The sequence below is a fragment of the Amblyomma mixtum genome, chromosome 10 (assembly GCF_055824585.1).
Source record: "Amblyomma mixtum isolate Tamu chromosome 10, ASM5582458v1, whole genome shotgun sequence".
Lineage (NCBI taxonomy): Eukaryota > Metazoa > Arthropoda > Arachnida > Ixodida > Ixodidae > Amblyomma > Amblyomma mixtum.
The window spans coordinates 181,093,204-181,164,683 of NC_143021.1; the positions used below are offsets into that span (position 1 = coordinate 181,093,204).

The 71,480-nt window shown below is 47.2% G+C and overlaps 3 protein-coding genes across 3 annotated transcripts; all 3 read right to left on the minus strand.

Annotated features, from left to right (window-relative positions):
- Positions 1-3,548: 3,548 nt before the first annotated feature.
- On the minus strand, positions 3,549-12,665 carry LOC149327894 (neprilysin-1-like). The gene is made up of 3 exons (XM_089564992.1): positions 12,213-12,665; positions 9,100-9,219; positions 3,549-3,890 (listed from the first exon to the last, which is right to left on the minus strand). The coding sequence occupies exons 1-3, from the start codon at positions 12,486-12,488 to the stop codon at positions 3,549-3,551; spliced, it is 738 nt and encodes a 245-aa protein (XP_089421118.1). The 5' UTR covers positions 12,489-12,665.
- A 19,502-nt stretch (positions 12,666-32,167) lies between these two features.
- Positions 32,168-36,502, minus strand: LOC149327895 (uncharacterized). The gene is made up of 2 exons (XM_089563089.1): positions 34,888-36,502; positions 32,168-34,582 (listed from the first exon to the last, which is right to left on the minus strand). Exons 1-2 carry the CDS (start codon positions 35,761-35,763, stop codon positions 32,744-32,746), a joined length of 2,715 nt encoding a protein of 904 aa, XP_089419215.1. The 5' UTR covers positions 35,764-36,502; the 3' UTR covers positions 32,168-32,743.
- Positions 36,503-43,073: 6,571 nt separating this feature from the next.
- Positions 43,074-50,508, minus strand: LOC149327896 (uncharacterized). The gene is made up of 4 exons (XM_089563972.1): positions 49,999-50,508; positions 47,678-47,815; positions 46,279-46,458; positions 43,074-43,200 (listed from the first exon to the last, which is right to left on the minus strand). Exons 1-4 carry the CDS (start codon positions 50,083-50,085, stop codon positions 43,162-43,164), a joined length of 444 nt encoding a protein of 147 aa, XP_089420098.1. The 5' UTR covers positions 50,086-50,508; the 3' UTR covers positions 43,074-43,161.
- Positions 50,509-71,480: the final 20,972 nt, after the last annotated feature.

Here is a 71,480-nt window from a genome sequence, read left to right on the forward strand (position 1 = left end):
ATCGTTACACACGGCGATGATAATCTGGCCTTTTGTATCCGTGCAAGTTCACGTGAAGACACAGTGAATGAACGAAGGGCAGGGCCGTCGGTGTCGAGAAAACTGATACATCGCACACACACCACCATGTCGGACCGGCGAAACGGCTCTGCCAGCATTTGTATTTACACTGAATGGCCACTCGTTGCTTCCTCACGTATCACTGCCTCGAGTGAGACGTTCAGTGCAGCATGTTGTAGCCGAGGTCGATGATGTCCAGTCACTTCTATCATGGCAAGCGCACGTAAAGGAGCGGGCGGTAAGTTGGCGGCTGCGGGTAGGCCGACGCGTCACACACTGTCATGTTGCCTCGGCAGATCTAGACTGGCTAGGTCTCTCGCGGACTGCCGTCGCAGGCAATGAAACATCAAGCGTTCTGAGAACACACGCTGCTGGCTTCACACGCACGGTCTGTGCAGCACATTGCTGCGCAAGGCGGCGGCGATCCGATGTCTTGTATCGTGACAGACGTGCGTGAAGTAGCAAGAGCACGCGTATATTAACGCGTCGGCGTGTGTTTTTAGCTCCGAGACAGAGTACTGTCGCTTTCTGCTGCGCGCGCTTGTCAGCCTTCAACTCCTACGAATAAATTTCTACGAGCTTGTGCGTTCTGAGAAATGCTCCGTGTAATCTCAGCATAACAATAAACATTTTGCCGCGTTTCGCGGAAGACAAGGAAACTTTCGCTGACCGCAGACGCCAAGATTTCATCCAGCCGCCGAAAAATTAAGAGTGGAGGGGGGAGCATACGGTGATAGCGCCGGCGACGATGCCTGTTATCACGTTTGACGCCGTCGTGCGTCACCAACGAAGGCGGAGACAACGATGGCACCGTCGCTATTTTCCCGACCAGGGACCATATTCTGCAATGATTGATTTACATTCCATTCTGTTTGGACCTTTCCTATTGGTTGCTGCTCCCATTGCCGCAGGACATAAGAGCAGACATCATGCTGGTCGTGGAAGTAGCATCCCCGTGATGCCGTTTCCTTGCAGTATCCGTCCCGAGCCCATGTCGCAGTGGCCGACCAGCGCCGACGCCCACGAGTGACAAAGCATGAAGACACATTGGACACGCCTGACTAGCTTTATCACCGTTGTCTTAGTCTCGGCAAAGACACTGCGAGTCGTTTGTGCGAGGAATTGGCGTACCGGAGTCTGCGTATCCGCGTTTACATGAATGCGACAGAATGCGTCTTCACTCGAGTTTTAGAAAGAGCCGGTTTTGAGAAGGAAATGCTCGGCTCGGCCTCTACTCTCTTCCTTGACGTTTTTGCATATTATCTAAAAAAAAATGGACTGGGGTCGACTTCTGTCACATTCATGTAAACGACACTCGTGACTCAGCGGGGCTGGATGCGGCAGCACGAGGCTGTCTAGCGGCAGCGCAGCGTTCAGACCGGCTTAGTCTGATTAGCCGTTCGCTTTCCTACCTGCTATTGCTTTCGCCACACAGACGTCACGGCGAAATGAAATGAGTCGTTACAGAATGTGGCCCCCGTTTGAAGATGGGTGGGGGGTGTAATTATTTTGTCTGCAGAAGCTATAACGAGATTTCTTCAACCGCACCTAGCAGCTGGTGCATGCGCAGGCTACCCTTCAGTTTCACTATTGCAACATGCATTTTAAAGTCACTATGGTAACTTTGTTAATTAGCCGCCTCGTTGTACAGCATCGGTGCTTCAAATGGCTCCTGCGCTCTGCAAGCTAACTGCAAAATAGAATAAATGCTAATGTGAGCCATTGCTTTATAAAATTTTGGCGCAGCGAAATAAAAAGCACCATTTATTTCACCAGGTGGGCGTTTTGACGAAGATGTGCCACCTCGAGAAGAAGAAGAAGAAGACGCAGTGCACACGGATGGGTGCATTACCCACGACCCCCATCTCTACCCTGCCCGTTTTGCGTCGAACCAATAAAATGAACAACGTGGACAACTCAATCCAATTGTTGTGATTAAAAATTAATAGTTTGGCTTTTCCTAAGTATGCTTCTCCGGCCGCAAAAGACGTCTTTATGGTTGAGAATATTTAATTTGAAAATATTCCCGTCGAAATATTTGCCCCACGTCCATGACGAAAAGTATCGGCTGCCACCGTTTCGAAGTGCATGGCAGTAGGGCCTATAGCCTTCCGTAAGCTCGCTGTGACACATGAATTTTACTTGCGAAGTCGGCCGCAGATGGCGACGCCTGTATTTTGTTTTTTGGTGCTTTCTAGCTTATGAAAACTATATATTCCTTGAGCCTATCCGATCCATACATGCAGACTAATTTGTTCCCGGTGTTCTTTAATGAACCAGCCGACCTTCGTGGAACAAGCCCATTCCAATATAGGAATTGCACCAATATCGCCAATGACGAATCACACTCATCCGGCCCGATATAGGGTTGCTCCAATCACCACACACTAGTTACTATCAGAAATTCAATTTTCTACACAAGAGGGTGGTAGTTGCCGATGTAGCACGTTTTACGCCTCGCAACGGTCGTTCTCGCAAAACTTTTGCGGTATTTGGCTGTTGAAAAGACACTGAGGACCGCTGCGGCCGATATTTGTTCCGAGCTGAAATGGATTTTTCGGCTGACTCTATTCGTGATTGTCCGCCCGCAGAAGACGCAGTGATCGTTGAGATCACGACGTGAAAAATGGACAAAATCACGACATTTATTTTCGCGTAGCTAGCTACTATATTCCGCCGGATGTTTTTTTTCCTTGCACGTCAAGACTGTGCGAAAACTCAGTGATCACCGTTTGGAAGTGAATAGAGGCGCAAATTAGCCCCAGGTATCCGCGACAAAAAACTGCGTTAGCGCCACTTCTGTCTGCTTGCAAAAGTGTTACGCAACCGCCATACCTTTATTTTGTTGGTTCACCTTTTCTACTTTATAACAGCTTCTATTTCAATAAGCGTAGCCTCTTACTCCTAACAACGCAGTAACCTATTGATACAGTACAACATTAGTTTCTCATCATTGTTTGTTTAGTGTCCCACAGTTGGAAGCGAGCGTAGTAGAACGCTCCGTATTAATTTCTCCGTATTGGGGTTCTTTCCCTTCCACGTAGTCTGTCAAAAATGTACAGCCCAATGGGTTTTCTTCCAAGCTGTGTAGCGGGTCTCTTAAGCACATTTGATGGTCCTATGCTTGGGAGGGTTGTGAACTCAAGTTCCTCCCACCTTCATGAGATTAGCGTCCCAGAGTACGCAAAAGGAACCATGCTTCAGGGCTCAGAAGCAGACCCCCTGGGCTGTATACTTTTGACAAAGACTGTACCTCGCATAGCAGACGGGTGCTTGTTAATAGGCCTGCGCTCTTGAGCCGCAACGGCAAGCAACGGCAGTTCCCGGTCAATACGAAACAACATGTCGCCTAATAAACGACGACTACTCATCGTCTCCCGTATTTTTCTTTACAAATTCCAAACAACATCGGAAACGAGACACCGGTCGATGGTCGGCTCCATGGTCGGCAGGGACACAAAGCGTGCGGTGTCCTCTATACGCAAAGGTCACAACCAGGGGGAGCACTTGGAGTCCGCGTTCATGCGCGCTCTGGCGCCGCAATTGAAAGCCTTCGAGAACTGCGGTATGTTCATCGCGGGGATGATGCAGCGGGAGCGGGCACCTTCGAGGCTCTCCGTCGGCGTGATGTCGTCAAACTTGCACTTTGTCATGCAGCGACCAACGAAAACGAGCTGCTCCGCAGTCAAGTTCACGCCGGGCAGCGTCCAGCTCCGCTCATCGTCGGGCAGGAGCCAGAACAGTTTGTCTAATAAACTGGCTCCCGCTAAGTCTGCCACGTCCTCTAAGTCGGACAACCGGCTCCCGTACTCACGAACCGGCAGTCCTGCCTGCAAAGAATGTGGTGGCCCATGTCCAACATATTTCGACGAAATTTTTCAATGTTAGAAAATTGTAAGGCACTGCTATAGAATTATTGAAGTTATTGAACCATTCCTCCGATGTCTAGCAAAATCTTTCTTTCTTTAAGTTTATCCATGGCTCGCATGGAGCAGTCAAAAGTGGCATAGAAAACCAATGGGGAACGCTTGTGACGATCGCAAAAAATGTTAATAGCATAGGAAAAGAATGCAAGCCTGAGGACGGGAGATCTGCGTATATGTTGGTTGTTATAGTTAAATCTTATAATATATGAAAAAATTGTGCTGGTAAACTCTTTCCCGTTCAAAAATACTTTCGTCCAGAAATGTTGGGTATGGTGTGAGAAAAGATACCGGTAGAGCACTCAGTCTCATGCATGCCTCGTATTGGCGCTATCTTGAGCGACAATGAACGGCCCGGATGTGCTCGGAACGAATCTTCCTCTTAAGTAGGTTCAAAGCGCGAAGAAATGGAATCTGGGGGATTTTTTTAAAACAGAAAAAAATCCACCACAACTTTTGCATTGCGGTAATGCGATATCCAGTGACAACTGGTATGGTGCGAAATGTGTACTTATTAACTCTGGACAGGGAGGCGTATGTGCGCCAATTATGCCACTATAGAATAGTTCATACCGCTACCGCTCATCGTGTACCGCGAACAGCCACTCCGCATGCGCAGATCACCCTGCGATCTAGATGGCGCCACGTTCCCGTCAACAGCACGCGCACCTTGAGCGTCGGAACCAATCAGTGCGTGCGTAGTAGCGTGTCCCGTACGCAGTAAGAATTAGCGGCAGCGGTACGCGCTACGGCATAAGTAGAGAGTTAAAGCATAACGCGATGCGCTACCGTAAACTGCTTCTGCGGGGTGCCACTGCCCATGCGTAGAACGCCATGTGGGCGCAAGATGACTCCATATTCCCGTCAGCTGCGTTTGAGCCTGCCGCGTCAGAGCCAATCAGCGCGTATCTACTGGTGCCCCAAGGAAGCGGATCACGGTAGTGAATTAAAGATCGCTCTAGTATCTATTAGCGTATTGATTAGGGTCGCGGCCGCATAAAGCGCTCTAGAGAATATCTTTTACGACAGCGTTGGAGCTAGCAGGTGCAATAACCAGTCATGTGGATTAGGGAGAGAGGCATGGGAATGAAGTGGGAGGGGACAGCCTCAAACAGAATAGAAACTAAACTACGAGGGGGTACCCAAAAGAAACCGGACTTATTTTTGTTCGAATTTATTTGTTCACATTTTAAGCACAGACCTTCAATCTCCTTCAAAATATTCCCCACTTGCAATGATACGCTTGTCGAATCTTTCATTCCATTTTTCAAAACATTGTTTAAATTCATCTTTTGTGATGCTTGACAGTGCCTCCGTCGTTTTTTTCTTCACCTCAGCAACATCAGCGAAACGCTTTTCATTCACCTATTTTTTCATTCTAGGAAACAAAAAAAGTAGCACGGGGCAAGGTCGGGAGAGTATGAGGGTTGAGGAATAGGGGTCATGCCATTTTTGGTCCAAAATTGTCGTAGGGACAGGACTGTATGAGCAGGGGCATTGCCATGATGGAAAAACCAGTCACTCGACCGCCACAAATCTGGCCGCTTCCACAGCACACTGTTGCCCAATCTTTTCAAAACATCCAAGTAGAAAGCCTGGCTAACTGTCTGACCCTGCGGAACAAATTCTCAATGGACGACTCCTCTAACGTCGAAAAAACAAATAAGCATTGTTTTGAGGTTTGGTTTCACCTGACGAGATTTCTTGAGGCGAGGTGAATTTGAAGTTTTCCATTGGCATGATTGTTGCTTTGATTCAGGATTCGATTCAGGAACACTTGAGTTGTCCCCATAGCATCGTTCTTTACGTCTTTCTTAATATTTCAAGAGTTTCCATTCAACTTTTTCCCAGCAAAAATCAGAATTTCACCGGCGCACGCTGTTCACGAAAATCAGCCATTGCAAAAACGACACTCACACAAAACAGTCGTCACTCTAAAACTCTGCCTAAACTAGTCTGACCTCCTTCAACGACGGCACTCGGCTTACTGACTCTGGAATGTTTGTTCTATGCGCTCCTAGTGGCAAAACGCGGCATCACAGAAGCTTTGCCGACCAAAAAATTTAGTCCGGTTTCTTTTGGGTACCCCCTCGTAGTTCCGAAAACTGCTCAGTGGAAGACATTGTTTTCTTGAACAAAAGTAGGCCACTTACGAATTCCGTACAGGCGTTTGAGCCTGACTGAACGCACTTAGCAGAAATGCCCGTTAACTTTACCCTTAAATGTTCACCGACTCCCCTCAAACAACCCGTCGGTAAATCCAATACCCCACCTACACCCGAGTCATGAACATGCAGAAGACCAAAGTAATGTTCAACACTCTCGCAAGGAAACAGCAGTTCGCAATTGGTAGCGAGGTGCTGGAAGTAGTATGGGAATGTGTCTACTTAGGGCAGGTAGTGACCCGTGATCCGGATCATGACAGGGAAATAACTAGAAGAATAAGAATAGGGTGGAGCGCATACGGCAGGCTCTCTCAGATCATAAATGGCAGTTTACCGATATCACTCAAGAGAAAAGTATGCAACAGCTTTATCTTACCGGTGCTCATCTATGGGGCAGAAAAGTGGAGGATAGAGAAAAGGGTGCCGCTTAAGTTAAGTACAGTACAGCGGGCTACCGAAGAAAGAAGATCAACATTAAGAGACCGTAAGCGAGCAGAGTCGGTCAGGGATCAAACACGGGTTAATGACATCCTAGACGATCATGAGGAATAAATGGGTTTGGGAAGGGCATGTAATGCGAAGGCGAGATAACCGCTGGTCCTTCAGTGTAACGGAGTGGATTCCAAGAGAAGGCAAGCGTTTCTAGAAGGGGCGGCAGAAAGTTAGATGGGCGGATGAGATTAAGAAATTTGCGGCAATACGGTGGCCACAACTGTCGAAGGACAGGGTTAATTGGAAGGACTTAGACGAGGCCTTTGCCCTGCATTGTGCGTAGTCAGGTTTATGATAATGATGATTCCGTGCTTGCGCATTCATGCGTTAACGTTGTGCTACGCATACGCAGAAAACCCATGTAATGTGGTTAACGCAGAATGTAATGAACTAAATTGTAAGGGTGGCATACGCTCGTTTTGAAAGAAGGAGACGACCCATAACCTAGGCGAGACATGCCTCCAACCAGGTGAGGTAGAGGGGCGAAAATATTCTGACAAATTTGCTACTGCCAAAACATGTTTCGGTTGTGTTGGTTCTCATTGCTGTTCTATCATCCTCAATCTCAGCGAATCTCTCTAAATATTACTTTGCCCTGGCTGCATCCACTCTATCTAAAGATATAATCTATGTCACTTTTCGCCCTGCTAGGTATTCCTTTTGCTAGAATCAACTATGTCCCTCCAATAAGACATTGGTTATCCCTTCTGCCAAGTAACACGTTGCTCTTCTGTAATAAGATAGCAAACTACTCATTGGCATCCACCCAGGCGCAGCCATACGGCTTACGGGATAATGCAAGAAACATTTGACCTACACTGCTTCCAATTTGACCGTGGTAGAGCGACTCATTGGGTAGAGTTTGTAGGAGAGGTGGTCCCGTGTTTGAACCCCGTACCACGAAGAATTCTTTTTTAACTATGAAGTTTCTGTGGCGGCTGTATAGCTTCCCTTTCTAGCCGTATGGCTGCGCCTGGGTTAATGCCAATAAGCAATTTTCTCCTTTATTACAAATTTACTCCACATTGGTCGATTCCCCTAGAACATTTTACACACACTTACTCCTCTTCGCCTTCTTACTTTAGGTCTCTTTTCGAATATAATCACCTCGGGTTTCTTATTTCCCGCGCGTTTCCCAGTTGTTGTTGTATCTCAAGTTAACATTATCATGTCCTCGTCAGGCCCCATGTAAATTATAATGTTAATCTGTATTTTGCATTTTTAAAACACATCAGTACGGGAGCATAACAGATACGTAAGACAAAGAGTGCTAATTGTATTCCACTGCAGTCAGCTTTTCAATACTCGCGCAGCAACAGGGTTGCTCCGAGCAGCCTTCCAATTTGATTGCTTTGTCCTAATCAGCTTCCAGCGTCCAAAGATCGAGTTAACCTCAAAATTTCTCGAGTTCTTCCAAGGAACATGTGCAGTTTTATTGTGTATGTATTCGACGATAAGATACATGCGCATTTTTGCAATGTGAAGTTGACTATGAGCGCATTTTTTCACATATTTTAATACTGAACTATTAAAATCAATATATCCGGAGATACTTTCTCCAAGCCCTCGTAGATCTATGCTATTTATTGCCAAAAACGCACCCCATTGACATTATACGGCAGTCTTAACTAGTCGGTGCGACCGCAGGACAAACTTTAAATCCAAGATTCTTCAACATATCGGAACATTAAACCATTCCAGTCACTATGTTCACAACAGTTTTACAAAATTCGACAGCTGGGTCACAATTATAACTGATGGCCAAAAAACCTGGACTTCATGAGTTTTGAAATATTGTGCTATGTTTTTCAAGGCGCAGAGATTTGTAGTACAAATCAGGAAAAAAAAGCCACAGAGAAAAAAAAAACATGCTGGGCCTTCGGTTGCAAAATATGTTGAGTACCTGTATACGAACATTAATACGCGAAAATATAATTTTATTAATACTGGGAGGCCATACTTTTGCTGAGATCTAAACAGGATATTGTTTTCCATAGCACACTACGTGGCCCTCGGTCTTTTTAATGCATTTGTTCTCCCTCAGAAATAGTCTCTCATATGTGATAGAGATTTTCCGAATGTAAAAAAGGTTGGTTTGGTTTGGTTTATTGCAGCTTAACGTCCCAAAGTGACTCAGGCTATGAGGGACGCCGTAGTGAAGGGCTCCGGAAATTTCGACCACCTGGGGTTCTTTACCATGCACTGACATCGCACACTACACGGGCCTCTAGAATTTCGCCTTCATCGAAATTCAGCCGCCGCGGCCGGGATCAAACCCGCGTCTTTCGGGCCAGCAGCCGAGCGCCGTAACCACTCGGCCACCGCGCCGTGGCGAATGTAAAAAAGGACGCAGCCGATGTGCCAATTTACATTTGTGATGTGGAACAGAATAGAGCGGTTTGCGCCCACTGAAAATGCACCTCGATTCTAGCGCCTTGTCCCGCATGGTGCAACGTTACCTTTTTACGCTGTCGTTCCAGGCAGAGCACGACGTCGTCGAACCTCTTCTTGGTCTTGTCAGAGTAGCACTGATAGAGTCCTTTAACGTCGTAGGCCTTCATGATCTCGTGGCCCAGTGCCTGCAGTCGACACATGCTGGCGTTGAGCGAACTCGCTCTCCGCAGTTCATTACGGTAGGGCTGTCCAGACACCCTTTTCTCAAGCGTTTCACCCGTTAAAATTCGAGCATCAAGAATCTTGTCTCTTGTACCCATTAAAACACAGGCTGGTCCACGGCAGTACTCGGGATGGAACACAGTACCTGTCGCGTGCGAAACTGATGCTCCAACTTAGGTCACCGTCGAAGGTACGATACGAGCTCCCTCAGCTGACCTATTTGAATTTCTGAGCTTGGCTCCCACGCACCCTTATTTCCAGCTCCTGCAGCCGAAATTCAGAGATTCGCATGGATTCTCCCCATGATAGCTGGTGTTCTTCGGGGGTTCCCAAACTACGTCCCGGGGTCGGAATCTAGCAGTGGAGTGATTCCGCCCTGAACAATGTAGCATTGGAAGACGAGGAGTGAAGCTTCTTTTTCCTTGCTTCGTTCCTCGTCTGCCAGCGCTACAGTGTTCAGGATGTCGAACCAACTTGCCCAGCAACACACCCTGCTCGAGTGATTCCGACCGGTCCGCGACGGGAAACAACCCCTATAACTACGTCCGGCAACCGGTTCGCCACGAATACGACGCCTGCTGTCACGCAGGCATTGCATCGGGGATCTAATGGATGATCCCTCCCGATTTGTGCGTGGCCATGTTAGCCGAGCTGTGTCCGTGTTTTAGTTCACTCAATTGTACGCATCGCACATGCAACCGTGAACCGAGTGCTGTCAACTCCCAACGGCTGACGCTTGGCGGTCTCAACCTAGGTGAGGAAGGGAGAGAATGAGCGTTTTCGCTGCATAAGTGGGGGATCATAACAAATTCTTGGCCAATCGTGAAATATCTTTCGCGAACATGCTGCCAGTCTTAAGAACTATCGGCATGACGACAGGATTAAAGGGTTCGTGTTCGCCAACCGCCTCAAGCTGGATCTTTACATGTAGTCAACAACGAGGGCGCACGGCAATGTCTTGAATTGCCAAGGTCGAATTTATGTAAACGCTCAGTCGTCGACGGGGTGACCTTGCACAGCCCAATGCTTGAACCGCACGCTTGTTTCGGGTCCATGTAAACGAAGCTGTAACATTACGAACAAACGAGTAAGACGGCGTGATTGTTAGTCCCAGCGACCTTTTGCGGCGCTTGCTTGTCCTCCGCAGTGTGCTGGGTGTTTTTGTATTTGAATTTTTATTCCAATGTATATGCATTACTATGTAATTAAGCATAATCGTGCTGATTGCTTTGCCCTGTGATTGTGGCGTACTGCCCTAAGCACTGACGTCAAAAATAAAACAAACACTTATTTATATCTGAAGCTGCTCATTATTCAGTAACATATTACATTCAGTTTCATTTTATAACTGCTTGCTTTTCTGGCTTTCGTACCCTTGACAAAACTACAATGAGCACCTCAAGCCCAAAAGTTTGGAGACCCTCTATCTACTTCACGTGTTCGCAAAACTTCGCGAATAATAAAAGGGCTTAAATATCCGTCCTTCCATGGAATTCATCCTAATGACTCCACCCTGGGAAGGGCTTGTTACCAATTTATTTTCCTAGGAGAAGCCCATGCGAATGTGCCGACACCTCTTCAGTCTAAAAAGAGCCAAAACGCGTAGCAGCGTTTAGACTAAAAATAAAGTGACATCATTATACCTTTTTGTGCCTGTAGATTTTGAAAGTACTTCCACGGAGACAAATTGCGTCCCTGCCACACTGTTTTGAAAAAAAGGTGTTCATTTAAACAGCCTACAAATGAAGCTGTTGGCACAGAGCTAGCTACTTTAGTGGCGTCGCCATGTGGTTGGACTACGCTCATATAAGAATGATCTATGACAGTCTATAGACTTCTTATAGACTCTATTTCCTTCATATAGATATTTCTTTTTGTCTGTTCATAGTCAATAGACTGTCTATAGACAAAGATCTACTAAAAGTATATGGCCATAAATCTACTGATTGCCTATAGACTGTCTATCGGATCTTTACTGGCTACAGACTGTTCTCTAGGATTTGTCTATAGAAAGTGTATAGACTTTATAGACAGAAGTCTATGGACAGTTTTAAGTTTGTCTGAAAAAATTTAAGGGTGTTATTTGGCGCATGGCTACTTCGACATAGGCGAGGCCTTGCCGGCTTCTTCAGCTCACAGCACTGGGTGAGGCATTCAGTGGCGACCACAGTGCACCTGTAACCCAGTGAGCCCGCCAAGAGTTGACTGAGTGGACCCATTCTGACCTGCTAAAGAGTGACTCTCCGTGAATCAAGGGGCTTTAGAAGCCGGGCCAGGTTAGAAAGAGGCCTCTTCTGACGCTGACACTCGCGGAAGGCTCGAAGATATCGGATGAGTACTGTATCAAGTCCGGGGCACTGTGAGTTTTGGCGTAGAGTTGCCAGCGTGCCCTAAAACATATATGTCTGGAAGAAAACTCGTCCTAGCACCTATGAAGAACTTCGTCCTGAAGCACCGTAAGCACTACTGGCACATACGTGTGCGGCCTTAAATAAACGGAACGCGCTGCCGAAGTGTAAACTGCGTTCAGTGCCACCTAGCTGGGTTTGAAGGAAACTGAAATGCAAAGCGACTATAGGCGCCCCTCCTGCAGGTGGGAACCTGACGCTGCTCCTCATGCCTTGCATACGCCCGTGGTCAGTGTGGCGCTTTTGCGCACCTGCTCGACCCAACATGTAATGTGACAACCACTTGCCCATCTTCAAGCTGTCGTATCGAACGTCTGAACATGTGACAGATACGTTCGCGACGTATGTTTCCCAGTCCCATATAATCCTAGCAGAGAGCTGTGTCATAAGTTACTTTCTGCTACAACTGCTCCTACCCCAATATCGCCAGCTTCTAACCTCTTCAGTGCTCTCGCACCAAAACCCTCGATCTCAGATTTCGCCGATGTTTGTCTGAAGCCTGCTTGTCTGATTCATGTAGCGCGCCACTAAGCTGTCCGGGTACTCACGTCGCCCAAACTGCCCAAGGTCAACGCCGGATGGCCGTCACCGTACAAGGAAATGGGCAGCAGTGCTCCAGCGGGGATGACCACGCTGTGGTTGTGCTTTAGATAGAACGGGGCCACCCTGCTGGTGTTGAAGAGGATGTGCGTCTGGTCCGTCCACTTCAGGCGAGCCTTTCCCGACAGTGCTTTGAACCATGCGTCCAGGAAACGACCGGTTGGTGACATATCCGGGAAGACAGCTGCGTGCGCATTCAGTGGTGTCGTGAGTATCAGCAGCATGCTACAGCAGGTCGACTACCACCGTCAGTCAAACACAGAAAAACCGAAACTGAGGGCCTTCCTTAGATTAATGCTTATTGCGTTAGCATACTATGCGAAAGCCTCTTATGCAACATTTGGCAAGCTTTTAGAAGGAAAACTGCACCTATATGCACTAGTGTCACTTGGTGCTGTCTAGTATCGGCTTATGTTGAATTCAGTTAGCGGTATTCGTCGAAGGATACTTAGGAATAATTCGATGATACCAGGCGACTCGCGAATTCGAGGTGCCTCGATTTTGGTAAAAGGCATTTATTTTGCCTCCCTTTCCGGTTCACTGCTTAGAGACTGCCCGGCCTGATTGGAAGAAATACAATATTTCGCAGGTAATTTGTCGGTTAGATTTCTCAAGATTTGGAGTGCTCAACGGAAAGCGATGCATGGGTCGAAGAGACTGATTGCTTTTTCATAATTGCAAAAGCTGAAATCATTCAGCTGCAATAGTGAGGGTACAGCACAGTTGGCCTCGCATTGACTGACCGGAATGATGCACTGATTATGGCTGCCCATTCGTTCTTATTGGATCAATCGGTCGCGGGCATCCAGCCGCCTTACCTCACATTGTCATGCGATTGAGGCAGCGCATGCTTTGTTCTTTTTCTTCTCCAATGATGACAAAGTCTCAGCAATGATCCCTCATGGCGACCACTCTGTCTGATCGCTATCACCTCAGTGCCGATTAGAGCTGTCCTGATTTGTCACCCGCTTGGTTTTGGCTTCTTCTGAATAGCATTAAATCCAGGTTTGGCGCTTCCCGTTCAAAATAATTCTTTCTTTCTTCCTTTCATTCTCCCCTACCAATATCCTAATAATACTAAGAGTGCCTTCAGCAGTAGTCTCATCTTTCCTGAAGTCCGCATCAGCTTTTGGAAAGAGGCAACTTTCTTTTCAACACTTTCTCTGTGGAATACAATGCAATGTAAACTAAAACGGTTGCAACCATATTTGGCTATCTCGAGTTATGAGCAATGGAGGTATTGCTTTGCCTGGAAGCTTTTCGAAAGGGCCGGTATTATGCGTGATGTAGACAAAATATTTTGGCCCATAGCGCTGAGGGCAACCGAGTTTTCGAAATTCTAAAAACTGATATGGCGACTACTTACGATGGGCTACACGCCTCTCAATAAATAAAATTACTAACGGTAATAGTTATGACGTTCACTACTAAATATCAGTTTAAGAGTTACTAGTTAGAACGTCCCAGCTGTATTCTGATGCGCTACACAGATGACAATGCTATGGCGAAAAAAGCGCTCTTCTGACTCAGAAAGCCTGCCTTAAAAAATCGCAGAACGTCTCAGGCGGAACACCTGACTTAAATCCGCTTTCGGTATGTCTTAAAGAACATGATGCGCCAGTGACCGTTTCCCATTCATCTATGGAAACGTGGCCCAGCTCGATGTGGGTCACCGTCCGTGAGCCTCCGAGCGGAATGGATGACAGGGGAGCACCAACCGAAGAACTTGTTGACGAAGATTTGGTCCAGTCGTTCCTCGGGGCTGCACACGATCGGATTCATGAAGTGCACAACCCGCTGGACATACACGCGCTCTGTTTGCTGGAAGCCATCGTAGAGGTCCAGGAGGCGCCGGACGGTATCTCTCGCGGTGATAAACATGTCCTCCGCTCGGTTTCTCGCTCTCGTGCTCACTACTGCGTTGTGCAAAATGGAATGAAGCCCCAACGGGCTGTTGAGCAGAGAACAACAACTGTTCAACGTTGCGTAAGTGAACGAGCTCCAGCTTAAAAATATCGCATGCGAGGGAAAAGTTAATGGTAACGTTCCTCAAGCCAGTAAACCGGAGAGAGAAGAGCTTTTTAATCTTACGAGGTACGAAACTTTTCATGGCCTCCATGTATTAAAAAACGGCTGCTCGAGGTGGCAAAAATTTGGGTGTTTACGGATTGCAGCGACACCCTTAGTCACTAATATAAACTATTGCTAAGTTGGAAGCTTTGAGATTGTTGGTAAACGAACAACCGCCTCGCAAGAAAATCAAGGAAACAGATATATTAGCAAATAACAATAGGCATAACAGTCCGACAGATAAATTGAGAGGTAAAAGAAGCACAAGAAAAGGAACACTTTAAGAAGGTAATGGTAACATATGACTAAAGCTTTTATTTGGCGCCATTCTTAAACATCTGAAAAGGGGCTACTCGGATTAGTTACTTTTTGGAGCGGAGTTTTCCAAGTGGTATAATAAAGAGCGCTTGGGAGGGAGCCCTCCACCGCCGTTACGAAAGAAGCCAAGAGGTATATACCTCCAGCATTAGTTAGCTAATTACCTGAGTGTCTACCACCATCGTAATTTTAGTTATAGTAATGGATGAAAAAGAAGTCAGATCTTTAAGGCTTCTTATGAAGAAAGAAAGACATCTTATCGTTGACCAATTGGTAGAGCAGCACACGTGACCTTGGGAGGTCGTGGTTTCGATTTGCACTGGTGGCTATTCTATTGCAGTCTTCCAAGTTTTCAAGCTCTGCAGTTAAATTGCCTAATTACGCTATTTCGGAGAACGGATAGACACGCGAGTCGCTTACGATCCGTGGTGCAATCAGCAGGAGAAGGCAACGAATGAAACGAAAAATACACCACGAAACTTATTTCGTCGAAAAAACTCGCATATTGTTTTCGTGCAAAAATTTGGGCATTCTTTTTTTTCACATGCTCTATTAAGCCCATAGTTTCGCTTCTTCTTCTCTTATGTGAAGCTAAGATGATGGTGGCCTGCCCGCCTCCTATTGGCGGCCTTCCAATTTGTCCTCTTTGGGCGGACCCTTCACATCCGCATATCATACCGGCGCTGTGCCTTACTGCTAAGCGTATAGAAACTCTTTCCGGCCTCTGTTGGTACTTTGTGGCCACCAGTCTGTATGCCCCATGACTCCCGTACGTGTATTAAGTGTTTAAAAGTCATACATTTCCTAAAATGAAATAGAACTTTTGTTTAGTATTTTTCTGAGAGAACCGGATAACTATAGACAACGTTTAATTAAGCAAGTAGGTAAAAGAATTGCGTGAAGCTTTAGAGCGGTATAAATAGTTTAACAATGTGAAAATTGTACTTTATCGTCTATTACGTACTAGACGCCTCCTCAACTTGGTCGTAGACAACATCGAGCGACAATCAGATCTGTCCGAAGGCGCTTCCAAATGAACATCACGCGTCTTAAATGCATAGTTTGTTTCTTTCAAAGCTTGGAAAAGAAAATACACAAGGACTAAGCACTCTCTAATGAAAACGAGTATGTTCATATTTCGGTAATTCGGGGTTACATTTACTGAAACGAACAAAAATTTGAAATTTGAAATTTGAAACAATACCTGATAAACCAAATGGTCTATACTGGGTTAGTATAAACTGAAATGTGACATCTTTTGCTTTTGGCGACCGATAATGGTTTCCTATTTCGTTCCCGCCTCATCCAGTGCATTGCTAAACGTTATATTCGTTTTGTGAACTACACCCAGCCAGAACAACGCTACGTTACGAGCTCCTTGACTTCGCCTTTGCATGCATGCCAGAGAGGCTGAGCAGCAGCGCTGGAGCATAGAGCGTGAGGACGCACCAGATCTCAGGTAGCGGCTGGTCGCGGCAAATTCCATGACCTCTAGGACATGGTGGTAGCACGCGACTTCCTTGTCCTTTCCGAATACCACCTTTTCCGACAACGCGTAATCGATGAGGCCATCCAAAAGGCCCCAAGCCAGCATGGCGCGAAAGCCGTCCGGGCCCCAGAGGGGAGATCTCAGCAGACCTGCAAGGGCTTTGAGCACTGACTCCTGGAACTGAATCACGTCTAGGGCCTCGTACGTGCCCTTGGTGTTCTTGCTCACCGCATCGCTCCACTGGTCTGCAAATTCCAAGAGGCGAGTAATTTTTCTTCGAATCATTTCAACAACAGGAATTCTAGCCGTCCCTTAAAAAGAGGTGGTCCCGGCTATGAGCGCCCTTAACGCGTTTGACGTTTAAATGCCGCGTAGAAAGAGTGGCCGAGAAACCGCAGCCGTGGAGTTTGCATTTCATTTCATTTTCAGTTAATCTTTTTTTCAACATCAGGTGATGTTAGGTGCACAGGCAAAAACTTTTATATCACTGCAGCGACCAAGAATAATGCGAAAGGAAAACGTTCACATACTATAAGACGTCCGTGGCTGTTCTGGCGTCCATGTACTATATCGACGTCCATCGCTATTTTGACACCTAAGTGTGCTTTTCGCGTTTAATTAATGAACTAATTGCACCTCATTAACCAAATGTTTCCACGGAAACATTTTATCACACGCTGTTTGTCACAATCACACTTTCACACATTCTTCTTGAGAGAACTACCTAATCGTGCGGACAGAATTGCGGACACCTTTTGCTGACGCTACACAGCCAGATAATGCTCTCGCATTACAAAGCCAATGAGACTTGACTGACATAGTGCGCCCACTCTTTACAGCAGTGACGGCACATTACAGCAATGCGTATTATAAGTTCATACATCAGTTTAAAAAATGCGAACGAAAGAGGGTAATGGGCGCTTATAGACCATACTTCAGCTACGCTCTAGCAAAATATAGAAGCGAAGGAAACAAAACACCTAGGGAAAAATATAACACTTTTACGTCATGTTTTGAGGATAAAGAAAGAAACCAAACATATGAACAACTAAAGAATTCAAATCCAAAGAAAGTAAAATACACACATCTAAGCTAATAAATTGAGCAGCTGTTTCACAGACATTCGGGCAATATCGATGTGATTTTGTAAGAGCTGAATAATGCGTATAGGCAAGGTGAATTTTAGCATTTCTTTTCCATAATTAGTACGACACTTAGTAACTTTCGGAAACTCAGTATATGACATGTGGACTATTAAACTACGTTTTTCTAACCCCGCTAGTTCAATTAGGAATTGGATGTTTTTTGTTGCGTTTGACCTGTAACATTTCCACGATCTAAAGCGGCACGATGAAGCCAAAAGAGGAATATTTAGCTTTTTGAGTAAATCGGCAGTATGATATCGGTATGGTACTTGGCTTATGCAAGTTTTTCCACCTCTGTATATTTTCTATTATTTTCGTGACGCAAACGAGAATACCATATTTAACCAGACATGAACAGGGAGGTAAAACTAAGTGCATTAATGCATGTTGCGAAAACTGGACAATAGCGACGCATAAGATCACTGGTGCTAGACAATTTACCGGACAAGTGATCAATGTGTCCGTCACATGACATACATTCAGAGAAATGAGCTCCTTCGGTTTATAATGCGATACAACTTCGAGCAGATTATTGTCAAGCAGAAGGAGAGGAACATTTGTGTGACGTGTATGAAGTACAACTGCTTTAGTCTTATTAGTAGCTAATTTTAAAATTATTACCTGTCCAGTTGTCAATTTCTGAAATGGTGTGGTTTGTACGGCCACCTAATTCTTAGCCTTTGCTTTCGGGAGAGAACACTTTTCGTGTCATTGGTGTTATGTCACAGTGAAGAAATGTCAGCTCGGAACATCCGAATATCGCTACAGTACTCCTGCTATCGTAAGAACTCCCTGAGTCAAAGGTAAAGGCCTTAAAGAGCACATTTGTGAAGAAGACAGAGCTGTGTGAGAACGGTTGAGAAAAAGTTCAGATTAGTTCTTAATTACGGCAGGTTTTAATTTTTAAATGAGGCTCATCGCAGGCGTCGGCAAAATGCCGAGAAACTTGTTTCAAAGCCTGACACCATTAAGAGGAGTGAACTTAAACCGTTCATTATTCCGCGTTCGAAAGCCAACGCACATTTTTCGTTGCCGCAAGTAAACAGCTTCTTGCTTTGGAAATTCTTCGCAACAACATTTTCTTGGTAAGTGATGAGAAGGCACACTCCCGATCGGGTGCCCAGAAAAGCAAAAACTGGTTTTGTTCACGAACCCGAAAGTATTTTTCGCCCACACAAATGGACAGTTTATTAATTCGGCTTGTGTTGATACATGTTTTATTTGCATGAAAAACATCCCCTCAAATCCAGCTCCGTTCAACTTCGAATAAACTGCGAAGAACATGCACCTACCTGACGTGATCTGTGGTACCGTACGTAGGCCCATATCTTGAATAGCTCGAGTGTAAAATGGCTGCAGCGTGTGATTGTCAGACTTTAAAACGGCGATAACTGCGGAAAACAGCGATTCAAAGTCATCAACAGCATTGCAAAGAAAGAGCGAATGCTGCTTTTGATAAAAAAAGCAACGAGTACTTAATTTGTACTGCGTTTACATTTTACCAAGCATGCCAGCCAAATGACGGATAATAATGAAAAAAATATTATAAGGCGTGACTATTTCCGATGCTCATTCGGTCACCCAATTCATAACAAAAAAATTTACAACCACAGCTTTTATAACGCTAACTCAATATGTGCTGAGCTTTCAAGGACGCGAATGCTATCTGTGCACTATCCACTGAGCGTAAGATAGTGTTTGCATCTCTGAAATACAGACTAAAATGCTACGATTTGAATGTCATGAATTAAGCCCCAAAAGCATGTTCTGTAGTATTTCACAAAATCTTTTTCTCTTCTCGACAAGGCATTCATTCTCGCTTTTTCTATCAGAGTTGTAATTATAGGGTGATGAAAGTGTGAATTTTCAATCAGAAACTAATATCTACACTTTGATCTTCCCAACTTCCAAAAAAATCTTAGATAAGCAGCACAAGACATCCTGGAGGCGACTCCGGACGCGATCCTTCATGACTCCTTACTTAATGTCAAAACTCGATGCCGGTGATTACGACCCCGAGTGTACACTATGTGGCGAAATAGCCACTTACGATCGCATATTGAAGAAGTGCAAAGAGGAGCCGCTACTGGAATCTCTATTAGAAGTTCCTACTCTCGAGCAATGGGAGGGCGTGTTGGTCAGATCAGACCTGGGCTTACAAACCCGGGTCACTGCATGTGCTTCTGAAGCCACTGTCAGCCGTGGACTGATAGCCGCCTAGCACGGATCATCTGCGTTTTGTCTTTCCTGACGAAATAATTGTTTTGCAATCTAATTGATGGTTTTCAGTATATTTAAAAAAACTTGAACATAAGCTCGTAATTTTCTTGGCTTCAGAGCACATACAGACGAAGAAGCTAGCTTTAAGACAAAGTTTTAGTGAAGCAAGCACTTTTAGTACAGCCGCCGCGGTGGCTCACTGGTTATGGTGCTCGGCTGCTGACCCGAAAGACGTGGGTTCGATCCCAGCCGCGGTGGTTGAATTTCTTTGGAGGAGAAATTCCAGAGGCCCGTGTACTGTGCGATGTCAGTGCACGTTAAAGAACCCCAGGTGGTCGAAATTTCCGGAGCCCTCCACTACGGCGTCTCTCATAGCCTTAGTCGCTTTGGGAAGTTAAACCCCAGAAACCAAACCAAACGTAACTTTCAGTACACACAGAGAGTAGTCAAAACCTTTCAGCTTGTCTTGTGCTCTTGTAACGCGATCTTGTAAATTGGGCAAGGGAGCTATAAATAAAAAAAAATTGGGAGTGGTTTAGCTCTGGTTAAACCTGAAGGATTGCGAAAGCAACGAGGAGAGAGAGAGAGGCGATGGAGTGCGCGCGGCAGCGGCGGCGGCCCCGGAACGCTAGCCATGCGTCGCTACTGCGCATGCGCAACTGGCGAGCGCGGCGGGGGCACCTCTGAAGGCTCGTTTATAGTCCGACGTGACGCGTGCGCGCGCGAGCGCGCGGCACAGCGACGTCACGCTAGCAGAAACGGGGCACTCTACAGTCCGGCGCGCCAACGTCGCCGACGTCCACCAACGCGCGCCGGCTGCACAACGTCGAAATAGAACCTGCTCTATCTCGCGCCGACAGCAGACGCCTGCGCTACCCAGAATGCACTGCGTGTCTGACCGAGAGCCTTTGCGCGCAACGCGGGAGGCACGGTCCACAACGGGAAGCCATGGCGGAAGTAGGCAGCATGGCCGTGTATTCCGACAGCGTCATTGAGGCATTCATTGAGGCAATTAGCAGACACCCTTGTGTGTATGACACGCGAAAACTCGAATACAGGGACACGGAGCGGAAGGAAAACGCCTGGAAACGGATCGCAAGGGAAAGCGGCCTGGCTACAGGTAAAATAAGCCGTCGCTACTCGTCGTCTGTAGTGTTTACCCTTTGTTGTGGTTGCTGCAAGCCGCTTGTTTTTCTTTCGTACTGTAGTGGACGAATGCCTAAAGTTGTGGAAGCGGCTCCGAGATTGTTACACGAGAGAACAGAAGGCAATTGAGCTGTCCAAAAGGAGTGGGAGCGGATATGTTGCGAAGCGAACGTGGGAATTCGCCCAAGCTATGGAATTTTACCGGGATTGCGGCCGACCAAGAAAGTACGTATTGAACGCAACGCACTTTTATTTGTCATATTACGCGCTTGTTATTTTGTGTCAGCAGCCGTATGGTATATTATGCGATGCCCCCAAGCCTGCTGCTTGACAGTGACAGGTCAAAACACATGCAGCTTGCATGTGCAGCGTGTACTACTTGTGTGTACGGAGGTGGTGGCCGCTGGCGTGCGGCGCGGAACTTGCGTGTACAACAGCGCGCTAGCAGTGGAACTTTTTCATAACTGGTTTGCATGTGTATGTGAATGGGCTTTGTATACATAGTGCAGTGTTTTGAGATTACGTACTTTCCGCCATCCCCTCTCGGAAATCCCTACAATCTGCATTGCGCCACTCTGTCGTTTCTCCTGTCACTAATTTCCTCCGGGCGGAGCTTTTTCAGTAGATAGCAGATGCCGCAAATGACATCGCTCTTTGCCTTTGTCTTCCATTTTTGCTATTTATGTAGAACTTTACTAACAGCACCGAATGCCTCAAAGCATTCAGGCTTGCATCCGCATGGCTTGCATGATAGATGTCATGGGTTCATTAAATGACTGCGCTGAAAATGCAGTGGACGAAAATCTGTAAAAACAAAGTCTGGAGCAGATTGTCGTACCGATCATCAGCCTCTTGTTGCCAAATTTAAGCTTCGATTGAAGCAAGCTCAGAAAGCTAGCAGGCCATTCACGTACGATTTGGATCAAATTCCATCAGAATATGCACTGGAAGTGAGAAACCAATTTCAAGAATTCGATCTAGGTGAGAGGGCGCTTGAAGAGATGTGGACTGATGTTCGTGTATCTTACCGGAGGTTACTGCTGAGATAGTGCCAAAGGCAAAGAAATGCAAGAAAGCAAGATGGTTGTCTCAAGAGGCATTGCAAGTAGCCGAGGAAAGGAGGTTGGCAAAAGTTATGGGTGAAAGAGAAAGATGCAAGATTCTAAATGCTGATTTTCAGACTAGCAAGAAGAGATAATAATGCCTTCTCGAACATGCAGTGCAAAGAAGTTGACAACAGCCAATTGAGGAACTCAATGGCTCTGTATAAGATAATTAAAGATATCAAAGGAAGTGCTGCCTTTATGCAATTTACTGACATCTGTTTTCTCTTCCAGAACAACGTGTAGTTCCACTGCACGACAGACAGAGAGGCCAGTGCTTGATGAGCCCAGCACCGCAGAAGACATCTTCGCAGCAATGATGGATGGCCCCTCAGTTCATTCAACACCTGAAACAGCAGCAGAAAGCTGCGACATGCAGATAGAATTACCTGCACCTCCAGAAAGCCTTGTGAGAAGGCCCGAGGCCAAAAAACGAAAAAATGACAGTTTTGAGGATCAGCTGCTTTTGCAGCTTCAAAAAAAAAATGTCTGAAAATGAGGCCTTTGGTCTATCAATTGGGATGACCCTTGGCAGGTGGCCACCGCAGATAGCCAGCCAATGCAAGGCAAAAATAATGGACATCATAGCATCATTTGAGCCACAATGTTTATAAGTACTGTGCACTCCCTTTTTTTTTGGTAATAAATTCAAATTTCAATAATCCCCAACTTGTGTGATATACTTGGAAGCAAGCACACATGACAGTTTTGCGATCATTTCTTGCTTTCCTGCAAAAAGAAGAGACATAGAATTTTGGTTCTCACAGCCATTGATGCAACTAGTGCACTGTCGGCCAGTCTGGACTACAGCTTAATTGGATTTGTTTGGACATGCAGCTGTCTTTTCAACCTGGCATAGTAGCATTGTCTCAGGTGGCCTTGCATGTGAAATTAGATCCTCTGTGTTATATGCACATTTCTGAAAACAGTAAGATATTTAGTACTGTTTTCTCATAAGACAATAAAAGGTTGCAGAATGAGCAACATACCAGTCAGTAGTGAGGAGTCTGGGTACTTTTTTAAACGCTGTTTGCGTGCAAGCTTATTTCCTTTTCGTTTACTACAGTCGGATAAAACTTTCGCCTGCAGTGAAACTGTCCACATTGTGGGCCACCACACAGAAATCGTCCGTGACAAAAGAACGGTAGTGTGCTGTGCTAACTTTTTATGTTGCCTAAAAAAGAAGCTAATCCCAAGTAAAAATACGCCCTAGAATTTTGATGCCTCTGGTGTGTTTATTATAGTCAAAGATTAAAAAGCTGATTTCGCTTATTGTTGTGCTTGGTCAGTGCAGTAATACGGGACGCTGCAGACCGTGGCCCATTGTTACTAAATACTGTTTTGTAAGTTGTATCCTACTATAGCAATGTGCTTATGATCATACACACTTGCATTTTCATTATTTATCTCACGCTGGAGAGGTTCAGAAGGCACTGTGAAGTCATTCTATTCCAGTGGGTATACGAACAGCACAGAAATTAAGGAATCATTTATGAAATCTAACACTGACTCTAGCGACCATATGGGGCTGTGCAATGTTGCGGCTCAGCAGCAGATCGGCAATAGGTGCAACTAGGTAGTCACCATCAGGGATAGACAGGTTGGGACGCAGGGCAACGAAAGATGCGGCTCGTGATGGCAGAGAAACTTGGCTAGGAGAATACAATCAGGGCACAGAAGACAAGGGTTCGGTATCGATGGGTGAGAGAGCAAGGTGCAAAACGCCTTGCGAACAGTTGATAAGAGCTGAGCATTCACACAGAAAATTGAAACCAAAAATAAAGTCATGTGCACAGGGGTCCAAAACAGTCAACTCTACCAGCAGACCATGGCCGGCAACACTAACGCGAGCGGTACAGAGTCCTTCAACAGCAACCGTGGCATCGTCCGCGACAAGCACTCAAGACTGAGCAGGTGTGGGGTTGAGTCATTGCAGCTGTTCTGGTGTAGCGACCGCTGCGAAGCTCCGTGGTGCAACGTGCCAGGACGCGGAGGATGGGAAAACCCGTGCCTTCACCAAGATGTTACAAGGCGGAAGGAGTTCACAGCACGTAAACCACACAAGACACAAGCACAGGGCACATGGGACATCAAGGCACAGGCTACCATGATGAAACAAGCCAGCGAGCGCATGCCAGACCCACACATACTCTTCGTCTGCATCGTCCTTGTTCTCTCGAAGCAATATTGTTACGGGGAAATACTATTTACATTTATTTACAAGCGGTAGGATAATAGTTCCTAGCGGCGAGCATCAGGAAGCACCAACGCCAGCAGGAAGCACCAACAACCTCTTCTTCTTCGTGCGACCCTTTCACGCGGGAGGCCACTTCGACTTCCACTTTCTCTTCGTCGTAGCATGACCCCCGGCGGCATGAGCGCCGTCCCGGCGTTAGGCCGGTGATAGAGGAGTGGCGTGGTAGGGCTTGAGGCGCATAACGTGAACAATGTCGGTGGGTGGTGTACATGAAGAGGAGGCAGGTGTATGAGGAGCAACTTCATACGTGACATCGGTGACCTGACGCACAACACGATAAGGACCATGGTAGGGAGACAAAAGTTTTTCAGAGAGACCGACGCGACGGGAAGGGGACCACAGAAGAACGAGCGACCCCGGTTCGTAGGTGACATGACGATGGCGATTATCGTACAATGACTTCTGCGCTTGTTGGGACGCTTGGAGCCGAGTTCGGGCGATTTGGCGAGCGTCTTCAGCTTGAGCAATGGCGTCCCGGGCGAAGGCGGTGACGGGACGGTCAGCGGATGGCACGAGTGTGTCCAATGGCAGGACGGCGTGTCTGCCGTATAAGAGATAGAACGGAGAGTAACCAGTTGTGTCATGCCTGGAGGTGTTGTAAGCGAACGTCACATAGGGCAAGGCGAGATCCCAGTCTTTGTGGTCGGGGGAGACGTACATAGACAGCATGTCTGTTAATGTTCGATTCAAACGCTCGGTTAGCCCGTTTGTCTGTGAGTGGTATGCTGTGGCAATCTTATGCTTGGTAGAACACGAACGCAGGATGTCGTCGACAACTCTGGACAGGAAATAGCGTCCGCGGTCTGTGAGTAATTGACGAGGGGCACCATGTTGTAGAATAAGACTGTGCAAAAGAAAGTCAGCGACATCGGTCGCGCAGCTCGTAGGCAGCGCACGGGTGATCGCATACCGAGTGGCATAGTCCGTGGCTACTGCGATCCACCTATTTCCGGAATCCGAGGTCGGGAATGGTCCGAGGAGATCGAGCCCTACACGGTGGAACGGCTCCACAGGCACGTCTATAGGATGCAGAAGACCAGGAGGTGGTGCCGAAGGCTTCTTTCTGCGCTGACAAAGGTCGCAATTGGTGACGTAATGCCGGACTGTACGGTATAATCCAGGCCAAAAGAAACGGCGCCGTATGCGGTCATAAGTTCGTGCCACACCAAGGTGGCCAGCTGCAGGCAGGTCATGGAGTTCTGCAATTATAGAAGACCGCAGCTGCTGGGGAATGACTAGGAGGAGTGAGGGCCCGTCAGGACGGAAGTTGCGGTGATAGAGAATGTCATTTTTAGTAACGAAGAGCTGCAGGGAGCGCTTCAAGCTTCCAGAGCTGAGGCCCTCGATGATGGTTTGCAAATATGGGTCTTTGCGCTGCTCCTCGGCGATGTTTTGTAGATCAGAAATGCCAAACAGGGAAGGGATATCGTCAGGGTCACTGAGAGCAGGTGGCTCGACAGGGTACCGAGACAGGCAATCAGCGTCTTGATGGAGACGTCCAGACTTGCACACGACAGTGTACGAATATTCCTGAAGGCATAGCGCCCAGCGGCCAAGACGCCCAGAAGGGTCTTTCAGCGAGGACAGCCAGCATAGGGCTTGGTGGTCCGTGACAACAGAAAAAATACGCCCGAACAAGTATGGCCGGAATTTAGCTACAGCCCAAACCAGAGCGAGGCACTCACGTTCCGTAATGGAGTAATTTCGCTCGGCAGGTGAAAGCAGGCGGCTAGCATACGCAACCACGTGGTGTGGGCCCCGGGAGCGTTGAGCCAGCACGGCTCCGATCCCGTAGCCACAGGCGTCCGTGCGGAGTTCAGTAGGGGCCGCGGGATCAAAATGTGCCAGAATCGGGGATGATGTCAGCAGGCGGACAGGCGTGGAAAACGCATTTTGTTGATCAGAGCCCCAGGTAAAGTCTGTGTCCGTCTTCAGGAGGTCAGTGAGGGGACGAGCGATAAGGGCAAAATCTTGAATAAAACGGCGAAAGTAGGAGCACAGCCCAAGAAAACTGCGCACGTCTTTCTGAGAATTTGGGCGAGGGAACTGTTGCACCGCTGCAATTTTAGCTGGATCAGGACGTACACCGGAGGCATCGACGAGATGTCCCAGAATGGTGAGTTGCCGGCGGCCGAATTGGCATTTGGACGAGTTGAGCTGGAGCCCAGCCGTACGAAAGACAGTCAGGATACTCCTGAGACGTTCAAGGTGCGAGGCAAATGTGGGCGAGAAGACAACAACATCGTCAAGGTAGCACAGACACGTAGTCCACTTAAATCCGCGAAGGAGTGAGTCCATCATCCGTTCGAAAGTAGCTGGTGCATTACAAAGTCCGAACGGCATCACTTTGAACTGGTATAAACCGTCAGGTGTGACGAAAGCTGTCTTTTCGCGGTCTTGCTCGTCAACGGCAATTTGCCAATAACCGGAACGAAGGTCAATGGAAGAAAAGTATTGAGATCCGTGGAGACAGTCGAGAGCGTCATCGATCCTAGGGAGTGGGTAGACGTCTCTTCTTGTGATGCGGTTCAGGTGGCGGTAGTCGACGCAGAAACGCCAACTGCCGTCTTTCTTTTTAACAAGGACGACTGGAAAGGCCCAAGGACTGGACGACGGTTCGATTATGTCCTTAGCGAGCATCTTTTCGACTTCCTGTTGTATCACTTGGCGTTCGGAGCTGGACACCCTATAAGGCCGGCGGTGCAGAGGAGTGGCGTCACCAGTGTTGATACGATGCTTCACAATAGTCGTACGAGCTAAAGGGCGGTCATTGAAGTCAAATATGTCCTGAAAAGATGCCAGAAGATGGGTAAGCGCCTCAGCTTGGTCGGCAAAGAGATCTGAAGCGATCATATTGGCAAAGTGGTCAGGTCTCGAAAGAGCTGTGACATGATCGTCCGGAGAGGACGATACACAATTTGTGACTGCAGAGATCACGTATTCATCGGTAGGGGACAGCGTGGCGAGGCACATGTCTTGAGGAAGCGTCTGGACGTGCGTACTGAAGTTGAGAACAGGTAACCACGCGCTGTTTGCCGAGACTGCGACAACCGTATGGGCAAGGGCAACATTCTTTGTGACGGGCAAATCAAGGACAGGGGTGATGATATACTGGCCGTTAGGAAGAGGTGGAACAGATTTAAACAATACGTAAGTTGCGGCTTCAGGTGGTAAGCGGGTGAACTCGGCAGTACAGAGACGGTGCACAACTGGGGCAGGTGGTTCTGAGAGGTACGGTAGGTCCAACTCAACAACACTCGTAGCACAGTCAATCAGGGCTGCGTGCTCACTAAGGAAATCAAGGCCGAGTATGACGTCATGAGGGCACTGATTCAGAACGGTAAAGAGCACAGTGGTTTGGCGGTCAGCACACAGGCCGCAGCAGCACACAGGCCGAGGACTGGGGACGTTGTGCCATCGGCAACTCGAACAACAGCTGTAGGAGCAGGCGTCAGTACTTTGCGGAGGCGGCGTCGTAGGTCGGAACTCATCACAGAAATGTGGGCGCCCGTGTCAATCAGAGCAGAGACGGCAACGCCATCGACTTGTATGGTCAGTAAATTGCGCGGGGCACGAAGAACTAAACGAGGATTTTGGAGCCGGGTCGTATCTGCAGCATCACCTCTGGACGCTGCAGAAATTAGTTTTCCGCCTGTGATCGTCCGTAGGGGCCGGGAGAGGAAGCGCGCGGTCGTTGCGGCGAACGGGACTGGCGGCGCTGTGGAGATGGTGAGCGGCTGAAGCGGGGCGGCGGGACGTCGGTGGTGGGTCTTGACGTGTCCAAGGGTCGCGAGAAAGAGCTTGAGTCTGCAGCGTCGGGGCGATAAGGTGGGGTCGAGTAACGGTTCCGCTGGGAGGAGTACCATCGACTACGGCAATGACGGGCGATGTGGCCGACACGGGAACAGTTGAAACAGATAGGCCTGTCGTCGGGCGTACGCCACTCGGAGGGGTTGCGCGGCCGAGGAGCGGCGTAAACAGGCCGGACAGGGTATAGAGGAGGGACTTCGGGCACTTGGGAGGGATGAAGAGCGGCGACAGAGGGCAAACCCAAGTTAGTAAGTTCCTGGCAGACGACGGCTTGAATAAGTGGCAGGAGCAGGGGCTGGTTGGCTGCAGGTGTTGCTAAGGAGGCCGGAGCAATGGCTTCAAGCTCACGGCGTACGATACGGGTCACGTTCTCTGGTGAGGTCGGCTGGTTCCGTGGACAAAGATCTTGGCAGGACGAAGACACAGCCGTGTTGGGCAGGCGTGCGATATGCTGGGTGATCCGTCGGCATTCTTTTACGATGTCTGCAATCTTGTCGCAGTTCTTATAAACGAGCAGATTGAAGGCATCGTCTGCAATGCCCTTCAGCACATGTCCGACTTTGTCAGCCTCGCTCATCTCCTTATCGACCGTGTAGCACAAAGCCAACACATCCTGAATATAGGACACGTAGGACTCCGTGGATGACTGGGCGCGACTGGCAAGATCTCTTTTAGCGGCAAGCTGCCGGCCGAGTGGTTTGCCGAAAAGGTCAATAAGTTTCTGCTTACAGTCATCCCAACTGGTTAATGTCTCTTCGTTACTGTCGTACCACTTCAGCGCCGTGCCCTTAAGAGGGTTCACCAGTGGCAGTGTCCATAGGAAATACATGGGAACTTTCAGAAGCTATACCGTGTCTAAATATGGCTCGATTTTCATGAGGTTTGTGGCAGCGTTTTCTTCTTGAATGAATAAAGGAAATGTTGCGGGCAGATTTTATTGTTTAAGTTTCACTTTTTTACCAATTAGACGCAAAGTTCCAGAAAAATGGTGCTTTTAGATATGTAGGTCTTTCATGTCATCTCGTGAAAAAACCAAGCCAAAAATCAAAATTTCGTCCGCAACATTTCCTCCCTTTTTTTTCTTGATTGTTAAGACACGATTTTTATCCATATCGAAGTTAGTGTTAGCCTTTTACAGGCTCTGAAAGTTGTGTATGTATTTTCTTAGGGGATTTGAATTTCGCGCCAAAATTTACTAGCGCGGCGTGGCTCCATCTGGCGACAGAATATTTTGTCGCTACTGCACTCTACCACCAACTTCTTGCTTGTCTGTGTTCGTGCGCATGCGTTTTTCTTAGAACCCGGACGAACTTCATTTCTTTCTTTCCTTTTTTCTTGCTTGGGCTGTATTTCTAAAAGATTCCTGCTTTTCTTTTTTTCTCGAGCTGGTGGTGCTAAAAAGAAGTGAGATGCAAGGCCACACCTACAAGCTACCCCCCCCCCCCCCCCCCCACACACACACACACAGTAAGGCACTGTTTGCACCAAAACGCAGGTGTGTCGAGTTATCCGGCCAAAAACCGGTTACTGGGTTCATGTAAACGCGCCGTGTCGGGTCAGGAGTCGGGACCAGTCAACTCCGCGCAAAGGGGTAGGTTGACTCAACTCCTCCCTGCCCCGATGTGCTTGTAAACGCTGTCGAGCCGAAAAAACGGAGGGGAAAGGATAAGCGCGAAATTGTTTTTGCTTGCGCCGTCGCATCTCCGAAGCAGCGGTGGCGTGCCTCAATCTTGGATATGTTACCACTGCTCGCTTGCAATGCGAGGCTCGAAGCTTGGTGTCGCTGCAGTTGAACCGGTCTTCACTCGCTAAAATCGAGTTTATGCAAACACGCGACGTCTGGTCCTTCTTTTTACTTTCTTATTACCAAAAATTTCAGGGGGCACTTTGACTGTCTAAAGTGGGTAGAGGCGGAAGCGTTTTCCGCACCACCCTCGCTGTTTCTGTGGCACCGGTGGCGTCACATATAATTGAGTACTAATTACTAAGTGATGACAAATCACTTATTAATGGTTAATTACTGATTAATGCCTGAATAGGAGTGGAACGCGACAGCGCGTTGTAGCGCTGCCAGGGAGTCCACGGAACACCACCCGTTCAGCGCGATGCCTTGCCCTTTGAACGCAACGCTTTTTGAGGAAAGGAAATGGCGCAGTAATTCTCTGTCATCTCGGTGGACACCTGAACCGCACCGTAGAGGAAGGGAGGAAGTGGGAGTGAAAGAAGATAAAGAAGAGCCGTAATGATGAAAATGAAAATTGTATTTGAGGAAAGGAAATTACGCAGTAACTGTCTCACAAAATTCAGGGGGGCACTTTTTTAACCTAGTGTGTGGTCACTGATGCCCCTAAGAGTGGAACGCGACAGCGTCTTGCAACGCTGCCAAGGAGTCCATAGAACGCCATCGCCCATTTGGTTCTACGCATCGCTCGTCAGTAAATTGGTTTTTGAGGAAAGGAAATGTATCTGTCTCGCATTTGTCGGTGGACACCTAAACCTCGCGGGAAGGGAATGGAGGAGGATGAGAGTGAGTGAAGACACCGTATTCACTAGACGCGCCTTTGTTCATTCCAAACCATCGAGCAGGCATGGCGGAGTGGGTAGCATGCTCGTCTCTCACGCCGAAGACCGGGGTTCGATTCCTGAGCTCGACCAATTTCTTAATCGGTTTTATTTATTTATATGGCCTGACTAGTAAAGCTAATTAGGCTAATTGGGCAATTAAGCAATTAACTAAGCTCAGTCCCACTTACTTGGAGCATCACTATACGATGCCTTCAATTGGTTGCATGGTTACTAGCCAAAGTACAATTGGCCCGGTTTGAAATTCGCGCACTGTGACGTCACGACCGTTGCCACCAATTGAAAAGCGTGACATTTTCTGTCGACAGCTGCTGCTTACAACGATGAGACATTAAAGGCTTCCGCCTTAATAATTACAGTGTTGTAGGCGTTACCGAAAAAAAGTAACTAAATACGTTACTCGTTACACAAAAAAAAAGGAACGCGTTACCGTTACCGAAAAAAAGTATCGCACGTTACTTTGCCGTCACTCCATGGCCATAAATTTTAATCGGTGCGTCTTTGCTGTAAGAACTCAAGATAACAGTTTTATAAAGCTCATACCTCATATAATTCCAACTTCACAAAGAAAACATAGCTGAACTGAGCAAATTTACAGTAATTCTGGTGTGCTTCTGCTTACGAAATTACGCGGAAATTGTGTAACAAAGAAATGTCAATGTCATAGTTCCTGAAAAAATATATTTGCGCACATAAAAATTTTTTTTTTTACTTGTACCTTCGTAATTATCGCAAAAATGCGAGTGTTTACGTCAAGGTGTTCAAGGTCAGCTTCGCTCGCTTAGGAGCTCAATAACGAGAAACGTAGCCGGAGTTGCAGATAGAAACAGCTGGTTGACTGCGATCCCCTTTTGTGTGCTGTACCGTTGTACTCTTTCCACGGCTCTCTTAGGGCCATCTTGAAGTAAACTGGCGACATTCCTGAGTTTTCTCAGAAGAGGGAACTTCTTCCACAAAGAATGCGAGAGTGTCACCTGGGAACGAGACACTGACTTACAGATTTCTGCAAATGGTTCATTGGTGGCTTGGCATGCGTCCACTCTTTAGAGAGATGTGTGTGTGAGTGGTTTGGGGGCGAAGACAAGTTTGTGACTGCGTGTTCGTGCTTTTTTTTAGTTGAGTGCGTCGTCAAGGGCAGGTTTTTTTTTGGCATGCATGCGAGCCGCAACAAGGGTCGTCAAGAACACCGGTAGATTTTGTTTATTTGCAATACTATTTTTGGCGTTTTTTTTTTCTGAAAGAGAGGCGGAGAGGGACAATTGAATTAAGAAGTAACCAGTAACATGACACCTCTAATTACCGAAAAATGTTAACGTAAGTACGTTACCCGTAACAATTTCGAAATGGTAACGAGTACGTTACTATGTTACCGAAAAAAGTAACGCGTTGCCGGTAACGCGGTTACTTGTAACGCGTTACTGACAACACTGCCAATAAATAGCCACTAACAACACGCGTTGGTCGAGTTGGGTTGACCTTGCGCAGCCGGACTCAACCTGACGTTATTGGTTCATGTAAACAGGGCTAAGCAAGAACTCGCTTATGCAATGACAAAGTTTGCGTCCGGCCACCATGCATAGCTGCAGGACGCTCTCGGTGCTTTTGCGAGCCACACTTCCCGTCCTCTTCAGTTTTCTCTAACTCTGATTTATTTCTTTGTGGAATTATAAGCAGGGAAGGAGGTATCAAAGCAAGTAAATCTGTTATAATTTAAATATTTTCACGAGGTGGTGAAAATGCCGTGAAAACACAGACGAGCAGATTAACGTGGTACTGAAACAAGCTCTTTATTGGGCTGCCGTAGAATAGGCGTCTCCACCCACACACGGTCACCTGGCTTGTATTGTGCGTGGAGACGGCGGAGATTGCAGCGTTGGGCGTACGTTCGCTCTTGGTCTGTAATGCGTAGCCGGGCAACTCGTACAGCTTCTGCACGCTGCAAGCAGGCGGTGACGTCAAGTATGTCCTCATTGGTGACGTTTGGCAGCATGGCGTCCAGCGTTGTGGTTACTTTTTGCCGTAAATGAGCCTAAAATGTGTCACATAGTACTGGTCTCAATAAGTGCGCTGTAGTAGACGAACATGACGTACGGAAGGAAGACATCCCAGGCCTTGTGTTCTGCGTCGGCATGCATGCCGAGCTCGTCTGCAATGGTTTTGTTCAAGCGCTGCATGTGGCCGTTCATCTGTGGATGAAACACGTCATCGTCCGACGGCACCTATACTGTAGCGCAGGATGGCTTGCGTCAGCTGCACAGTGAACGCAGTTCGTGTGTGTCGCGCGGGACACAGTGAAAGAAGGAAAAGCGAAACACACGCTGTAGCCAGAATGGGTGTTCTAGGCGGTTTCTTGGCTATCGTCATTTTCCGACGTTTCCTTCAAAGGTCGCTTGAGCGAGCGAGCCTTTCGTGCTTCGAGAATGTAATCAGGCTCACGAATTGGAAGGCCACGGCTCCTCCTTGGGTCCACGAGCTCAGGCAGCAAGCAGTACATATAAAATTTTTTGAGCCGCGGCAACATCTCGTCCTCCCAAAACGATTGATTCCTGGAAATCGCTTCAGTGCTGATGCCTTTTTTGGTCCACAGCACAAACAAGCACTTTTTACGGCGAGCAATATTCAGCTGTCCTTGCACTTGGTACCAGTAATTACTTTTTGTCTTCAGCTGCAATCTCCCGCTCTTGTTTTCCTCACAGCAGACTATTTTTTTGGCGCGAACTCCTTCTAGTGGAGTAAGGTCCCTCGCTGAGTAAGGACACTTGACTTCAACAAGAACGTCCTCCCCAATGAGTCCGTCCGGGGAAGCGCCAAGAAAGGGGTTCTCCTGGTCAACAAACAGGCCGCACTCCTTCACCACGACGTTGCACTCATTTTCGATTTGCTTGAGTGCTAAGCACTCGTGGTCTTTTCCATACCGAATCGCTTCGGAAGTTATTTCCTTGTACAGGATGTCGCCAACTGTCCGCCCACATCCCGTCGTTGGTTTCATTTTACAAATAGCACCAAACAATGATGCTGTCAATCTCTTTCGCCTTTCTTGTTTCCACAGAGTGCATCCACTCTGCTTCGACGTTGCTCGCTGCAGGTCTTCGATGTTGGTTGCTGATAGCGAAAGCGATTTCAGGAAGGTGTCGGAAGTAGATTGAAAAGCACCGGGCTCCATGTCTGGTAAGCCGTAATCAGCATCGGCACCAGTATGTCGCTCCTTTTCTCTGCGCTTGCAGCGTGAAGTGGTTGGTATCTTCTTTTTCGGTAGCTTTCGCTTTGAATTCCTCCTAGAAACTATCGCCTTCACAAATGATTCTGTGCATCCTCCAAGCTGCCCTCCCGAAATCCTGCGCGCGATTTTTTCGTGGAATGTTCCTCGGCAGTTGAGCGATAAGGAGGCTGCAAAACACCTTGTCTCGTAGGATCTTTTCAAACAATAGTTTATCCTCTTTCCTCCTACAAATTTCGCCACAATGGAGTTGTAATGTTCGGCAGCATTGTTATCGACGTCCATTATTAGGCTCGCCGTGTTTGCAACCACTCTGCTCATGGCAACACAAATTTCTTCAAAGATGCCTTTTTGAACTATTTCAGGAAATATATTTTCTTCTCCCGCTTTGCTTCCGGAACAGAAGTAATCAGCGCAGTTAGCGTGGTCTCCGAACACATGATTTGGGCCGTTCTTTATGTCATGAGCAAGACGGTCTATTTTTTCAGAAAACGATGCCTCTTCAGAGCTTCTAACTTTTATTGCTGTTGCAACTCCATGCCGTAGGCGAACAGCTGCTTGGAGAATAGAGTTCTTTAATTTAGGAGGAATTTTTTCTAGCCGCTTCTTCTGAGCGATCTCTCTTATTTTTGCTGCATAGTTTCGAAGTAGGTGGTTCCTGCACTCAATTTTTTCAACCCGCTGGTTGCCATACGGTGCTGCTGCTACGATAGATCTGTAAGTGCTGGAATCGCCATCAGCAATAAGTTTTGTATATTTGATGCCATGTAGCTCAACGCTTTTCTTGAAGCCTTCCACCACAATAGCTTGCTCCATGCTTGTTGAGCTTCCCTGCCAGTTCTTGTGGCACTGATGCTGTTTCGGGGTGGCACCTTGTGGAGTCCGGCCACACATTGCGCATATCTTGTTTTTCACGCCAAGGTACAGGACCTTTCCAGTTCTGTGACCAACGATAGCAGCCTGAAAGAGTAAGACCAATATTAGTCAAGAAGCTGCCCTAGTGGCTGCACTGCTAATCGCTCGAACATATAGGTATTTCAGCTTATCATGCCTGCTATTCAAGTGCTACTTTAAAACTACCTCTAGGCAGTTTGATGCCTTTCGATCACAACGGTACATAGCCCCGTGTACATGCAGCTAGGTTATGAAAGCGCGGATCTTTTCCATACCTCCCCAATTAGCCGAAAGAACAAGTGTGAAATATTTCAAGTACAAAATGCAGCGCTTTTTACCGCTATGGCAACTAAATAAATTCGTGCACTCACCACGCCTGACGGAGCGTCATATTTGTTCCTGTAGGATCTCTTTGACCACGCACCATCTGCGATGACTGCTATCGTGGGTGTACCGTCACTGTCAATGTCGCCGCATTCTCTTGCCAGCCTTGCCTCCTCTGCGCCCGCTGTTTTCATTTCCTCCCAGGCGGCTTGATTGATAATGTTGCCAACGTCGTCCTCTATTTTCGTGTAAGTGTCCGATGACATTCTTGGGATGTTCATAGACGCAAGCAGTTCGTTAAGGTTTGAGAAGCCACAGCCAATTGACATTATTCCACACACCGCTGATGTGTTTATATCGCCGCAGCCGCTGGAAGCTTGCGCATCAGATGGCGGGTCTGTGTGGATGACATCCTTCCTTCGGCACATCCTGCATACAAGAGTCAACGTGCTTCGTAGACCTTGCTTTCTTTCAGACACACAGTCCATATCCGCCAAAGTGCAGTTGAAGGGAACATGGAGGGCGGTCTTTTGCAAGCTGGTCAACAGGTACTGAAGGCTAACAATGCGCCGCCCTTGAATTCCAGCATTTGCACTGCCGCTCTTTACGGTGGTGATCGCGGGACCTCCATTAGCAATATCTTCGTCGCACGACTCTGTTGTGCTCATCACTGAAGATGACAGGGCACTTCCTGACACCTCGGATTCTTTGATGGGGGCTTCAACGTCTGCCGGCCTTGGGTTGCGCTCGTTGACTTCTGGGGACGCAGAATCTTCAGCAGGGTGGGCAAGGTCGCCACCATAGAGGGGATAGTGTGTTTTGCACGTAGGAGGTTCGTTATCACGAGCTTGCCTCTTTCTGGTGTTCGCAATCAGTGCACCTGCACGTTTACGCTTCCCGTACCTGAAATTCTTTGCTGGCATTTTCTGCTGACTTGTTGCCTGCTGGTATTCAAGCACCTTGAGACAAATCAGGGAACAAAGTATGGCGCACAAAAGTGCCACAAGATGATGGCTACCGTCAGAACAAGCCAAACTCAAGCCTTGTTGGTGCTGAGAAGCGGAAGATGGGTGTCCGGCCCTGGGAACGCTCGTACGAGACTAGGCAAAGTAAGCTGCACGCTGTCACTACAATCGAGGACATCCTTCTGCAGCTAGAAGGCTACGCGGGAAAGGGAAGAAGACCAGCCATGAGCCTTGTGCTTGTAACCAGCCGGAGGGACGACGCTTACAGCAGCATGGTCAGTGCAAGAATGAACCACTGTTTATTGAAGGCACAGCTTTTATAGGCACGAGCAAGAGCGCTGTACCGGAGGGACGACGCTTGCCGGCGTTCTGGGCCAGCCGAGTGGGACGCGCGCCGGCGTTCTGGGCGAGCCGAGCGGGACGCGTGCCGGCGTTCTGGGCAAGCCGAGCGGGACGCGCGCCGGCGTTCTGGGCAAGCCGAGCGGGACGCGCGCCGGCGTTCTGGGCGAGCCGAGCGGGACGCTGTAACCTACTGCGCATTACTGTTGCGCATCGGCGCGATGCAATCACTGATGCGCGGCACTGATACGAACACGACACGTGTCCGTTACAGTGCTAGGAGCTCCTTTCTTTCCTTTTATTTAGAGACTGACTACATAGGTGTTCAACACAATGGAACCTTTTCCGGGTAATGTCCTGCGGATGCACCAAGCCACACCTGTCTGCTCAGGCGAAACCAGTCACCCCACCTTACCATTGTAAAAGAATTTTCGCAGAAAAGACTAAAGGAAGCTTAGGCGACCCAAACCAGAAACGCTAAATTGGTGGGTTACTGGGAAATGGTCCATTGTATGACCCCCACATCCTTCTGTGCTCAATGGCTTGAGAGGGGGGTCAACTTTTTTGTGCTTCGGTCTCTGGAACCTTGGCCGCATACCTACAGATAGTTCTGGGCTCTACTTTGTGTACGCGGAAGAACGAATACTTTTTTTCGTGTCGCGGTGTAGTTTACACACCTGGAGGGGGAATAGAACTTCCCTCCTTTTTGGGGTACTCAGGTGCTGCCATCTATCGACAGAAAAAGTTCAAATCTGAGTTGCCTTGTAGCTGGTGAGCCCTCTTAAGGTAAAAAACCACGTTCGCAAGCATGAAAGTTTGGTCCCACCGGTTGTTAGCGCTGCACCGTTCATACTTGCGAAGCCAGGTCTCAACGTCAGCGTCGTCGTCCCCAGAGAAGGGTCCAGGATCCCGAGGGTGAGTGAGGACCACCGAGGACACTGATGCTGCCGAATCCGGTGGAGCGGCTTCCGTCATTGTAAGCCGTGGAAGGCAGCGGCGGCGTGAAAGGTACGTCGGGGGTGGAAGGTAGCGCCCGCTGCGTAGTTCCGTCTTGCCGCACCTCCACCAACATGTTACGGGGAAATACTATTTACATTTATTTACAAGCGGTAGGATAATAGTTCCTAGCGGCGAGCATCAGGAAGCACCAACGCCAGCAGGAAGCACCAACAACCTCTTCTTCGTGCGACCCTTTCACGCGGGAGGCCACTTCGACTTCCACTTTCTCTTCGTCGTAGCAATATGTACCGTATCATAGATGATACGCTATGCGGTAAGGGGTTGACGTCACTTCACAGCCTGTGTGTGCTTGAGTGCCTCCTTGAACGAAATTCATTTGTTGTGCTTTGATTTCGTCCAGTAATACCGGTTATGAAGCGATGTTACTGATGGAAATTTACTTTGTGGCCTTCACTGCACCATTTGCTTCCGACTAAGGAGTACTCCATCCAATCACTTCAACACCTTCGCACAACTTGCAGCTGCCAAGGCACGGAACCTTCTTGTGACATGAAGTATTGTCAAATCGTCTCTCATTGCCAAGGCAGCTGGTGAAGAATGGTTGCTGGAAGATACGTGCTGTTGCTGCACCGAAGCTACCGACTGCCTCCAAGATCCGTCTTGAATCCTCTGCCCACTGGGCCTGTCACCATACTCGCTGGGGCAGTAGGCATTGTCCGCCATCAAGAAATTGTGCAGACATACCGCCGCCTTGATCATGTCATCGAGGAGTTTGAGGTCTCCACTGACAGTTCCTAGGAATGACCGCCACCTCGATACTAAAATGCCAAAGGCATTTTCTACGCACCGCCGTGCTCGAGAAAGTCGGTAGTTGAATATTTTCTTGGCTTCGTTCAGGTTTCTGCCTGGGTATGGCCGCATCAAATATGTGCGGAGGGGAAATGCGGCATCTCCTAGCAAACATGGGGCCCACCTAGATGCACCTGAGGGCAGATGGTAGCTGCCATCCTCCAGCTTCTTCCTGATATCACTTTCTCTGAAAAAGGAGCCATCTGACTGGCGGCCTTGCGCACCAATGTCTACCAGTGTGAAGCGGTAGTCGGCATCCGCTACTGCGAGCACAAGGAGGGAGTAAAAGCCCTTATAATTATGGAATTCTGATCCACTGTCCTCCGGGCATCGGATAGCAAAATGCTTTCCATCGATGCTGCCTACAGCATTTGGAAAATTCCATTTGGAGTGCAAGTTCTTCATAATTGCCGTCCACTCTTGCGTACCTGGTGTTTTTAATACCACAGGTGCAAGGCAGTCCCATATTGCAGGAAGCGTCTCCTTCAGAATCCCAGACAGGGTAGACGGATGCATTCGATAGCTGAATGCTATATCGTGCATTGAGCCACCTGTTGCCAGGAACCTGTAAAGTGCAGTAATGGTTATGGATTATCAAACGTGTTTACATGCTTTTCATTTTGTCACTTTGAGGCAGGAACAGAAATACAAGTAATGAGGATCCCTTGGCCCACAAGCAGTGATCATTGACAAGCACAAAAAAAACAGCAAAATATTCTACAGACTAGTACCATTGCCAACAAACAACGCAACAATATGGCACAGCCACCCTTTTGTTCCCAGTGCATGCGATCACCTTATGTCCTGAACCGAGATAGGAGTGGTAAGTTTAGCAAGCTCACACAAAACTGCAGCACATCACAGAAAGATGAAAAATTAATGCACAACACTGCATGTGTGAGCTACAGTTGTGCTTAAATTATCATGGTCATGTAGGTGCATGTATGTTTGGTAAATGATAATGTTTGCAAACTTTGGCCTAGAGCAAACATTGGAAGCCAGGAAAAAGCAACCTGAGTCTTTCAGCTGGTGGCACACTACATGAAATGAGAGTGTGTGCCCATGCTGAAAGCAATATACGCTTGAAGCTAGGCACAGGATGTCCAAAACACCTGAAAAGTAAATCGGCCATGTTTCTGTCATGCTCAAAGATAAACAAATCTAGGTCACAAAGAGCATAATCGTTTTGCATGCTTCGTTTAGGTTTTTTTTCAGTACCCTTGTCATGTATGCGAGAACTTCTTAAATTTGGAGACAATGATTTCTCTTCTACAAGGTGGCAGTTATTTAATGCCTATCTGCGTCTTTGTCGTTTCTCTCTTGCCCCTTGTGTTTCTTAATGAATTTGTAATACTGATAATCTCTTGCAATTTTTATTTTTTAGTTCTTCACACAATGCAAACAGACATGTGAATAAAAGTTTTGAGGCAGTTTTGGCTCACACAATTACTATAGTACAACCTTATTTTCTAAGCGGTGATATGGTTGCTCTTTTGGTGTCGGTTTCACTGTCTCTATATACACATATATCTAAGGGGATGGTGCAAAAGGCCAGAAATATATCCCGCCCAAAGCACAGCAGCAAGATGTAGTGCTGTGGGCAACATTCACGGTATGAAAGTTTATGGATCTTGTATTTTTGTAAAACCAATTTTTGGTTCTGATTCTGACTCACCTCAAAGTGACTGCAAGGCGCTCTGCTGGTGATATAGGACTTCTATGATTTGGTGGGTGGAGCACCCTGTGGTACACTAAGGCCAACAGACGATCGAAGGAAGCCTTGGTCATTCTGCGTGCAATATTTCAAAACATATGACATTCCGACATCATCAAATGTGACAACAAACTAACATCAGCTGTAATATTCTTAGCCCATGGTTGAATTTCCATTTCACTGCAAAGCGGTAAAGAAAAATTACTGAACAGCCAATCATTCCTTTACGTATAACTCTGAACAAAAAACAATGCCTGGACAATATTTCAGGAAAGGTTTATAAACAATCAACAAATAGCGACATACAGAAAAAGATGCCAAGCACTGCAATAACACATAAATATCAAGTTCTGAACACAAATAAGCTGTGATGCAAACCCACTGAAACCGCAATAATATATGTCTGGAACGCTGCACTACAACAGCAAACATTGGTTGTGTTCTTTCAATTCCTGCTGTAAAGATTTTAGCATGTGTCAGTAAGCATTTACCGCGATCAAGGCCACTCTTGCGCAGCCAATAAACTGCTGAGATAAAACTGGAAGACGTGCTCTGCGTTCAGTTACCTGAAGTATTTGAAGTGATACTCCGGGTCAGATTGCCGAAGCTCCTGCACAAGGTGATGGAATTCTCCAAATGTTGTGCGCTTGTCAAATATTTCTCTGACATACATGCTCCTCTTTCGCTTGCGCCGATGCCGATCCAACAGCAGCGAAATGGCAAGGTTCTGCTGGGCGGGATATGTCCAAGCCATTTCAATCAGAGAGCACCAGAGGCGTTTGCAAGCGGCGACCAAGGAGACAAGCGCGTCGGAACAAACCGCATGCAAAAAGAGACGACTGCAAAGGAAACGGAAGCAGTCTTCGCGCAAAGCATGATGGTACATAAGGCAGCGTAGACAAATAAGTTAGTGCGAGTACCACCACTTCGATTCAGGGATACAAGAAAGGTGTCTATTCATTTATCTACTTGTTCTGACAAGCGACGTGCGCCAAGAGTCGTCGAGCGACGCCCGACTGTAGAGTGGCGCGCACAGCGTAGCGAGCTCGCTACGCTGCGCGCGCCACTGACGTGACGCGTACGCCGGTCAGCGCGCGCGTCACGTCGGACTATAAACGAGCCTTGAGTCTCCCGCGCAGCGACGGCGGCGGCGCGCCAGCTGTGCGCCGTGTGACGTCACTGCTCCTCGCGCATGCGCAGTATGGCCTTTCCTCAGCTCAGCGAAATGGCTCGGCGACTAGCGTAATGTTGCGAAAGCAACAATATTCTACTTATAGTAAACTACCAAACAGCCTTGCTTCTTTGCTGCAGAAATCAGTTGCCGCTGATTGCCCACAGAGTCTCCTCAGTACAATAAGCCTGCACTCTCCCTCTACTACATAACGTTCGCATCGCCTTCCTCTTTTTAATATCACTATTCTGCCTATTCCGCTGTGTTTGCGGCGCATGCTTTTAAAGGAATGTGTGGCCTTAATGCATACGGGTAAGCTAAGGCATCGATTGTCAACAAGAGAAGCTCTTCATAGCCGAAGCTAAGGAGCTAGAAATCATGAGGGCATGCCCAAGAACATAAGGGCCTTTTTTGTAAAGTTTACAATTTTTATTTTAAAAACTTGTGAAAGGTACTTCGGTGCGGTGTGTGCAGGTAGACTGTGCAGCAAGGTGGACATTATGTATGTGATACAGCTAATTTATTACAAATTAATCAATTAAAAATAACTAATGAACTCTTATACTCAAGAGTTTAAGGGGCAAGATTATACTGAGAAATTGAAGGTCGCCGGCATCGAAGCTGAGCTCGTTTTTTTTTTTAGTTTTCTTAATAGGTAAAGTGGTTCGAAGTATAGAACGCGAGAAATACATGCGAAAGCTCATTCAGCTGGCTTCCTCTCAATGCACATTAATAAATCGTGTTGCTGCGCGTAGTGTCGTCGCCAAAATAACGTTAACTAATTCTGCGTCGTAAAATGGTGTCTGCATTTTTTGCATACAAATGCCAGTGATAGCATTTTATGAATGGACAGCACAGGAAGGTCAACTGAAAGGGACTTTCAAATGCGTACTTTCGGCCTTCTATATTTCGAGCCATATTATCGATTAAGAAGGTGTAAAAACTGGACTCGCCTTCGATGAAGACGACCTTCAGTTCCACAATGTAATGTTGAACTCTTAAATAAAAAGTTAGAAAATTTATTACATAATTGTAGTTAATTGGTCGTGTATATATTGAACCCTATCACGTACTCAATAATGTCAGCGTTGCATTATAACCCACCTGTACAGACGGTATCAACGTATCTCTGACAGTTTTTAAAATAAAAACCCGTACACTTTAAAAGAAATACCCTCCGGGTAGGCGCTGCAAAATCGTCGTTTTCCTCATTTTTCATTCTTTACTTCAGCGTTTGCGAATGTCCGGACGTTTCCGCTTACACAGTACGCATTTCTTGGTAGGCATACTAAGGCCCACAGGTACAATGAAGTGCCCTGAAACGTTCCGTATGAGCCGCCTGTATGGAATTACGGGGATATTCAGTCCATAATATATGAAAAGAGATATGGAAATCTATATCTGCTCTGTACGGATTCCATAAGCATTCCACGCAATTCCTACAAGATTTCCATATAGGGTACTTGACGCCATAAGCAGTCCGTAAGTTTCTATACGTGCTTCCATACAGTCCACACCAACTCCGTATGTTCCATACTGACTCCACAGAGTTTCTTAAAGGGAAACTGCATAGGTTTTAGAAATCAACGAGCTTAAGAGGGTCGAATGTGTGAAACCTGCAGGTAAAGCATGCGAAGTCTTTTTGGGCTAGCACTTGAAATAGGGAAGTAATCGCCGATTGAAATCCGGACGCCTTTCAAGCTTCTCCGCAGCGCACAACGCCAAGTGGGTGGCGCATGATGACGTCATCGAAGGTAACGGTACATTTCCAACGCACAAACGCCTGGTTTGAAGGAAAAAAAACCAATGCCACCGAAGGCGAACCCTGCCGAGAGTTGTTTGGCAGCGTCTAACGAGTCAGGGCTGGGTGTGGCTGACGACAGCGGTAATTTGAAATCATACCTTCCATGACGTCACGCTGAGTTTTTCTGCACTTCTCCGGTGTATTGAGGAGAAGCGCAAAATTCAATCATCGATTACGTCACTATTTCCAATGCTAGTGCAAAAACACTGGGCATGCTTTACCTACAGCCTATATAGATTTGAATCCTTGAATATCGCGAAATTCTCAAAAAATTGCTGCAGTTGCCCTTTAAGGAAACGTATGGAACTATGGAACTCGTCATGTGGAAACTTTCAGTTGGGTGGGAGGCGCTTCCAATCGTAAAAAAAGGAGAGAAATGCGCTCACATGCTTCGTCGTATCCGTACACAGTCTTTGTAAGTTCTTTGTGGTTCTGGTTCTCAGGATCGTAGCCGGGATAGTAGAGAAGTTGGTCGGAGATGTAACCGCGGACTCTATCCGGTGTTTTCAACAGATCACGTTACTTCTCCCAGTCTCCTCTCGAGTCGCAGATCTTGAACTGCCCAGGCAGTGAGAATAGGAATGAAAGGGATACTGTGATGTGATCTCGTTCTGTAACCTTGCGTAAATATCTGACTCAATCAGGAAGATTTATTTGTTGCCCTTTTTAGGCTCACCTAATAGACCTGTACTTTTATGATATTTTAGGCAGTATTACAGTATGTGCATGGTAGATTCAGATCTGTAGGTATATCAAAAATACTGACCTATTCTCTAAACATCCTGAAATATTTCCCTTACTTCCAACACCGCAGGAAAACGGCGTTGTCTACAGGGATCCATTGACGAATCAAGAGCACTGCACACACCCTACAATCTTTTTCAATGCTGTATGGAAATCGACGTTGTCTAACAGGCAGCATTCACGAATTACGACACGCCCACACGCCCTAGCTGCAACCTTTCAGCAGCCTATACGATTTCAGGAACGAGATCGGAGTACCATCGCACTTGCGGAGGAATGTTATGAAACAATTATAGTCTAATTAGAGATTAGCATACGCAAAGGTGGTGCCATATCGTCACAAAGAAAGGCGTTACAGCTTTCTCGGAATCTTCATAGTTAAAATTCAGGCCGATCCTCCTGGTCGTGTTGTTTAACAAGGGACCACCGCCTGTCTGAGGCAACCACTGTACCAAGTAAGTTCATCAGCACAGCAAGCAGATTTTAGGGTGGTACCTAATTTGTGCTCAGTCGCAAATCAAGCAAGCTGCTTCGAAGTCGTTCTCTCAATTTCAAAATAAATGCGCTTTTCGCGCACTTTACGCAGAGCTTTGCATTTTTTGTGGATACTTCTTTGGACGTCTCCTAGAAAATACACAACAGGATATATTACAACGCATTTCGTGGTTGTTTTAGAAATATTAGTGTGTTCAAGCATTATTAACATCGTGGTCATTTTTGACAATAAACTGTGTGCGTTGGACATTGAGCAGAAGTTTTGGAGTGATCGGTAAGTTCTGTGAGGCTTGTACATGTCTTATTGCAGTAGAAGCACATTTCTAGCACACAGGGCGCGCAACTAAAGAATCATTCAGAATGAAGAAGGCGAATAGTGGCTGAAATTAAAGTAGATATAGAGAAATGGCTCTTTTTTATTTTATTTTTAATTCATGCCTTTGATCATTGGAAAATTAGCTATGTAATCGGTTTTACTTCAGAGATAATTGCTTAGAAAGTAAGAGAAAAAAGAGCCACAAGACACCGATGGAACCCGAACCCACGACCTCCAAATGTCCCATGTGCCATTCTACAACTGAGCTACGACGACGGCTGTCCCATTCTCTTACCTTCGAGGGTATTTATGTTGGATGTAACCTAACCTTCAGGATGCTCACCAGCGCCACCTTTGATATGGTGGACGTAGGGACGTCCTGTTATTCCGCAGGTGCCAAATACTAACTATAGGGGGGAAGCTGAGCGAGAACGAACTTGTGATTTCATTAGCATCAAGAGTGACGGAAGCGAGGCCATCGTTAACCTTTCAAGCACACAAGGACAAGTAATTGGGGGACTCGTGACGACAAACACATGACGAAAGCCAACAGTCACTGAAACCGAGGAAAGCATGGTGGAATGTTTCTACTTTTTTCATTATTCGTCGAATTTATCAATAGGAAATGTAGTGGAACAATTTTTTACGTCACTAAAAAATTATAATCAGTGAGACTGAAGAGAGCATGTATACGGAAACCTGAATATTCAGGACGTGTAAAATTTCCAACGGTTTCAAGCTTATAGCGTAAGCCTAGTAAGCAATAACGCCTCACCGTTAGAGTTCGGTTAGGCTCAGTGCCATAGCTTAAATAGTTACTGATCCGAAATTCAGAACTTTTAAGTGCCTTGCAAGACTGCGCAGCCAGTAAAAGAAGTAAACGTCTCCCACTCCTGGGCACGAGCCAGGCAAACGCATAATTGACCCATTCATTGCCTGTTGTGGTGTGGGACGTCCGTGTCGCATATATTAAATCAGTTGGCGTACTTTTCCGAGCGTGAACCTCGCTCGCTACAGTATGTTTTAACCCAAGCTTGTTAAAATTCGTCAGTGCATAACTGTCTTCAGTCAATGTGCAACCAAAACACTAAATGCAGTGGTTGGAACACTCCGCATTAGACTGAATTTAATTAGTTCAAATCCTGTGCGGCATACCAACATTTTTTCTTGAAACCTGATTTTTCTCTCAGTGGCCCTGTGACGACGAAATGCACAACGCTTCTTCATAGAACCTGCAGTTGAACCTCCCAGATGCTTTTAAAGGAAGGTAAAAAAAGTTCACCGATGTGTTTTTACCTGCGGATCAAGCATATTTATTAAAGATGTCTTAGCGTAAAGGAGAGTTTCTTAATGTTTTGGAAAGTTGCCTGTATCTCTTTGCAATAATTAATGCAATCTTATTAGAAGCCTCACAAACAAAAAAAATGCACCTTCGGTCACATAATCCCCAGGACCAAGAATGACAACTATACGTTTCGATGTAGACCCTTTGTCAAAAGTAACCAGGCTGCATGGTTTGCTTCTAGCTCGTACAATGAGCCCTTGCAGCTTCCCTGAAGCTAAAATGGTCGTTAAAGGCAAGGACTGGGGGTCTTCTTACCTTCCAACACCTTTCCATCTTTAGGAAATCCACAAGGGCTCCACTATACAAGCTAGAAGCAAACCATGCAGCCTGGTTACTTTTGACAAAGACTACCTTCATTGTGTCCCTGTCACCATCTTTATACAGACGCAAAAGTATATGTAAAGCCGTCAAATGCTTTTAAGGATATCGCACTGCCAGGTGTCCCTTTGAATGTGTTTCTTTTTTGTTGTTAATCATTTCTACTGTAATCGAATGCGTAATCTTTCGAACAACAGTCAGCTCTTTTGGATTAAAATAACGCTGCAAAGATTTGTATGAACCCCCGATTTTTCCTAGCTGGACTATATATCCTTCGCAAACCACTCGATCTGTAGAATACAAGGTGTGGCCACGCAGGCCGGCCAAATTTCGAGTCGTTGTACTTTATCACAGGTGAAGTACCATGTTTCGCAGCACCATTCGTAGGGTGGATTAAAACATATGGCCATGCACTCACCTGCATGGCCCGTTTCCCTTCGACGAAATAGTCGTCGAAGAGCCTGAACTCGAAGAGGACCGGGAAGCCAACATCGAGCGACAGACGAGCCACCGTGTACACGGGGTCGACCTTACGGGAAGCGGCCAAATTGAGCAAATCCAGCTTGAGGCGGACCATCAAAGCCTTCAGCTGTTCACGCTGAAAAACATTGAACACGGTTCATCTGCAGGTGCGAACTCAGCGTAGCGGCGTTCAAAATTGGAACTACGATATAATTGAACCACAACCTACAGATGAGAGATTGAAAATATCTCTAATATACGGAGCATCTCTCAAGTTCAGTTTATCAACGCTTTTCTGCCCCGTCATTGATGCTGCATTTAAAGTGTTTATATACGACATGATACTTACAGACATGATGCTTACGGTATAACAAAGCAAAAACAACTCTTTCTAAGGTATGCGCTAGCACGACTGCAGCCGGAGGTTCAACGTTAAATAGGTGATTTACAACTGGTTTCATTCAATAGAACGGCAGTAATCAAACAAGGGTCTTCAAAGAACTGGGCAGGTGCAGGATTTCACGCCCTCAGCTCTTTCTCAACGGGCTTTTTGGAGTTTACAACATCGTCACTAGAAACGCAGCTACCAAAATCGCAATGACGTCACTACTCCGAGACGACAACACTTTCCTACCATCTAGGAATTAGTAAGCACTCTAGGCTGGCGTCTTCCACGGGCGCATTGGTGTGGAACTCTACGACGCGGTCATACTAGAAAACAGCATTTCTTGAGCTTTGTTCAAGAAAAAAAACGGGGTGCTTCGTTCTTTCCCACGGAAAACATCGTTACGAAGATATTTAAGTGTACGGGGCGGAAGCAAGCATTCGCTCTGCCATTATTACGAACCAGGAAAGTGGGCATGCTCAGAGGAAGGAGCAGGACCGCTATCACTACCACTTTTTCAACCTGGCAGTGCGTGAAAGCATGTTTGCGTACACTGGTAGAATTTCCGGCAAAAGTTTACGGGATGCGCGTACTCCGGAACAAGTTCATCATAGCAGTGTCTCCAGACCCAGCGCTTAGTATACATACAAGCGGGTGTAGGACGTTTGTCTCTTCCTATTTGCATTATTTACAGCGATCGGCTGTCACCAGTGCTGCGAAATAATTTTCGCTGCAGACTGCACATTAGTACAAGGCACGTTCAGTGCGCATGTCTGTAACCATGGGCGACGACTAAGAGATGTGAAGGCTCTTCTGAGGACTAATTTCACTTTGCCAAAAAAGACAGTCGCAGTCATTCTTTCAACATCGAAGGGCCCCACGCAAATGGCGTTAGTTTTTCTGTTAGCGCCCGAAAAAGTGACAAAATGCGCATTCCTATCGGTAACTCCTCTGTTCTAATCACAATCACCTCATTGCGATACGATTCGGCGAATGCCAAGCAGGCCTGGTAGAGAGCGGCGGCTTTCTGGAAGGCGTTCTGGTTCCAGCTGGGCACCCTTTGCACGCTGAGGGCGGAAATCGTGGCATTGCGTATCGTCTCCTCGATCTGTAAATTGGCATAGCATGTTGTTAATGCCTAAACTCGGATGCGGCATTTGTAAATCAAAGTTAAAGTAGTGACCACCTGCAATCCAATACTGAACTGCGCAATTACATGCTTATTGGAAACGCAACGAGGACAACGCGGCGAGCTATGGAAATAAAAATGATAGTTGTGCCGTTAAGAGATCGGAAGCGGGCGGAGTGGGTGAGTTAACAAACGCGAGTTAATGACATCGTAGTCGCAGTCAAGATGAAGAAATGGTATTGGACAGGGCATGTAAGGCGAAGGCAAGATAACTGCTGGTTCTTAAGGGTAACGGAGTGGATTCCAAGAGAAGGCAAGCGTAGCAAGGGGGCGGCAGAAAGTTAGGTGGGCGGATGAGATTAAGAAGTTTGCGGGGATACGGTGGCCGCAACTGCCAAAGGACAGGGTTAATTGGACAGACATGGGAGAGGCCTTTGCCTTGCAGTGTGCGTAGTCGGGCTGGTGATGATGATGCTGCTGCTGATGATGATGGAAAACCGAGGGCAAGTTAAACAATAGAGTTCTTGGTGTTGCCTTTTGGGTTTAGTTTGTAAACACAAGAAACATTTTTAAAAGCAGTCGCAATTAGAGCTGGCCGCCTGGCGTGTGACAGCTCTAATTCTGGGTAGTTCCTGGGCCACGTGGGTAGCCCACATAAAGTCTTCGTTCGCATGCGCGAGCGCTACATGCCCCGTCACTTTGAACGAAAAGATTTTTATTAATTTTGATTACTGTCAACTTCCAAACCTAGTGCCCTAGTAAAAAAAGCCAATCGCTTCCTGCGGCCGCTTTCTAAAAGCTTGAAGACGGAGTCGCGGTCTCTTAGCTGCGCCGTCAGCTGCTAAGATCAGTATTTCAAGTTCATCGGGACGTCTCAAGTATCAAGCCACTGAACAGACTAGACCTCCAGATTCCGGGCCATCCCGCATATCGAAGATCTCACAGGCCGTTTTGATTAACATATGTCCGACCGTGAGCAAATTTTTAGAGGGGTGGTAGGCTTAGAGATTGCACTTGGACAAAATTTACGGAAAAAAGCTCGAGGTATACGAGACGTATAGGTGAGTAAATGAAGTTGACCGCGCAGAATTGATTATGGCCGAATTTTTCTTCGGGTGGAGTGATAACAATGTGGGCAGAAAAGAAACTGGGGGAACCGCGTCTCCAAAACATTGGCTTGCAGCTGCATTTCTAATCCACATTCATCAAAGCATGGAATGTTGTGGTTCGCAGCATCATGCGACCTTGACAATATATTTTTGGAAGAGCTTCTTTACGGAACATTTATTAAAAAGTCTGACAAAGTGATTTTCTTTTCTGACGTTCCTTGTAGGACGGGCAAGTATACCTTTGAAGGAGCTTCTTTACAGAACAGTTATTACAAAATGTGATGGAAAGCGTATATTTTTTCTCTGGCGCTCTTTGTAGGACGGGCGCTTAATAATTTTTGCCACCTAAATGCCCCGCTTTTTGAAGCCAGCTAAAATATCGCCTACATAAGAAATGGAGGTTTGCTACGGTTTCGACGCTATACTGCTTTAGTGTCAAACGGCCAACTGTATGTTAAAAGTTTCTCTCTAAAGCGCAGCGCCCATGTTAGCCCACAATGGATGTCCCATCGCGTGTCGCGGCGACTGTCACAAATCAGACACTAAGTTATCCAGCGCATTTTACAGAAATTAAGTTCCAGCACCTCGCATTCAAAGCAAGGCGCCTAACTGCTCCTAGCTTTGTACACTTCAGTTCACTAAACGACGAAAGTGCGCAAAGCAGCAAAAAGCCAAGCAAGTATAAAAGAAAACTGCCGTGGAAAAATATACACTTCACATTAATGGAAGAATCATAAAAACAATCAATCCGCCGCATTGGATCAGTGGTCATGGTGCTGGCTGCTGACCCGAAAGACGCGGGTTCGATCCCAGCCGCGGCGGTTGTATTTCTGTGAAGGCGAAATTCTAGAGGCCCGTGCACTGTGCGATGTCAGTGCACGTTAAATAACCCAAGGCGGTCGAAATTTCCGGAGACCTTCACAACGGCGTCTCTCATAGCCTGAGTCGCTTTGGGACGTCAAACCCCATAAACCAACCAACCATAAAAACAGTCTTCAACATTACCGATCAGTTAAATGTAATAGGAGAAACTGCAGGAAAAGCATAAATTACCTGAGCATAGGGGCCGTCCGGGTGAAGCCAGTAGTTCCCGCACACGTAGTCATAGAAATCATGACACGGATTAGCAGTGAAGTTCATGGTCTGCCTCAGATAATCGCTCTGGTCGCGGCAGTGGTCTGTGTTGCATGGCGTAGGTTTGAATTTCTTATCTTGATTTTGTGCAGCCTTTAACAGCCTGGCTTTCCGTGTTATGCGCCTCCCGGAGCGGCTTCTTGTCTCTCGGCGTATAGGCGATGAAGCATTGCTTGAAAAAGCCACCACCGCTGGAATGCCGATCTCTGCAGGTGCTCTGGGTGGAACAGGGACCTCGATGGCGCTGACACCACGCAGATTGTCAGAGTTTGCGAAGCCCCCATTATCTCGAAGTCTGTGGCCTGGCTGCCTTGGAATAATCTGGAAGGAAAAACATTCTCGTGAGAGTCGAGCGGTTTGTAATGAACAGAATCACTTTGACAATTTGCGGCGTGACTGCGTTCGTAAAAGATGCCCTACTGAACCTTGTTCGTGTAGACTCTTCTACGCGCGTGTTTGAAGCACCGTCGCCATTCTTTGCGCTTGAGGCGTGAAGACTTTTGAAAAAAAGTTGCTTTTGTTATCGCCGTACTAACGCAATGAAATGAGAAAACTCACCGGTGGAGTGCCGTTGGCAGCGGCCGACTTGGGGCAAATGATAACGCCAGCAATTACTGTGCTGATTTCTTAACCAGCACACTGAAGGCAAATACTCGAACGGGATCGCCCATTGCAAGAGTTAATGAGGCGGGGCTTTTTCTCTCGACTTCGGGCTGTTGCATCTAGGTCAAGGGCGCGACCAAGTCACAATACTACCTGGCTTGTCGGAAGAACCGGGATTTCTTTATAAATAAGTTAACGGCCAAATGCACTGGCTGTTTTATGCTTGACTTCCTTGACCGAGGTATTTTTGGCGAGTTATTCGGCTGATGAACTGCGAGATGAGCTACGGCGCAATGCAAAAGAGAGTGGCGTTCTACAGCGACGAGTTTCTGACGCGATGCGCGCCTTAGGTTCCGTAAGCCTAAGTTTGGGACGCAATGCCACTGCACGCGCTAACCCGTTATCACTGAGTGTTATACATTTTCTTTAGGTGGCGCCACGGAGCCCATCGCCGGGTTGAGCCACTGACTGCAGCATTATCATACCTAACAAGTATGGACAAAAGCATTTTTGAACAGGAAAAACTTTATGAACGCAATTTTTTTATAGATTGTAAGATTTCGGTACAAAAATCAATATACCCGCAGATCTCCTGTAGGCAGGTTTGCATTTTTTGCTATTTTTTACATTATTGCTACCGTCAAAAGCGTTCCCTATTGGTTTTCTATGACAGTCCTAACTGCTCGATGCAAGGGATGGAAAAACTTTGAAAGGTTTTTCGATGCACCAGAAGAATGGACTCTTAGCTTCATTATTTCCATTACAGTGCCCTATAGCTTTCCAATGTTGAAAACTTTTGTTCAAGAATGATCGACATGATAGGCCTGCGCATGTGGATCGGAGTTGTCGCCCCAATACGGAGGACTTTTGACTGACTCATGTTGGCACGTATGCTTTATTATGCGCGATTTCAGGATTTCGACCGTTTCTGGTGACACTCTATGCTTGCCATTACTTCCTATAGCAGCGTGAAGCCGGTAGAGAACAACACGAGGACGGCACACGTCTTCGTTTTGTCCTGGTGTTAATTCGCGGCTATTACATGACGCTACGAAATAAATGTCAAGCCAATTAGCCCTACAGTTTGTCTTATTTAAATTTATATTTACTGTGTTCCCATATACTAAACAAAACAGCTCAATTCTTTCATCGGCAACTTAACTGGAAACGTTACAGGCCATGCCCAAACTTGATACTCCAGCAGTCGCTTTTTGCGGTAATCTTCTCAATTCATCGGCTTGGCTTGTTCTGTACATTTCAGCTCAGAAAAATAGTTCCATGCAGCCTGTTTCGCAGCATCAAATGTTAAGCACTCTATCGCGAACCAACAAAATATAGACATGACACGTGTGGCTGACTGGGCAAAGAAACCTGTCATTCTTCCGAACTCAGCTGATATTTTGCAAGCGAAGCAATCGCTATCCATAACGCATGGTCCATGTTGCCAAATGCTCTTGAAGTTGTACTTAGAAGGGAAGAAGTAAAAAACAGCGCGGCGACGACGAACAAGACCGAAGAAAGAAGGAGAACAAGCGCTGATGGAGCTCAGAGTACCAGAAATGAGCTGCAGAAGAACAAAAAACAGAGCGAGTTGGTGCATATTGAAGAAGTAAATCTTCAATATGCGCCAACTCACTCAGATTTCGGTTCTGCGACACCGGTACAAAATAAACAACTGCAGTTGGCAATGAACAGTTGCAGTTGGTCAGCATTGGGCTTCCAGTTCTTTCCATCGGTTTTCTGGTTAGCCTCCTTACTGACTTAGCACGTTTTGCAAAGGGCATATTCTGAAATACAAGGGGATAGCGCTTACTTGAAGATGTCTAAAAAGCTCCTTAGAAAACATTGCACAGAAGCATGTCCAACATTATTTGAGAAAAATTTTGAAAGTTAGGAAACTGTAAGATACCGGTATAAAAATATTGAAGACGATGGCCAATTCTCACGATATGCAGCAAAATCTTCCTTTTATAGTGTTTCCATCGATCGCATCGAGCAGTTAATACTGCCCCAGAAAACCAACGAGGAACGCTTTTAACGTTTGCTAAAACGTTAATACCGAAAAAATCGAAGCCTGCCGACGGGAGATCTGCGCATATATTGATTGTTATAGCGAAATCTTACAATATATAAAAAAAGTGTACTCATAAACTCATTGCAGTTCAAAAATGCTTTTGTCCAGAATTGTTGGATATATACAGTGCGGAAAGACGCGGTCTAACTTAATGCACACAAAGCAATGGTTTTAGATGCCTTTTGGAAGCGGAACTAGACCTGCTACTGCAGTCATGTGTGACAGTGCACATTTAAGCACTAGCCACTAAAAAAAAAAAGGTTTTGTCATAACCAGCTGCGAAACGCGTGGTACTTATCAATGAGCTTTTTATTGTAGGCCTTGATGGAGAGCTGCCTTTTTAACAGGACTTTTTAACTTTGCAGTGCTTTGACGTTCCATATTCGTTGTCTATTCTGATATGCAGCCGGACACACAATAATTTTTACGAATTCTGCTGGTTGAATTCACAACGCATATGCAGCCGATTTGAATGCGGTCTTACAAAAACGCGATCATTTCTTGTTGTCGCATAGGGACCAGGGTGAGCAAGGCATTATAAATAAGCATTTCAGTCCATTCCATGCCACCTCGTGGTCGCCTTAGTGCGGCATAACAAAACTATTGCACTTTACAGGAGATGTGGACGCTCTTACCTTTGATAGGGACAAGGTAGTCAGTCCCAGTAGAGCACATATCACTAAGATGGTAACGGGAACTCCGAGCTTGTATATATTCCTCCCGGACACACCGAAGAAAGCATTCTTGTGATCTCTTGGCACCTGCTTTTCCGCCTGTGAGAAATTCAGATATTGAGGCGTCAGTTTCCTATTGCTATTGTGTCGCCCATACCTCCCCAGTGGGGTCGAATTCAAGAAACGTGCTCTTTAGGGCTGTACAGGTACACCTTGCTGATAAGCACTGAAAACGAAGTAGTACCTGGCAAAACATAATTGTTTTTGCGCAGAATTATCTTTCCCCAAAAGAGAATGGGCCATTCGTGGCGATTACGTTTCTTGTGAAAGGCGCTGGCAAACAAGAAGTCCACCTCTTGGCTACTTATTTGAACCAGTGTGGAAGTGGGTGAAGAAGAGTGAATATGCAGGCGAACACTCTCGTGTGTGACATAATTGGCTAACCTCTAAGGCTGACAGCGATAATTGAACATCTTGCCAACCTTTCTTGAGAGAATTCGAAAAAACGCACTCTACCTGTCTTTCTCATCAGCAAGGGCATTGTCAATGGAAGACAAAACTCTCAAGCTTGGTCTCAAAACATCTCTCTCCTGCACATGATCACGGTGAATCTCATAACAATATATAACCTCACCCGATTATATGCCTTATGTAGCTACGCCTTCTTTCCCTTGGTATCCATGGTCGGCATCATAAACTTCGTGAGCCTATTCCTCTCATTACATGTCCTACTAAATATGACATCCGATTTGTTTAATTTGGCATGCGCAGTCACCTATACGAATTTCATTTGCATTGCGGTCAGTCCTATTAGAAGTTTTTTTGTAGCCTCAAGGATTTTGTCATATTAGGAACTAGTGACAGGATCCTTTGGTAGGTAGGCACTTTTTTAGTAATTTCTTCACAGTAATTGTCGAAGCATTTATTTAAGTCGGCTGTGGGCAGTTCATGAGTTGGCACTTGCGTTTTACCAAAACATCAAATGAACCATCAGCAACGGTGCTCCTCCTTCTTAAATTATCTGTAAAGCTAGCCAATCTTCTTTTGAAAGAAATTGTACAAAATTTAGAATGTAATCTCAGTTTAGGCGTTTGGCAGCCATAACTAGGACGCGTAAGTTCTTCGGCAATTGGTATGAAGTCGAAAATAACGAGGTACTCATAGTGAAACAATGCCTTCGCCTTAATGAGTCCTATATATGTATGTCATATAATAAGACACGCGCATTTGTTCATTTGTTCTTTATCTTCATTTTCCAATAAAAGTCGCAAGACACTCAATTTACCAATTTAAAACAGTTTTTATTTCCTAGCGTAGAAGCGCTACGCACGCTAAAGCTACACCTCAGGTCACCGACCCTGGCTCTGAGATTGTGGCGAGGTCGTATATCATGGAAACTGAAGTTTTCGTGGTGTAAGGTATGGTGATCAAGGTTGAATAAGTTATGATAAAGTAAGCTGAAACAAGCTTTCTTAAACTTTCCTTCAGTTAAGTATTGGATTGCCTGCCGCCTCCAGCGAGGGCTACCGCCCGTCGCCAGTCTTCTTGCTCTGGCCAGCATTGCACCTTTCTTTAGTGAGGCATACTTCTTTTGCATTGCCGCTAGATGCGGGTAGATATCTTGAGCTGTTACTAATAAAGCATGAGTGCGTTGACCTGAAATGCTCTCAAAAATCTATATCGTTGCACTCAGCAAGATGCGAAAGAAGCTGCTAACACGAAAATATAGTGCTCAAGTTATACGCGCCTTGTATGCAACACTTTATTCGTCAACATTATGTCCGCCAGCCAGGGAATATCCAATTCAGGTCAAATGCTTCTCCCACCGGCCTCGAATAGCCCTGTCTTACAGAAGCTTCGTCAACCTATTCTCCGCAAGCTTCCCAGTCTATTCACCTCAATTTTCTTCAGCACTCGGCTATTTTAGTTGTCTTGAAACCTACTCTGAAACTTTTAAACACACTCGATTATGTATCATTCGTATTACATGACAGCTGAAGAACATTTCATGGCATTTTTTTTTGCGCTAGGGAATTAGTCAGTAAAATTAGTTCGCTAACCCACATTGCTCTCCTTTTGCTTTTCAACGTCACCGTTAGAATATTTCTTTTTGTTTGCCACTCCAGTACCCTCTATTCAAGATAGCGTTCGAAACTCGTTATTATGAAACGATTTATAACGTAATAATGGATATGACGAGAAATGACGATTCCACATGGAAGCTCGGTCAACACGGGCTATAACGAAGTTACGGCTATAACAAAGTAATTGCTGGGAACCTTCAACTTCGTTATTACGTATATGCTTCTGCTTTCAGAGATACGAATAAGGGATTGAACAGAGTACTACCACAACGAAATCGAAGGTTCTTACCCCCCCCCCCCCCCCCTCTATTAGCCCTCGAACCTAAGAAGAAAGCCAACAGTCACTACGCGGAATCCTGCTCTGAATGGCTCTTGAAGCATGCAGCTATAATTAAAGCTGTGAGACTGCGGAACCCTACGTGACAACCTTTTACTCGTATCGTATAGCTCCTCTATGGATAACTACATATCTGCTACCGAGTTTTTTCAGATGCTTTTTACTCAGGCTTCCTTCAAGCTCTGGCTACGAAAATGCTGCACTGCTGCTGATGTCTGCTTGCGCCGCTGTTAGTTAAATTACCGATTTCGCTTACTCTCCTGATGCTGTTCATTGCAGCGGTCAGAGCTTTAACGAACAATACTTCAAACTTTTAGTAACATACAATGCCACTAGACACGTGATGTCTTCCCATCGTTTCGATTTCACTGATAGTAGGCGCTACTGCATTCGAAAAGCTACCGATCTCTCGCAACACAGTTTGAAGGTCAGCACCAGCGATTTTCTTTTTACCTCGCCATCCGATATCCAAAGAGCTGCCGTTGATTCCGCCATGGCTCCGCTCACTCTCTGTTCCAGCAGACACCTGGAATGGTCAACAAAGTGAGCACGAAGTGCAATGTGCACTGCACTGATGGTCACGCCCGCCTCAGCCAAATGCTGCTGCTCGACATGCAGGGCTTTCTTTGCTCGTGTCCACATAAGAGGCGCGTTCTCAAGACGTCCACCCTCCACAATACCGAGGCAGTGGGCCTGTCTCGAGAGAAATCCTTGCAGCAGCTCAACGCCTTACAGCGCCTTCTGCAGCACCAACTCACTGTGGATCCGGCTGTCGTGGTGTCTGGTACACTGTACACCTTGTAGCAACGTCGGTCCTGGAAGCAGCTAACAGAGCTGTGAACGGTGTAATCTGTCCGCTAGCTGCCGCGCGCCTTGGTGTCCTTATCTTTTTCTTCCACCATTCAGCCCGGCCCTCGTGGAGTGCATATTGCCACCGCGCAAAACGACGCAGGACGAAGAGACCACGTAGTTTTGCGCGGTTGAAATATGCACTCCATTGTCAGCCACCAACTAGCCCGCCTTCACTTGCTACATGTCCTTGGTTGTTATTTGTCCCATACAGATGTCTGTTAGGGTGCGATGATGATGTTGTTGTTGTTATTGTAGCCTATGACAGAATGGCACATACCCACGTGTTTTGACTTCTTTTTTGTCGTTATTATTACATAAAAAGCACAAAATATATTATTATATTAATGAGAAGCAGTTTTGTCAAAGTATGAAGTGAAGAAGCGACCAGAATCGACCCTGTACAAAGAAAGCGGTAATACATTTGCCACACTTTTTCGCCGAAGCAAGATCAACCATCGCCTTAACATGGTACTTAAGGATGTTATCTATAGATGCTAAAAACTACTAAATTGCAAAAAATTCTACTTCTTCGCTAGTTTTCTTCCGCTGAGGGAATTCCACTATAGCCTCGAGATTGTGTGGTGTTTGCAATAAAACACCATTAATATGCGCAGGATTGAAGGACGTATTACTATAACACAGAGATCTTGGACAAAAAAATCTCCACCTTCCGATAAGGACGCAAAAACAGGGGCCAGCACCAAGAAATGAAACGACGACAAAAATGCCTTGTTCGCCAAGCGCCGAAGAAGCTTAAGACTCATTAGCCAGCGACTGCAGTATCGCAGAGTCAGCGAACAGGCAATGGCCACAGCGGAGTGCTCATGACCTGAGCAAGCAAGGAGTATAGGAACAGTTAATAGACATCGATTTTAAAAAGACAGAGCAGGAAAAAAAGCACCAATCTCCAGGGTCTTTAGCAGATCAAATCTGCCATACGAAGAAAGGACATAACGCGATCAACTAAGTCCTCAGTGCGAGACAAGCTTCCATTTCTAACCTTGTGTGATATAGACTGTGTGTGCATTGAGAGTTTGTATCTGGAAACAGTGTTCTTCCGTTTTTAATAAAGTATAAGGGTACTTTTTCTTCCCTACTGTTGTACCAGCAATCATCTAGACAATATGGGTCATGTGAATGGTAAAGCGTCACCTTTTCTCCGGTAGTCTTTTTTAAAAAGCGCACTCCCGTACACACGGACAGCTTACGTTCGACACGTTTACCCTTATTTTACATGTTGACCAACAATCAATTGAAACAAATTTTGCATTATTGGGGTCACAAAACACCCGCGTCGAAACGGCAGGCATGCCATGGCGCGCATTTGCTAACTGCGTAGTTTCGGCACCGACCGGTGGGGCCGACGTGCCCTGTCTAAGCTGCTACAATACAGCGTATAGTTTGACAGAGGTAATTTTTGTTCACGTTGCCGCTGTCAGAAACGACAAAAAGCGTTGCGTCCCAGTATCAGAGTCAATGCGAAACTACTTCGTCACACATGCCGGCAGGCCGAAGCCAAATGAGCAGTTCCTGACGCCGGTCCAGGCGGCCGGAGCGCTCAGCGGAACTGCTTGAAATGTAGCGCAGTTTGAGAAAAACAATAGAGAGTTCGAGTATAGCGTTCTTAAAATGCGTTAGCATGCCGCAAGCAACTTATCCCCACAGACAGTTTTAACATAGAGTTCTGAAAACGTTAAACGCTATCTGCTTGACATGGCGGCGAAAGGTCATTCTAATGGTCGCCATTGCCGCTAACATGTCAAAATATAATATTTGTGAGTCTTTTAAATCAGTTATACAACAGCGCTTATTTTCACCATCAAAAATAGTCCAGAAATTGAAATAAAGTGAAACAAGAAACGCAAAACAGTGGCGCCGTCTAGTCAAGGCAATGTTGACTACAAACCGTTCGAGCAAGAATATTTTTCATCACATGACGTCTAATGTTAAAAAAAAACGTGTAAATTTAATATAAACTCTTGTGTTACGTCATTTAAGTTCATAAAACATCGCGACAAAGCTCCAAATCTATTTTTCTTTCGTTTCAAGCGTTTGTGTTACGTTTCGGGCAGTTGCAGATGGTAGCAGTGCAGCTTGAAGTCCCATTAGGCTCGAGTGCTCCAGAATCGAGAGCGTATCTCAATAACTAGGCTGAATGGCAGCTTAAACTTTATCGTCGAAGCAAGGTAAGTCATAGCGAAAAGCAACAACACCAGTAGTTGCCGGTTAACATGCCGGCCGATTCAGCAGATTCAGCAGGCCTTGCGGCGCCACTTGCGCCGTCACGCCTGCAGTCTGGCTCGCGCGGGCGCCCCAACCACCGTCGACATACCGACCTGCCGGAGCAATGGGGCCGTCGCGCCATACCAGCAGCTGATTTCGTTCAGTCAAGCCAGGATTGAGAGCAGTACAATAGTGGCGCACGAATGCGCAAGTCGCGTGATTTTTTTTTTATTTAGCGGACTTTCTTTCGAGCTTCGAAAAAAGGTACACGTGAGGCTTTCTTTATCGCAAATAAAGAGATTGGGGGTTTCTGAAGGTGCTCTCCAAGTTTGCTATTCACATCTGCCGTCGACATCACCCCCCCCCCCCCCCCCCCGCCCCCCTCCCGGACAGGGAGGACGCGTGGGCGCATTGGCCATCACGAGAGCAAAGCTAAAAAATAATTGGTCATTTTTACGCTTGCTTGCTAGCGTATATACATGCAGTTACTAAAAGAAATGGCGCGCCAAAATAATACTTAATAGTGGCCAGGGAGACAACCTGAAATTTTCATCGCTAGATGGGGTTGTAAAGTACCCAACTGGTGCAATGTGGCCACCAGCGGCAACCCTGGTCTGGTCCTCCTTCGTCTGCCCCTAGTCTGCCCCGTCGCCAGCGCGCATGGGGTACCCACGCGCGCGCCGGCTGTGGTAGCGCCACTAAACGGATGGCATAAAAACAACCGATTACGCAGTTCCTGGGGCTAGATTTAGCTTAGTGTCTGCTCTCTTAGTGTCATCATGGCAGTGACGCTCGCCGCGCGTCCATTGGCTGTTGTAGCTTGTCGATGCGACACGGCGCGCTCGGTCCGTCGTTGCCATGTTTCCGGTTGAACGCAGGCGGCGAGCTGCGATCGGTCGTTGCGGTGCCGTTCGCAACGGTGCGTCGCAGTGAATCGCATTCACTTTTCGCACACGTGTCCCCTCGTCGGAAGAACCTCGGTTGGACTATTTTAACGGCGCTCGACAACTTTCCTATATCCCATGTTGCATGCGCTAAATGCTTTCATTAAACTTAGTGCTACTTGTGTCTATTATGCGATAGCGGTTAAGCTGTCTTCGAGGCAAAAACCTGGCGTCCTCTGTCACGAAATCCAGTGATTGGTCGACAGAGTTTTGACATCATCAACGTCATGTGACATCAAAGAACCAATCACAGGATTGAGTGAAATTTCAAAATCCATCACTCCGAAGGAGCTGGGATGCTGCGGCAGTGTCGACATCACTCTACGAGAGGACAAGCTGGGCGAGGGCGTCAGTGTGTCAGGGGGGGATGTGGATGTGATAAACAGACAAAAAAAATTCCATTTCGAACCGACGGCGGCACTTACAGTACTGCTTCAGTAGCCCCTGCATTAGACCAGTACGCCATCGCCGCATCTATACATCCCGCGTGTTCAACTGGCAGTCTCATGTGCCGATCTGCCCTGCACATGCTTGCCAATCTCTGTGCTTCGGATGTCGCCGTCTTCATCAACTTCTATTCGTGCGTATTGGACCCGACCCAGAACACAGCGCTATCGCATCGCCCGCTTAAGTTGCGTTAAGCGGCCCCATAATTTTTTTTATCGCCTTCACTCTCCGCTTCGCAGTGTTGAATGAGATTATATTAGCTTTCAGAAGAGTATTTACTTGTCCACAACGTCATGTAGATTTGGCGTGGGATCCACATACGAAAAGGGACGTTAGAAGTCTAAAGAGTGGTGCTGGGGTTAAAACAAAGAGCACTGAGGATTTATATGCCGTGCCTACTGAAGACAGGTGTCGGTATTGCACACCTTTCAATCTCGTCGAAAAATACATCACTTGATAATGTTCTTCGCCATCTTCAATTACCATACAAAATAAGAAAAAAGAATTTCAGTCTTGTATGCGGTATAGCAGAACACGAATGGCCATGGGCACGACCATGACAAAGAAATTGCAGTTCCTCAGTGCAGAAACAATGCAACATGTCGTTCTTTCCAAGTCCGATAGCCTATTAGAACTGGTTACTGAGGATGTGACCACCCTATCATTGACCAAAGCATTTTTATCTGCAGTCGGGTCACGCCAGTAAGTTTTATGTGCTTAGTTTCATTCTCGGAAAGGATGATTTTGATGCTTCCTGCCCTGCATGTAAAAGCGGCGTTTTTTTATTTTTGTTTGTAGGCTGGTTTCTTGCGCATAAATTTGACTGTATGCCCGTTTCCTTTCTTTTCTTGTTGTTATCTGTCATAGACGATTAATTTGTACACGTTGCATACCCGCTACTGCCTTGGCTACTAAAAGGTGTTGGGCAGAATTGAATAAAAAAAAAGAAAATAATACACTGCGCAGCTTTGTTCCTCGCGGCTGCCACATGATGGCGCCACAATAAAAACTTGAGAGAGCGGGGGCGTGGTTTTCAGACAAACAGTACGGGGCGCAACAGAGAACCAGAGAACTTTTTAAGACTTTTGAAGGTGTCGAGCTGCTGCACTGCCTGCTTAGTGACGCAGTTGTAGCGCGCTGTACAGCGTCCACTTTACACTGAATGACCTAGAAGGACGTGAACGCCGAAGACCCAGCTCTAGGGAGACCCAGTGTGAGTCTTTTACGCATTGTGCGCCTCCTGTCTTTTGTGCCCGGGTAGCGTTGTAGCTATATTTTCAGCGCAAATATGTATTTCAGGTCATATGAAATAATTGCTTTGGTTAAGCTTAGTGTTGCTTAATTCCACTCTCGCGACGTGTTCATACGCTCCACAGGCAGCCAACTCAAGCCCCTCTACCTTGCTGTGCAGCGCCCACTCTGCCTTGAATGACGACTTAGGACAGGGACGCCGACGACGCAACTACAGGGAGACCCTACGTGAGTACGTGTGTTTTCTTGCACTTCGCTCGGTTGGGGTTTTTTGTGCGTATGTGGCGGAAAGCAGCACGCTTTCCTACCTGCCCCATACTAGCAGCACGCGTTTGTATACGGCCAGAGAGCCTCCATAAAACATCGCATTCTCTGCACAGAATATTCCCGAGGAGTCCGATGAGGTAATAGATGTGGAAGGTTCCTGAAATATGCATTATCTCACCTAAAATTGGTGCTTCAGCAGTCAGTCAGCGAACTGCTTCAGGTGATGCAAATTCGGCGTATATGTTTAGCTGCGGCTGGTCGAATTCTAGAGTGCGAAGTGAACAGATGAAAGAGGATGCACTGTTGTTAGTGCATCGTTTATTTTACCGTGAAATTTTGTAATGTTTATTAGTGCATAACCAAGGTGCGGGGATTCATGACTTCGTGACGCGCAGCACCACCATATTTATCTTTAAATTGTTTATTGGGGTTTAACGTCCCAAGGCGACTCTGGCTATGGTGATGCCGTAGTGAAGGGCTCCGGAAATTTCCACCACTTGGGGTTCTTTAGCATGCAATGACATCGCACAATACACCGGCCTCCAGAATTCTTTCTCCATCGAAATTAGACCACTACGGCCGGGATCGAACCCCTATCTTTCGGGTCAGCACCCGAGCGCCATGACCACTGAGCCACCGTGGCGGCTTTTATCTCGAATTATCTCAGTTACGCGCTGCTGCTTCAGCATCTTGCGAGATAGTAGCCCTAGCATTTGGACCTTACATTGAAAGCTCATTTGAAAGCTTTAAATTTAGTGCGGCTGAGAGCAGCGGTCGGTTGTGTTCTTCAACGATCGTAAAATGTGCCAGATACTATCGCTTCCGCCAGAATGTTAAGTATAGCAATGAAGTTTATGAGCGTCAAAAGGGGAGTGTGTGGCAGATAGCCTCGAGCCCTACTTGTGGCAATACGCGACGGCTGCTTTTATCAACGTGGTGGAAAGGGTTATGTCGCCGTTCCTGCTCCAGGCGAGCCGAAGGGCAAACCTCCCTTTCCAGCTTGTTTACGAAAGCGGCCGCCGCGTGTCGCCATGAGTAGAGTTCGAGGCTATCGGGCACGCGCTTCTGTTGCAAACACATTGGTTTAAAGCGGACCTCCGGGCTCTCCAAATAGTCACTTTAGCTCCAAACTGCTCGTGCGACGTCTTGCGGCAGTGATTCGGTTCGAATTCGCTTGGTGAAATGCGTCACGAGAGCGGATGCTACAGCGTTCTCGGCGGACCGAGATACAGGCTTGCGTCATTTGCGGGTCCCGAGGCAGGCAAAGTTTCCAAGATTCTTCACAGAGGAAAACGCATGACGACATCGGATTCCGCTGAGACGACTCCACATACGATGTTGAGCCCGAAATTGACGAGATGAAAGTCTCAAATGACGCGAACGATAAAAAGTACGACGACTTGCCCGAGCCATATCTCGATACGCGAAGGAACACTGACCCTACTCGGAGGCCAGCGTGCATTTCTAAGGCAACCATCGACAATCCGTAGCTGGCCTTTAGCGCCACAGTAAGTGAAAAACAAAGCATGAGAGCATATTTCATTGCAAGTAGAAACTTATCGGCAGAATTGATTCAGTGCTAAAACAACTGAAACGTTAAGAGGTTTTCCATGGCAGTAAACTTACCTACCTGGTAGACAAGAGAAGCGACACTGCCATCAGCGGACTGTCTGCAGCCGTCATGATTAAAGTCATCTATATTCACGGCGGACCCCGAATCCACAAAGCTTGAAGGCCCCTTATTACGCATTAGATGGCAACTGCATCACTTTTTGAGAATTCCGCGGTATTCAAGGATTCAACTCCGTATAGACTGTAGGTAAAACGTGCCAAGTGTTTTTTGCGCTTGTATTAAATTAGCGACGGGATCGGCGATTGATTTCTGGGCTTCTCCTCAATGCACCAGCGATGTGCGGGCAAAGTCCGTGCGACGTCACGGAAGGGAAAAAATTCAGGGGGCACTTTGCTGACCTAATGTGCGGTGAGGCGGAAGCTTTCAGCGCAGTGTTGCTGCTTGTGTCACTGACGTGTGGTTAAGATGTTAAGCTTCGCCTCTAACAACGGAACGCGACAGTGCCTTGCAACGCTTCCAGGGAGTCCATAGAACGCCATCCCCCGTTCGGCTCTGCGCCTTGCTCGTCGGTAAATTGGTTTTTGAGGAAAGGAAATGTATCTTTCTCGCATATCTTAGTGGACACCTGAACCTCGCCGTAAGAGAAGGGAGGAAGATGGGAATGAACGAAGACACCGTATTCACTAGACGCGCCTTTGTTCGTCCTATACCATGGAGCTGGCATGGCGGAATGGTTAGCGTGCTCGTCTCGCACTCCAGAGACCCTGGTTCGGATCTTGAACTCGACCAAATTCCTTTTCGGTTTCATTTATTTATCTGGTCTGACTAGAAAGCTTAATTAGGCTAATTGGTTAATTAAGCAACTAAACTCAGTTCCACTTAGTTGGAGCATCACTATACGATCCCTTTAATTGGTTGCATGGTGACTAGCCAAAATACAATTGGCCCCGTTTGAAATTAGCGCACTGTGACGTCGCGACCATTTCGTCCAATTGAAAAGCGTGACATTTCTGTCGACAACTCCTCCTTACAACGATGAGGCATTAAAGGCTTCCGCCGTAATATTTCAAATTACCGCTGCCGTCAACCAAATCCTGCAGCGCTACTCTTGATGCTGCCATTCGCCTTCAGTGCCGTTGGCTTTTTCCTTCAAAGAAAACGCTTACGCGTTGGAAATGTACTGTAAGCGACGAATGAAACGCGAACAACAAAACTCAGGTGGCAACACAAAAACAACGTATTAGCTCCTGGATTGGAAATACAAGTGCGGTTGAATAACACTTCTAAAGAAGAGTCTTCGTGTATTAGAAATTCAAATAGCAGGAGCTAGTATTTAGCTTCCCAGGCTAAGAGCGGCATATTTTGCAGTCCGTGCTCTAGTTGTCTTGCTGATAGCACAGGTGTCTTCGATGACGTCATCATGCGCCCTCCCACTTGGCGCTGTGTGCTGCGGAGAAGCTTGAATTCCATCGGGATTTTCATTGGCGATTACGTCAGCATTTCAAATGCTCGTCCAAAAGGGTTTCGGATGCATTAGCTGTAAGTTTCCCACGTTCGACCTATGAAAGTTCTGAGATTTCTAAAACCGACGACGTTGCCCTTTAAGGACCAAGTTTTGCTTTAGTGGTGGTGAACGGATGTAGTTACTTGCCCTGCGACCTTTGTTGTCCTGCGGCTGTGTTCCCAGGACCTTATCGATGGCATAGGCTTCCTGACTGAACATAAAGAAATCAATGAGCTTAGGCACAAGCACATCTCCCTTTCGATGGACTTTCCTTTTAGACGACGCTATATTCTCACCGAGTAGTTTTGACGAACGCCCAAGGAGGCTAAAGGAAGTGATAGAGGCAATCATGTTTTATGGAGTTAAGATAACGCCAGAAAGGTTCCGCTTCGCCTATTTGAACTTGTCCTCCGTTGTCAGCAAGGACAAAGTGGGATCCGGCCAAGGAACGACAGTCGCTATTTCATATTTCCCGAATCCGGCCGACAAGGAAGGCGTTTGGAATTTTCGATGCACACCGGTTCGTAAAGGGTCATTGTCGCGGCGTCGCCGTTGTCCGTTGACACCACCAGTAGACGCCTTAGTAGCGCTTAACGCTGCAAAACCAACGGAGTGGGAGCTTGCAAAGCAAATGAAGGGCACATAACTGCCCTCCTGGAACAGTGGAGACCTTAATCGTGCTTTAAGCTAGGCGGCGGTAGTGACAGATGTGCGCTGCATGCGTTGGCATTGGCAACATTGTGCCATTTTAAGGGAAGGAAGTGCGCATAACGGGCTCACTGGGTCAGTGGACGCCTGAATCGCGTTTATAGGTATGTGGGATGAGAGAGGTGTGGGCTGCATGCGTTAGCGCTGACAACGGTGAGCGAACTGTCGCGATCAACCAATAACTGCCGCCTGCCAGGGTGAGTTGGGACTTTGGAGCGACAATAGGAATAGGACAAGACAAATAGGAATTTCTTACCACTTATGCGAAAGAATAGCCGGTTCCGCTCGCTCGTAACACCTCCCACGGCTGTGACAACGTCGCGAAATACTTGCATAGACCTCGTCTTTGAGAACCAGGCATTGCTGCAGCAAGTCGAGCATATATTCATTTCTCCGACCACAAAGCTTCCTTCATGACATTCAAGAACTGTGAGTGGAGTGTTTCCTGAAGAAGGAATATGCCTGACAAAAAAAAAAAAGTGTGGAATTGTACATACATGTCTTGCCCGAATTCTCTGCCCCAATGTGTCGAAAAGCGGAAACAAGTGATGAACTGCGCTCAAACTTCGCATTAGGAAGTAACTTAATCGTGGGCAGTTTTTTTTAAGCTTTCAGATAATTTTTCACCACCACCACCACCACCACCACTTTAATCAAGAAGCCGAAGCCCTCATTATTACTGACACAGGTACCTTGAAACTTGACACCTTGCTCATTCAATCTAAGGAAGGACTAGAGCGAGTAATCCCCTATGTGAGCAGTTTGGAATGAGAGGCAGATGGCGACTGTTCAACTACTGGAAAATAGTGTCCCACGATCATCTTCTATACGTAGAAATTCCACCCTTGCCTGTAAAGAAGGCAATTTGAGGATGTCGGCGACCATCAGGAGTTACGTTGTTTTTCTAATTTGAAAGACCACTGAGGCTACCTCGCTCGCTGACGGTATACGACTCCGAATATCCTTCGTCATTATAGTTTAAAAGTCTGGGCGCAATCACCCGAAAAGAATTTCCTTTGCCGAGTTCCTGTCGACGCAGGCTCTAAATATGGTGATCACTATGCCATCTTCGAAGCTATCTCATAGCCATTCCACACAGGAGCGACTCTATGCCCCCTGCAAACAATGTCTCGTTGAGTACATAAAAGCACGGCTTCTTCACCCTGTGCTTTGTTCAAGCATAGAATTCATTCCTGCTTGCAAAATCTCCTATTCTAAAATTATTTGTGCTTAACAAGACAGCTTAGCTGATTGCCTTCCCTGATATCGCACGATGGAAATTCGCAGGTTCCACGCGGTCAAACGGCAGCTTCAAACGACGCTGATCACTTCAATTATAAGCCTAGAACATTACAAAAAATTAACGGTGCTTTAGCTTTGGGTAACCCGAGTGAGAAGCGGTAGCTACACGATGTTTTCTGAAGCCGCCGCGGTGGCTCAATGGTTATGGCACTTGGCTGCTGAACCGAAAGAGGCGGGTTCGCTCCCGGCCGCGGCAGTCGAATTTTGATGGAGGCGAATTCTAGAGGCCCATGTACTGTGCGATGTCAGTGCACGTTAGATTCCCAGGTGGTCGAAATTTCCGGAGCCCTTCGCTACGACGTCCCTCATAGCCTGAGTCGCTTTGGGACCTTAAACCCCCCTAAACGACAAAACAAACGTTCACGATGGCTTAGCTTGTAAAATACCAAAGAAATGCTCAACAAACAGCATAAAAACACTTTTCGAGGCTAAACCTTCGTGAAGTTCTCGCCTCTCAGTAGATTTAACCAAATCTAAGGCACAGGTAATTTTTTTCGCAGGCGCGCCGGCGCTCCTGTCATGTACTATGTTAAAGTTGGCGTGAAGGCAAGCCCTATCAGGTAAACGCCACGTTTAGGCTGTTCGGCAAGCCCAAAGTCGATCATCTGACCAAACTTTGGCTGACCTTGACTTGGCCTTGGCGTCCCCAGCTTAACCTCGACCAGATACAGAGAAGCAGACGGGGCAGTGTCCCAGCACCAACTAGCCCAAGTTTCTTGTTTACTTGCTGATCTTGACTTGAATTCACCTTGAAATCTCATTCATCTTGGCTCTTGACCTTGACCCTTGACATGTCCAATTGCTTGACCATTGGTCTGACCATTGATCATCCGCCTGTTCTCCAAACTTGAACAGAAGGTTTGACCTTGGCTGATTTTTGAAGGTAATCGGCAACGCACGGCGATCTCAACCCGAGACTTCTTGTAGTGAAGCGACCGCTTCAAAAGATGTGAACGATAAACTTCACCACACATTGTGGTTTCTCCCAGCACAACGTCATGGATCACGCTGCCTACATTGGGTGCAGTATCAGAGCTGCTTTAACACGCTGTACAAACAGCGTGCATAAGCATACGGTGGATGATGCTCTATGGGCACAATTTTGGAAGCTTGCTTGAGTGCACTTCTGAACTAGACTCCTGCAGAGTCTAGTTCTTACCTTTGTATCTGATCTACACTTAGATTGAGAACTAATTGATGCTGTTGGAAGCATTCGTGTGTTAGGCGTCCACTTTACGAGTCATTTGAGTTGGGATGATTATGTAACCGCAATAATAACAAAGCTTTCTCGTATCACACGCATTACAAATCGGAATAGGCGTCTATATTGCCACGTATCATTGCAGTGTGTGTTCGTTCACGCTCAGGGCAGCAGGAAAGGGTCGTTATCACTTTTGTCCGTTGCGCGAGAAGCGACCAGACTAATCTCGATTGTTCGCAGCCATGAAAGGCTGCATCTAGGTTTTTCCAGATTACCGTAGATGATCTCTACCTGTTATCTGGAAGTTTCCTTGCCGGTTTTAAATTGAGCGATGCCGCGAGCGGCGGACATTCATAGTTCGACGATTGACGAGCACGTTTGTTGCTTACGCCGCCGCCGAGTGATTCAGTTCTTTTGAAGGCGCAAGTCAGCCCAAATAAAGAGCTTCGTTTCCAAGTCTTGTTGGTGTATTCCTGACCGCTGGACTGCCGTCACTACAACGTGACATCTGGTGGAGGTGCTGGGTAGCCTTCCATGTACCGGACACCCCCTACAAGCCGTGACGCCAGCCCTCAGAGTCATCAACCGCAGGACCTGAGTCCAGTCCACCGCGCTACCCGACGCCTGCAAGGGGACGCACCAGAGTTCGGGAATCTGCCGGACCCTACCCGGAAGCGGAAGCCAGCCGCAACGTCTACCATGAGCTTGCCCCAGGCGACGCCTCCAATCATTCTTCACCAGCCCCGGGTGCCACCAACCTTCGACGCTTCGCCTGGCGCCGACCCCGAAGAATGGCTGGAGCAGTTCGACCGTGTGGCTATCTTCAACAACTGGGACGATGCCACGAAACTTAGGTACGTCTTCTTCGCCTTGGAGGGACCAGCAAAAGTCTGGTTTGAGAATGAGGAAGCTAACCTCACGAACTGGGAAACCTTCAAGGAGCAGCTTCTAAAGACCTTCACGAACGTCGTGCGAAAGGAGAGAGCCCAGCAGCTGCTACAGTCTCGCATACAACACCCAAACGAGACCGTTACTGTGTACACTGAGGAAATGAAGCGTCTCTTTCGGCGTGCCGACGCGAGCATGAAGGAAGAAGAGAAGGCGAAGTTGCTTATGCGAGGAGTTAAAGAGCAACTATTTGCCGGCCTCGTTCGCAACCCACCGAAAACCGTCGCGGAATTCGTACAAGAGGCATCCACAATGGAGAAAACTCTTGACGCCCGAGCCCGCCAGTATGACCGCCAGCAGCGCTTTTTGTCAGCAAGCTGCATGGATACCGCTAACAACGATAACCTGCGGGAGGTTATACGTGAAGTTGTGTGAGAGGAGCTCCGACGATTGCTGCCAACGGGAACGCAGCCGCAACTTTCATCGCTCACTGACGTCATCCGGGACGAGGTTCAACAGGCCTTGGGTGTGACGCCGACACCCACGCAGCCTCTGCAGCCCCCAGCCATGACCTACGCCGCAGCTGTGCGCCGTCCTGCACCTCGACGACGGGACCCAAGCCCCTATCGCCCTCAGCCAGCTGCGTTGGACCGCCGCCCACTCGCCCCAACCCGCCCGTCCTACGAGCGACGCGCGCAGCCGAGGAAATGCGACGAGTGGAGCACTCCCGACCAGAGCCGCCCACTATGCTTCCACTGTGGCGAAGCCGGTCACGTCCTCCGGCACTGCCCATACAGAAGACTGGGCATCCGAGGGTTCTCTTACGACGCTCCACGACCACGACCCGGCCAGCGACCAGCCGAAATCGAGGAGTTTTTACGTCGGGAAGAATACTCATCGCCGAGCCGCCTATCACGTTCCCCGTCGCCATCGTCCCCGCGCTTTGTATCTCCTAGCCGAGGTTACGCCGTGCGTGGACGCTCCCCCAGCCCCCGAAGGTTAAACTAAATAAAGCAGCCTCTGGAGGTGAGGTTGCCTCTAAGTGCAATGACAAAGATCCTCCATCGACGAGTACTCAAGACCATGCCTCAACTACGACGACGACACCGACGACGACGACACCGACGACGACGACACCGACGACGACGACACCGACGACGACGACACCGACGACGACGACACCGACGACGACGACACCGACGACGACGACACCGACGACGACGACACCGACGACGACGACACCGACGACGACGACACCGACGACGACGACACCGACGACGACGACACCGACGACGACGACACCGACGACGACGACACCGACGACGACGACACCGACGACGACGACGCGGCCAGACTTGAAGCTTTTACCGCTGCCCAGTGAAGTAACGTCGCAGTACGCCCACCGCAGCCTCACTACTCGACGAAGCCGAGATCGGACACTGAAGACAACGTACAATACGAGAACGCGAACAAGTGACCTTGAAGTTACGGTCGACGGTCACGCGGTTACTGCCTTGGTGGACACGGGAGCTGACTACTCTGTCATGAGTGGCCCACTCGCTGTCCGACTCAGGAAGGTAACAACAACCTGGGATGGCCCGCTGATCCGCACCGCAGGTGGCAGCCTGAATACGCCGTCAGGACGCTGCACTGCGAGAGTTACTGTAAATGGGAGAACCTATGCGACAACCTTCCTGATCCTACAGCAATGCTCGAGAGACGTGATTTTGGGAATAGACTTCCTGAACGAACATCGGGCGATCATCGACCTTCGATCTAAGTCCATCAAGCTTTCCACGGAAAAAGCCATACCTGTTGCGACGGGCGCGACTCATCACGTTGCCTTAAACGTCCTCGATGAAGCATTGAGCGTGCCGCCCCGATCAAGTGTTCTCGTCGGCATAGGTACTGGAGACATCGAAAATGCCGAAGGCGTTATCGAGGGGAACACCCAGTTACTCCTGGATCGAGGATTGGGCGTCGCGAGGGGAATCGCCGAAATCCGAAATGGCCAAGCCCAGGTGTTGCTAACCAACTTCACGGAAGAATACCGGCATCTAAACAGAGGTACGACGATCGCTTTCCTCGACGAGCTGGCAGACATCAGAGACGTATTTGCCCTACCCGACCAACCCGCAGAACCATCTGACCAAGGCCATCAACCCACGTTCGACATCAACCCGGCATTACCCCGGAGCAGACAAGACCAAATACGCAGTCTTCTTCAAAGGTACACCGATTGCTTCTCATCAGCATCGAATGTGCGACGAACCCGGCTTGCCAAGCACCGCATTGTCACAGACGAACACGCACGACCACTGCGACAGAGCCCCTACCGCGTATCGCCGCTAGAACGCCAAGCTATCCGCAAGCAAGTTGAGGAAATGCTTCGTGACGACGTCATACAGCCATCGAGGAGCCCCTGGGCAGCACCGGTCGTCCTAGTGAAAAAGAAAGACGGCACCCTTC

Excerpts from the sequence above, each read along its gene's own strand:
- LOC149327894 (XM_089564992.1), bottom strand. The coding sequence starts at position 12,488 with ATGCTGCTGATACTCACGACACCACTGAATGCGCACGCAGCTGTCTTC. Across the intron at positions 9,220-12,212 it reads CCTTGGGCAGTTTGGGCGAC|GCACTGGGCCACGAGATCAT; the intron begins GTGAGTACCCGG and ends TGTCGACTGCAG. Across the intron at positions 3,891-9,099 it reads TGGAACGACAGCGTAAAAAG|GCAGGACTGCCGGTTCGTGA; the intron begins GTAACGTTGCAC and ends CATTCTTTGCAG.
- LOC149327895 (XM_089563089.1), bottom strand. The coding sequence starts at position 35,763 with ATGCCAGCAAAGAATTTCAGGTACGGGAAGCGTAAACGTGCAGGTGCA. Across the intron at positions 34,583-34,887 it reads ATGACGCTCCGTCAGGCGTG|GCTGCTATCGTTGGTCACAG; the intron begins GTGAGTGCACGA and ends TTACTCTTTCAG.
- LOC149327896 (XM_089563972.1), bottom strand. The coding sequence starts at position 50,085 with ATGAACTTCACTGCTAATCCGTGTCATGATTTCTATGACTACGTGTGC. Across the intron at positions 47,816-49,998 it reads CGGACGGCCCCTATGCTCAG|ATCGAGGAGACGATACGCAA; the intron begins GTAATTTATGCT and ends GCCAATTTACAG. Across the intron at positions 43,201-46,278 it reads AAGGGAAACGGGCCATGCAG|TTCAAGATCTGCGACTCGAG; the intron begins GTGAGTGCATGG and ends CTGCCTGGGCAG.